We start from the raw sequence: 70,770 nt of genomic DNA on the forward strand, positions 1-70,770 counted from the left end.
ATCTTTTGCACATTTTTAACTTGGGTTGTTATTTTTTGTTGTTGTTGAGATGTATGTGTTCTTTGTATATTATGGATATTAACTTCATATCAGATATATGGTTTGCAACTATCTTCTCCCAATTGGTAGATTATCTTTTCGTTTTGTTGATGGCTTCCTTTGCTGTGCAGAAGCTTTTTAGTTTAATGTAGTCCTGTTTGTTTATTTTTTCTATTGTTTCTCTTGCCTGGTCAGACATGGTACTTGAAAATGTGCTGCTAAGACCAATGTTGAAGAGCATACTGACTATGTTTTCTTCTAAAAGTTTTAGGTTCTCAAGTCTTCAATTCTTTTTTTTTAAACTTATATATATATATATATATATATATATATATATATATATTTGAGGAAGAGGATTGGCCCTGAGCTAACTACTGCCAATCCTCCTCTTTTTGCTGAGGAAGGCTGGCCCTGAGCTAACATCCATGCCCATCTTCCTCTACTTTATACATGGGATGCCTACGACAGCATGACTTGCCAAGTGGTGCCGTGTCCGCACCGGGGATCCGAACCGGCAAATCACAGGCCGCTGAGAAGCAGAACGTGCGAACTTAACCACTGCGCTACCAGGCCGGCCCCTTAATTCTTTAATCCATTTTGAGTTAATTTTTGTGTACAGTGCAAGATAATGATCTACTTTAATTCTTTTGCAAGTGGCTGTCCAGTTTTCCCAACAGCATTTATTGAAGAAGCTTTCCTTTCTCCCTTGTATGTTCTTGGCTCCGTTGTCAAAAATTAGTTCTCCATAGATGTGTGGGTTTATTTCTGGGCTCTTGATTCCGTTCCATTGATCTGTGTGTCTATTTTTGTGCCAGTACCATGCTGTTTTGGTTGCTATGGCTTTGTAGTATATTTTGAAATCAGGGAGTGTTCTAACTCCAGCTTTGTTCTTTTTTCTCAAGATTCCTTTGGCTACTTGGGGTCTATTGTTGTTGCATATAAATTTTAGGATTCTTTGTTCCATATCTGTGAAAAATACTGTTGGAACATTGATAGGGATTGCATTGAATCTGTAGATTGCTTTAGGAAGTATGTTCATTTTAACGTTAATTCTTCCAATCCAAGATCGTGGAATATCTTTCCATTTCTTTGTATCTTCTTCAATTTCTTTCAACAACATTTTATAGTTTTCAGTGTACAGATATTTCACCTCTTTGGTTAAGTTTGTTCTTAGTTATTTCGTTCTTTTTGTTGCAATTGTTAATGGTATTGTATTCTTAATTTCTCTTTCTGATACTTTGTTGTTAGTGGATAGAAACACAACTGACTTTTGTATGTTGATTGTGTATCTTGCAATTTACCATATTCATTTATTGTTTCTAAAAGTTTTTGGTGGGTTATTTAGGGTTATCTATACATTAAATGATGCCATCTGCAAATAGTGGCAGCTTCACTTCTTTCTTTTCAATTTGAATCTCTTTTATTTCTTTTTCTTGCTGGATTGCTCTTGCTAAGACTTCCAATACTATGTTAAATAAGAGTGGTGAAAGTGGGCATCCTTATCTGGTTTCTGTTCATAGAGGGAGAGCTTTCAGTTCTTCGCCATTGGGAATGATATTACCTGTGGGTTTGCCATTTATGGTCTTTATAATGTTGAGGTACTTTCATTCTATACCCATTTTAATCAGAGTTTTTATCATAAAGGGATGCTGTGCCTTGTCAAATACTTTCTCTGCATCAATTGAGATGATCTTGTGATTTTTATTCTTCATTTTGTTAATGTGGTGGATCACATGGATTGATTTAAAAATGTTAAACCGTCCCTGCATCCCCTGAATAAATCCAACTTGATCACAGTGTATGATCTTTTTAACGTATTGTTGTATTCGATTTGCTAGTATTTTGTTGAGCATTTTTGTGTTGATGTTCATCAGTGGTATTGGCTTGTAATTTTCTTTTTTTGTGCTGTTCTTGTCTGGTTTTGGTATCAGGTTAACGTTGGCCTCATAGAATGAGCTAAGAAGGTTCCTATCCCCCTCAATTTTTGGGAAGAGTTTGAGAAGGATATGTATTAAGTCTTCTTTGAATGTTTCACCAGGGAAGGCTTCTGGTCCTGGAATCATTTTTTGGGAGGTTTTTGATTACTGTTTCAATCACCTTACTGATGATTGGTCTATTCAAATTCTGTATTTCTTCTTTATTCAGTTTTGGAAGGTTGTATGATTCTAAGGATTTATCCATTTCTTCTAGATTATCCAATTTTTTGGCAGATAGCTTTTCATACTAATCTCTTATAACCTTTTGTACTTCTAAGGTGTCCTTTGTAATTTCTCCTCTTTCATTTCTGATTTTATTTATTTGAGCCTTCTCTCTTTTTTTCTTGGTGAGTCTAGCTAAAGGTCAGTCAATTGTTTTTATTTTTTCAAAGAAGCAGCTCTTAGTTTCATTGACTTTTTTCTATGCTTTCTTAGTCTCTATTTCATTTATTTCTGCTCTGATTCTTATTATTTCCTCCCTTGCTGATTTTGGGCTTCTTTTTCCAGTACATTTAGATGCACTGTTAGACTCTTCATTTGAGGTTGTTCTTCTTTGTTGAGGTAGGACTGTATTGCTATAAACTTCCCTCTTAGAATTTTGCTTTATCCCCTAAATTTTGGCATATTGTATTTTCATTTTCATTTGTATCCAGGAATTTTTTTGATTTCTCCTTTCATTTCTTCATTGACCCAATTATTGTTCAGTAGCATTTTGTTAAATCCCCACATATTTGTGTTTTCTTCTGATTTTCCTCCTGTAGTTGATTTTAGTTTCATAACTTTGTGGTTGGAAAATATGCTTGGTATTATTTCAGTCTTCTAAATTTATTGAGACTTGTTCTGTGGTCTAATATGTGATCAATCCTGAAGAATGTTTCATGTGAATTTTAAAACAATGTGTATTTTGTGGTTTTTAGATGGAATGTTCTGTGTGCATCTACTAATTTCTTCTGTTCTAATGTGTCATTTAAAGCCAATGTTTCTTTATTTATCTTCTGTTTGGATGATCTATCCATTGGTGTAAGTGGGGTGTTAAAGTTCCCTACTATTATTGGGTCACTGTTTATTTCTCCTTTTATGTCTGTTAATAATTGCTTTATATATTCAGGTGTTCCTATGTTGGGTGAATAGATATTTATAATTGTTATATCCTCTTGTTGGATTGTCCCCTTTTTCATTATGTAGCGCCCTTCCTTGTCTCTTGTTAAAGTTTTTGTTTTAAAGTCTATTTTGTCTGAGATACGTATTGTTACCCCAGCTTTCTTTTCATTGCAATTTGCATGGAGTATCTTTTTCCATATCTTCACTTTCAGTTTGTGAGTGTCTTTAGGTCTGAAGTGTGTCTCTTGTATGCAGCATATATATGGGTCTTTTTTCTCGTTGTTGAGTTTATAATAATTTACATCAATGTGAAATTTCAGTCATACATCATTTCTTGACTGTCACCACATAAGTGCTCCCCTTCACTTCTTGTTCACCTCCCACCCCGTTCTCCTAATAACCACTGAACTGTTTTCTTTGTCCATATGTTTGTTTATATTTCACATATGAGTGAAATCATATGGTGTTTATCTTTCTCAGTCTGTCTTATTTCACTTAGCATATTTCCCTTAGTTGTTGCAAATGGGATGATTTTGTATTTTTTAAGGCTGAGTAGTACTCCATTGTATATATACATAGATGTATATGTATATATACCATGTCTTCTTTATCCAATCAGCTGTCAGTTGGCACTTGGATTGTTTCCATGTCTTGGCTATTGTGAATGGCACGGCAATGAACATAGGGGTACATATGTTACTTTGGATTGTTGATTTCAAGTTTTGGGGTAGATACCCAGTAGTGGGATAGCTGGGTCGTATGGTAATTCTATTGTTAGTTTTTTGAGAAATCTCCGTACTGTTTCCCACAGTGGCTACACCAGTTTTCATTCCCACTGGCAGTGTATGAGGGTTCCCTTTTCTCCACACCCTCTCCAACATTTTTTATTTTTAGTCTTAGTGATTATAGCCATTTTAACAGGCATAAGGTGGTATCTTAATGTAGTTTTGATTTGCATTTCCCTGATGATTAGTGATGTTGAACATCTTTTCGTGTGTTTATTGGCCATCTGTATATCTTCTTTGGAAAAATGTCTGTTCATATCCTCTGCCCATTTTTTGATCAGGCTGTTTTTTTTTTTTTGTTCAGTTTTGTGAGTTCCTTATATATTATGGAGATTAACCCATTGTTAGACATATGATTTACAAATATTTTCTCCCAATTGGTGGGTTGTCTTTTGGTTTTGATCCTAGTTTCTTTTGCCTTGCAGAAGCTCTTTAGTCTGATGAACTCCTACTTGTTTATTTTTTCTCTGGTTTTCCTTTTCTGAGAAGACATGGTATTCGAAAAGATCCTTTTAAGTTCAATGTGAAAGAGTGTACTGCCTATGTTATCTTCCAAGAGTTTTGTGGTTTCAGGACTTATCTTCAAGTCTTCTATCCATTTTGAGTTTATTTTTGTGTATGGTGTGAGATAATGGTCTACTTTCATTCTTTTGCATGTGGCAGTCAAGTTCTCCCAACACCATTTATTGAAGAGATTGTATTTTCTCCATGGTATGTTCTTGGCAACTTTGTTGAAGATTAGCTGTCTGTAAATGTGCAGTTTTATTTCTGGGCTTTCAGTTCTGTTCCATTAATCTGTGTACCTGTTTTTGTACCAGTACCATACTCTTTTGATCACAATGGCTTTCTAGTACATTTTGAAGTCAGGGATTGTGATGCCTCCAGCTTTGTTCTTTTTTCTCAGTATTGCTTTAGTAATTCTGGGTCTTTGGTTGACCCATAGGAATTTTAGCATTCTTTGTTCTATTTCTGTGAAGAATGTAATTGGGATTCTGATTTAGATTGCATTGAATCTGTAGATTGCTTTGGGAAGTATGGACATTTTAGCTATGTTTATTCTTCCAATCCATGTATATGGAATCTCTTTCCCTCTCTCTTTTTTAAAATTTTTATTGTTTATGATAGTTTACAATCTTGTGAAATTTCAGTTGTACATTATTGTTTGTCAGTCATGTTGTAGGTGTACCACTTCACCCTTTGTGCCCACCCCCCACGCCCCTTTCCCCTGGTAACCACTAATCTGTTCTCCTTGTCTACATGTTTAACTTCCACATGTGAGTGGAGTCATACAGAGATTGTCTTTCTCTGTCTGGCTTATTTCACATAAGATAATTCCCTCAAGGTCCATCCATGTTGTTGTGAATGGGATGACTTTTTTTATGGCTGAGCAGTATCCCACTGTATATATATACCATATCTTCTTTATCCAATCATCAGTTGATGGGCACTTAGTTTGTTTCCATGTCTTGGTTATTGTTAATAATGCTGCAATGATCATAGGGGTGCATGGGACTTTTGGAATTGCTGATTTCAAGTTCTTTGCATAGATACCCAGTAGTGGGATGGCTGGGTCTTATGGTATTTCTATTTTTAATTTTTTGAGAAATCTCCATACTGTTTTCCATAGTGGCTGCACCAGTTTGCATTCCTACCAGCAGGGTAAGAAGGTTCCTTTTTCTCCACAACCTCTCCAACCTTTGTTACTTTTTGTTTTGGTTATTTTTGCCATTCTAATGGGTGTAAGCCAATATCTTAGTGTAGTTTTGATTTGCATTTGCCTGATGATCAGTGTTGATGAACATCTTTTCATGTGCCTATTGGCCATCTGTATATCTTCTTTGGAGAAATGTCCACTCAGATGTCCTGCCCATTTTTTCATCAGGATGTTTGATTTTTGTTGTTGAGTTGTGTGAGTTCTTTATATATTATGGAGATTAACCCTTTGTCGGATATATGACTTGCAAATATTTTTCCCCAATTAGTGGGTTGTTTTTTTGTTTCAATCCTGTTCTTCCTTTGCCTTGAAGAAGCTCTTTAGTCTGATGAAGTCCCATTTGTTTATTCTTTCTATTGTTTCCCTTGTCTGAGAAGACATGGTGTCCAAAAAGATCCTTTTAATACTGATGTCAAAGAGTGTACTGCCTATATTTTCTTCCAGAAGCCTTATGGTTTCAGATCTATCTTTAGACCTTTGATCCATTTTGAGTTTATTTTTGTGAGTGGTGGAAAAGAATAGTCAAGTTTCCTTCTTTTACATGTGGCTGTCCAGTTTTCCCAGCACCATTTGTTGAAGAGGCTTTATTTTCTCCATTGTAGGCCCTCAGCTCCTTTGTCAAAGATAAGCTGTCCATAGATGTGTGGTTTTATTTCTGGGCTTTCAATTCTGTTCCATTGATCTGTGCACCTGTTTTTGTATGAGTACCATGCTGTTTTGATTACTGTAGCTTTGTAGTATGCTTTGAAGTCAGGGATTGTGAGGTCTCCAGCTTTGTTCTTTTTTCTCAAGGTTGCTTTAGCAATTCAGGGTCTTTTGTTGCCCCATATGAATTTTAGGATTCTTTGTTCTATTTCTGTGAAGAATGACATTGGGATTCTGATTGGGATTGCATGGAATCTGTACATTGCTTTAGATAGTATGGACATTTTAACTATGTTTATTCTTCCAATCCATGTGCATGGAATGTCTTTCCATCTCTATGTCGTCATCTGTTTCTTTCAGGAAAGCCTTGTAGTTTTTGTTGTATAGATATTTCACTTCATTAGTTAAATTCACCCCAAGTTATTTTTTTCTTTTAGTTGTGATCGTGAATGGTATTGTGTTCTTGAGTTCTTTTTCTGTTAGTTCGTTATTAGAGTATAGAAATGCTACTGATTTATGGAAATTGATTTTATACCCTGCAACTTTGCTGTAGTTGTTGATTATTTCTAAAAGTTTTCCAATGGATTCTTTGGGGTTTTCTATATATAAGATCATGTTGTCTGAAAACAGTGAGAGTTTCACTTCTTCCCTCCCTGTTTGGATTCCTTTTATTCCTTTCTCTTGCCTAATTGCTCTGGCCAAAACTTCCAGTACTATGTTGAATAAGAGGGGTGATAGAGGGCATCCTTCTCTCTTTCCTGTTCTCAGAGGGATGACACTCAGTTTTTGCCCATTGAGTATGATGTTGGGTGTGGGTTTGTCATATATGGCCTTTATTATGTTGAGGTAATTTCCTTCTATCCCCATTTTGTTCTGAGTTTTTATCATAAATGGCTGTTCGATCTTGTTAAATGCTTTCTCTGCATTTATTGAGATGATCATGTAGTTTTTATTCCTCAATTTGTTGATATCATGTATCACCTTGATTGATTTGTGGATGTTGAGCCATCCCCATGTCCCTGGTATGAATCCCACTTGATCATGATGTGTGATCCTTTTGATGTATTACTGAATTCGGGTTGCCAAAATTTTGTTGAGAATTTTTGCATCTATGTTCATCAGCGATATTGGCCTGAAGTTCTCCTTTTTCATGCTGTCCTTTTCAGGCTTTGGTATCAGAATGATGTTGGCCTCGTATAACGTGTTAGGAAGTGTTCCATCCTCCTTAATTTTTTGGAATAGCTTGAAAAGGATAGGTATTAAATCCTTTCTGAAAGTTTGGTAGAATTCCCCAGGAAAGCCATCTGGTCCTGGGGTTTTGTTCTTTGGGATGCTTTTGATTGCTGTTTCAATCTCTTTCCTTGTGATTTGTCTGTTCAGATTGTCTGCTTCTTCTTGACTTACCTTTGGGAGATTGTAAGGGTCTTAAGAATTTATCCATTTCCTCTAGCTTATCCATTTTGTTGGCATATAGTTTTTCATAGTATTCTCTTATAATTTGTTGTATTTCTGTGGAGTCTGTTTTTATTTCTCCTTATTCATTTCTGATTTGGTTTATTTGAGCTTTCTCTCTTTTTTTCTTTGTAAGTCAAGCTTGGGGTTTGTCAATTTTATTTATCTTCTCAAAGAACCAGCTCTTTGTCTCATTGATCCTTTCTAGAGCCTTTTTTGTTTCACTGGCATTTATTTCTGATCTGATTTTTATTATTTCCCTCCTTCTTCTGACTTTGGGCTTTGTTTGTTCTTCTTTTTCTAATTCAGTTAGGTGTAATTTGAGATTGCATATTTGAGATTTTTCCTGTTTGTTAAGGTGTGCCTGTATTGAGATGAATTTCCCTCTTAATACAGCTTTTGCTGTATCCCACATGAGTTGATCAGCTACAAGAACCTATGGATTTTTATGTATATCTTCATTGTGCAAAAATTAAAAATAGAGAAAATTTTAAAAGTAACTATTAAAATCATTTACACTTCCATCACTCTGAGACAATTGCTATGAATAATTCACTGTGAAGTATTCAGTATGAATACTTCAGTGTGAATGACTTAAATAAATATACACTACTATCATCATACAGAATTGAAACAATCTTATAGGAAAGAGCCATCTCCACTTTCTCAGCATCCTATGTAAGGAAATAGAGATCAAACATTGGAGGAGTCTCTTCCTTCCTGGATTTTTATGTACATGGAACATTCTGAAGCCTAGCTCCTTGTCCTTGCTTCCTATGACTATTTTGAAAGACCTCTTCAGGTCAGTTACTGAGAGAGTATCTTCTCAAAGTGCTCAGTGAGGAGGACCTTGTGCTGCTGTGATCATTGCTGCTGGTATTTGGGGAGTGGACAACTTGGAATGAGATATGGGGTAGCAAGAGGATAGAGACCTGAGTATGTAGTGGTCCTCAGCACTTTCTCAGAGTCCACTTATCTGGACAATGCCTAGCAGCAAGGCTGGATCTAGTGAGAGAAAAGGACATTATATAGTCAGACAAATACATATAGAAAGATACAAATTGGTAACTATCATGGGGGAAAGAATGGAATGCTATTTGATTAAAGAAGAAGACCTCTTTACATTATAGCCTCAAGATGACCTCCCTAAAGAAAGGACATTTGATCTGAGATTACCTTCAGTTTCTAATGTAAAGATGTCTTTGAATGGTCATAAATTTCTATCCTGGTATTAGATTGCAGAAAATGGTCTGTCTCTATGTCTAGAGCATGCATTCCCAACGGTGGTGATATTGACACAGGCCCTGATATCAGTTCCCCTACATTAATGTCAGCATATATGGGCTTAAAATCAAAAGCAGTCATCCTCTTTCCCTGATTACTCCTCAGCTTCTTGGAGCCAAAATCCACCATCCACCATGGAGGCAGACAACCAAGGCACCCACCTGTGGATTCCCTTATATTGCCGTATTTCTTCCTGCAAGCAGCCTCATAAGGCCAAATGCATGCTGGTGGAAAGGCACCAACCAGAAAGCCCACAGACTCACCCTCTATACAGGCAGCTTCATTCCTTGCAACCTTTAAAACCCCTTGCCTCCAGTCTTTCAGGGAGATGAGGTGAATTTGAGGGCTGACTCTGGTCTCCCAGCTGATGTCACCTGTAATAAAAACACTTTCCTCATGTTCCAGTTTTTATTTGACCCTCTTGTGTGGTGGGTAAAGAACCTGTGTTTGTGTCTAGTAACAATTTGGTGAGCCAGTCAGGAGGCTCTTGCTCATGGCTCTGTGGGCTTGGGCCAACTGATATTTCCTGTGAAGCAGTCCAGTAGTTGCCTAGGTGATTTGCCCTAAGGACTGTCTCAAATACTTTCCACCTGACCTGGTGCCACTGGACCTAGGTACATTTTCTTGTGGCAAAGAAATAGTTTCTAGATTCATTTGTTTGTTTGTTTATTTTTGCTTCTGGTGAATCTACAGACTCAATTTGGAATAGTGTAAGCCACCTCAGGGATGCCTGTGAACTCCCTTCCCATCCATTGCACTGATGACTGGTTTTTGTATGTCTGGATCTGTGTGTCCATTCATCTCTGTGTATCAGAATGGGGAACATGTTGTCTTTCCCCAAGTGGAGCCCATTGGGGCTGATTCTGTGTAGATGGTCTAATTATAGTTATAAGCCAATGTCTAAAAAGGAAATATTTTCTTTTGCAATGCCACATAGACATAATATTCTTTAGATTCTGGAGAGAAGATGGCCAAGCAATGCATCCTTAAGTTGGAAAAAATTTAGAGAGTTCTCTTGATAAACAGTTGTTTTATTGGTACTTATAAAAAGATGAAATTAAAAGGAAAATACAATGACTAGTTTTATGACCTTAATCAAACTTCGGGTCTCAGCTTCTTATAGATGCTAAGAAAATATAGATGCTATTGAAAATATTACTTTAAAAGAATAAAAGGAAGCTGAGGAAGAATAAATGGACTGTTTACAACAAGATGGAAATTGTTAAAGGAGTTTTTAAAAATAATAATAATAAGAAGAAAGTAATAAGACAAATATTAAAGGTTAAAAAACGAAGAGAAATCAGAAGGGGAAGAGTCACAAGCTTCATCCCAATAGTATGGAAATCTTTAACTAGTTATTAAAAAAAAATGGGATGAATAGAATAGACATGAATAAAATCAAAACAAAGGTTTTACTCTTTTTTTAAAAAGAGATTTTACTTTTCCTTTTTCTCCCAAAGCCCCCTGGTACATGTTTGTGTATTTTTTTTAGTTGTGGGTCCTTCTAGTTGTGGCATGTGGGATGCCACCTCAGCATGGCTTGATGAGCAGTGCTATGTTCGCGCAAGGATTCGAACCGCTGAAACCCTGGCCCCTCAAAGCAGAGCATGTGAACTTAACCAATTGCCCGTGGGGCCAGCCCCAAAATAAAGGTTTTAATAAAACACTGCCTAAGGATACATGGGCTAAAAGGACCCCTTATTGCCCCGCCCAACATTAAAGGAACTCAGACATACCTGTCCTATTCACCACAGTTTAAAATAATTTAAAAAGCCAGAAGGCAGAAATCACAGTGAGAAACATGACCAACAATTGTTTGGGTCAAAAGTTAGGCTGCTAAGGTTGATAAGACTATAAAGATTCAAGTATTTAAGTCAATATTATATGAAGAGGTTATGTCAACTTTGACTGAATGGGTTTTTTTTTTTTTGGAAATTAATATTATGTCTGACTTGGAATGCTTCCTCTACACAGTATTGTAATACCAAAATTTGTTAGTGGAATCCTAGAAAAAGTTATAATTAGAGGTATAAGACCTAATAAAATTAAGTTTTGCAAAAATTGGTACATTTAAATGGGCTTTATATAAAATGATTACATCTCTTCTTGCCTGACTGTATTGTGGCGATAAATCTGCCCTTCAGACAATGTTAATTAAACATACGAAAGGAAACGCAATAAGGTCGCCTGAGCCCATACCAAATGAAATTAAATTAGAAGCTAATTTCAAGTGTCAAAAGGATAATAAAGGCTCCCCTCCAAAGTAAATTTGTCTAAGGTTAAATTGTGTATCCTGAAAGAGGGCCTTTGCTAAATGCTTTGTGCAGACTTTTAAAGCTGTGATACATTGTCTTAAAGTTTCAAAACAAGAACTGTGGTCTCTTTATGTATATGTATATGTATGTGTATATATACATATACACAATATTTTACCTCCAGAAGTATGGCCAAAATTAAGAACTCTATTTAATTGGCTTAAAGTAAGCACTTAAATAAATTATTTCTAAATGTAATAAAAATGAACCCAAATGTTTTTAAGGTTAACATGATATGAAATAATCTTTAATAAATAAAAGCTTATTTAAATTTGTTGGTTTGTTTAAAGTAAGCATGTTTTCAGAGTTATCAGCATTGGATATGTTACAGATGTACAGCCTGGGTTTACTGGTCAAATGAGCTCATGTAGTCTCCATTATAAAATTTTTCAGCAAGAGTAATACCTTAGAATAATAGCTTATTTTGTTTGATGTCTCTTGATGTTTTTATAGACAATCTAAATGTAATTGCTGAGGATAGGTAAACTACACAGATAAGAAAGATAAAGGTTCTTGGAGGAACTTTGTAACAATAATTAAATTTTATAGAATATATGCTTGGAAAATAACTTTCAAGGTCCTTTTGGTAACTTAAAACTTTAGGGTTTTGCTAAATTAAGTAAATGACAAAATTATTGTTGAGTATCTAGGTCATTTCCACATAATATAAAATGTTAAAAATTGATTACTAAGCATAGATTTGCCTGCCTTTGGTTTCTTGCCTCAAAGAAACTGAAAGATGCTTGAGTTTGTTGATAAAAATGTTTTGTGCATGCTGAGGAATTTTCTATGGAAAAGCTTATATTTCTAGAAAGTCTATACACAAGGAAAGTAAAATGTATGTTTTCTGTAAAGGAGGTATAAAAAATAGAGATATTTTTGTTTATTTTTTTAAAGCAAGATAAATTTGTCCTAAAATACTAGGAGGGAAAAAAGAAGACATGGGACAAATTCTAAATGTAAAAATGAAAGTTATAAAAACCTTGTGGAGAAAGACCCAGAGGAAAACAAACCTATATATGGTCAAGTTGACTAAGATTAAAATGGAATTAATTAAGTCATTATGTTTCAAGACCAAAAGTAGTTGATGTAAAAGGAAAATTTGGCTTTCTCTCCCTTAAAAAGATAATTCTCTTGAAATTTTGTCTGCTCTTGATAATGACGTTATAAAAGGGTTTTCTTTATTTTTGAGTAATTCTACCTAAAAGACAGAAGATCAATGCTTTGTTAAAATAATTTCCTATGGTTAAAAACTGATGTCTCTATATTAAAGTTTTTTGACTGTTTTGACTCTCTGTTTGCCTTTGACATCTTCTGTTGTCACCTTGATTGAATGGATACCTAAGGGTTGTTTGCTATTTGACTAAGCATTTTAAAACTTTTTGATATTTTTGGCAAACTTCACCCCAAGTTAAAGTCTTATTTTGACTTATAAAGAAAATTGAGAATTTCCAATCAACTCTGAAACTTTTAAGAAGTTTGTTCTCTCTTTCTATCAAGAGGAAGATATTAAACTAACTAAAATTACTTGGTATGTTAAACTACATGGGCAGCATTATCAACTAAATGATAATAAGTCCTCCTAGGTTATATTATGTGGGTATATGTTATTGATATGTGTTTTAAAAATTACATAATATTTCTAAAATTCTGACCTGTCCTGATAGCCACAATTCTGGTTATTAAGTTAAAGTGTTGTATGTCACAGAAGTGGCCAAGTTTCTTTGTCAATTGCCATTTTTAAGTCTTTTGTCATTTGCAGGCAGCTGTTTTACTCTGTTTTTTTTTTTCACAAATATGTTTCATCTTCAGCGAGATTCACAGAAAGGACTCTGACTCTTGCTGTAGAATACTGGTTTCTGATAAACTTTTAGATTATCAAACTCAGATGGGTAAGAAAATACAGAACTGTAACTGAAAAACTGATGGCCTCATGAAACTGCTAATAGAATATCAAGAGTTGATTACATGAAACTAAATGAAGTAAGAAGGATGATTTCAATTTTTATGACTTTTGATTTGAAATATTGTTGATTTTTAATGTTTTTACAGGCTTAAGGAAACCTTTTGGTCTTAAGGAACTGTCTTTTAGCAATTTGCAAACAAAAATAAAACACCACGTTTTCTTCCTACCTGATCCCACCAGAATTTTGAAATTCTTAGTGAATAAGTATTATTTTCATGGTAATATGGTTGTTTGCATAAGTTCAGTAAGAATATATTCTCCTTATATCAGAATACAATTGGAAACACTAGTTATATTGTCAAAGCATTGACTGGAATGTCAATTTGAGAAAAATATATATAGATTCAGATAGTACCAGACAGCTTTTCTGGAATTATTTCTGTAGTAAAGCTACTATGTAATATTGGCCTAACAGCTTGCCTACAGGGTACCCAGCAACCCTATCAGGTAAGTAAAGAGGGTCACTTTTCTGTCAGGTGCAAGGAACCTCAAAATATTGTGGAGAACCTCAAAAAAGAGAAGAAATCATGCAAATCTATAGGTATTACAGTCAGAATCTGACGACAAGTTCTTGGTCTGGCTTTCCTGCCCTCAAGAGACCTTAAAATTTCAATCAGATATTCCTTATAAAAAGTTCCAGCAAAGCAGATTTAAAAGAGACTATATGATCAGTTACTATTCTTGCTGTTCTTAGGTAAACAATTGGTTCAAGTTTTTAAAAACTAGACCTATTTTGCAACCAGAGAGTCTTAATCTTGCTGTCTTTGCTAAAAATGAGGGCGATTTTAGAGAGAATGATCATATTTCAATAAAAACTCTAATACACATTTGTGGATGTTAGATTTTGGTTCTGTTAATTGTCTTTGAGGTTTCTGTTTTTTATCTGTAACTGGACTGGATCACGAAATCTTCTAGTTTCCTGAAATATCTGGCTACAAATCTCCAAACTAGCACTTTCAATTTTTTCCATCATTTTCATTTGGACTCATTGAGAACTGAAAATACCATTTTCCCCAAAGCTCTGCAAACTGAGGCTAAATATCTTGATATCAACTTGGAAAAGTTTCATGCCTGTTGTTATTTAAGGCACTCAGAAATATACCTGACTGCCTGATGACACCATCAGAGACATTTCAAACTGAAAAAATGCTTTGACCCTGACTTCTAGAAATCTTCTTGATTGGCTGCCCCCTGGGATCAGGAACTGGTTTATAATTTGCTCAATCACTAACCTTGTTATTCCTGTTTGTTTATCTATAAATACTTCTTATTAAATACCTGGTTACTTACTTACACAATATAGGCCTAACTTTGGGAGCCCACCAACATCACCACCTTACTAAGATACTGGTTCAATGATATTGATCAACCTATGCCCTTTATCAGCAGTTTTATTACAGGGAAACTGATATACAGAGCAAATCAAGAAGCTGAAGCTTCCCAGACCAAAACTCCTCAGCTTCCTGGTGCCAGAATCTACCATGCACCAGGGAGGCAGATGACGAAAGACTCCCACTTGCAGATTCCCTTATATCGCCATTCTGTTCCCTGCAGGCAGCCTCACAAGGCCAAATGCAGGCTGGTAGGAAAGTGCCAACCAGCAAGGCCATAGGCTCCCCCTCCCTACAAGCAACTTCATTCCTTGCAACCTTTAAAATCCCTTGCCTCCCATCCTTCAAAGAGAGGAGATGAATTTGAGGGCTGACTCTTACCTCCCAGCTGACATCATCTGAAATAAAAACCCCTTCTTTGCCATAAGCCTAGCAGTCCAGTTTTCATTTGGCCCCTCTTGTGTGGTGGGTAAAGAACCTGTGTTTGTGTCCAGTAACAATATCATCCTCAGCAACAAAAATTGATTCTTGGGAGGCAAAAAGAGTCTTACTATTTTTACGTATAAAACATAAGTATACATACAGTATGTAAGCAGATATACAGTATATCTGTGGCCTTACTGTTGCATGGATGAGGGTGGTGGCTAGAAAAGAAAGTCAAAAAAGTTCCCTTCATGGAGTGATAATCAAAAAAATGTTGAGACATCACTGACATCTTAATGACATCATCTCTCTCAGGACTACAATTCATTCATTGCCTTATTGCTCATTTCTCCACTCACACACTCATTCAGGAAATGTTGAGAAACAGTGGCCCAGACTTTCGCACAGTCCCTCAAAAATATTTGTTAAATGCCTACTTCCAAGAAAGAATTGTTAGAGGCAAGGGGCATATAATGGTGGATAAGACAAATATGGGCCATTAGTATAAGTTAAGGAGAAGACACAAAAACAGCAAGAAAATAGGGGAACTAATTACAGATTATGCTAAACACTGTGAGAAAAGCACCAGGAGGCCTGAAACAGAAAATAAACAGACGGGATCTCTTTGATTGCAAGGCCATGGAAGGTCTTGCTGAGAAGGACCCTGGCTTTGAAAACAGAGGTCCTGTAGTGTAAGCCCTGACAGTTGGCTTTTGCTTTTTGTAAAGCAAGTGCCTCCCTTAAGCTTTGATTGCTAAGGCCTTCACCTCAAAGATGGCTGTCTTGAATAAAGATATTGCCAGCCACTGGACAAAGAGCCAGGCCACCTCCCCTGCCACATCCCCCAGATTCCTTTGTTTTAGAGATTTTGGTTGATTTTTGATAACTGACCATTTGGAGGACTTATTTTTTCTCTTCCTATGCTTTAAATTCTCACTCTTATGTTTTAAATTCACCAAAGAAGAGTGAGCGCAGGCCATCCTTGGCCCCATCCTCAACCTCAATAAAAGCAGAACGCCAGGTCTGCAACCTCACTCTGTGGCCCACACGTACTGTGTGCTTTCCAGGACCTATAACTGAAAAATATGGTTTTTTTAAAAAAAGTTTCCTTATGGTGTATGTGAAGGGCATCTCACAATCAAGGTAAGAACCACGAGGGCTGGTCTAACCAAAACACTGGTAATTCATAGGCTGAGACAAGCACAAGACATGTTCCTATTTGTATGTCTATTCATTTCCTAATTGCACAGATCTGAGTGACACTTAGGGGCAGCTCCTTTTGTTAATTTGCAATTTTCTATTACTTTCGTCTTTAGCAGCTTCATGCCAGCTTATGCAAATGTCAAATAGGCTGTTGCATCTGCTTTGACAGTTTGATTTTGTATGATTCACATCATAAAATACACACACACACCAGATGTGTCTATATTAGGAACCTCATGGGGAACCGAACGCTATGTGAATTCATGGTAATAAAGGGGCTTTCCATTTGAAAAATGAAGAAAAATGTTATTTGAATATTAGCAAATCCTCAACTCAGCATTTTCAGACAACCCAGGCACAGCTTTGACATTTCTCCTAAGAGCCTTGAAATATTGGAAGATGAACACCAATATCTAAAAATACACAGCTGCCAGGGTTGAAATACAAACAGAATTTAGGAAATAGCCATGTTAATATTTTTAGAACCCATGGCAAGACATGATTCTTCACTTCCCCTTTTATAATTATTGCAGAACTCATCTGAGTGCCACCCTCCTGTCCTCCTGCGTGGATGGAAGATACGCTGGATTTTCATGAGACAGACTTTCCCTGCCCTCAGCAAGGGCCAGGTCCCCATGCTTCTGTGGCTGCTGCTGCTCATCCTGGGTGAGTAGATGATTGGACTGGGACAGGGGCCTCAGTTTCTAATGTCAGCCAGGGGAAAAACCAAGGATCTTCTGTCTCCACTTCCACTTAGAGTTCAGAGACAGACAGCAGAAGAATGAAAATGAGCAGAGCTGGGTTCCCAGTGTCGACTAAAATAATCCATAACCAGTCTATAAATCAAAATTGGGCTGAGTTTATTATGAGCCAGACCAGAGGCTGATATATCCCGGGAGAGTCTTTTTATGAAGGAGTGGAGCACTCCAAAGAAGTGGGAGTTGACAGAGTGGTTATATACCATCAAAGGGCATGTATCACATATGATTGGAATATTCCTTTACAATAATTATGCTATCGCTTTGCTGGCACAGCAATTCACACAGCAATTGATGAACACAGTAGGTAGCAGGTCTGTGGTCTTGAGCTGGGTGGTCATAAGATGAACGCAGCAGGCCAACAATCAATTCCTATTATTGGAAGAGATGCTTATCCTTTAGGCAATGTCAATGTGGGGGAAGTTACATCTCTATCTTAAAGGGCATTGTTCTTATCTTTGGACATAGTAAATACTTAAAATAGATATACAATGCACGTTCTCTTCCTATGCTTTAAATTCTCACTCTTATGTTTTAAATTCGCCAAAGAAGAGTGAGCGCAGGCCATCCTTGGTCCCATCCTCAACCTCAATAAAAGCAGAACGCCAGGCCTGCAACCTCACTCTGTGGCCCCACACGTACTGTGTGCTTTCCAGGACACATCAGCCCTTTTTGGAAAAACAAGATCAGAACGAATTAGTTTTACACCAAATGGCTTCCTCATATACTCCAATGTATCTTATTGCTTGCTATGTATTTATCACCAGGAAAAACAAAGGCTCTGAATACAAGTAGCAGAGCAAGTCAGGAATGTCACCCTGGGTTTTTCACCCATTTCTTCTTCATCTCATAGGAAACTTGGATTTTTCTTTCTGCCAAACCACAGCTCTAAGTCCCTCAGATAAAAATTTCTTCCAAACTCAGGCACGTAAGGGAAGACCTGTTGAGAAACCTGAACCCTCCCTGAGATTTTAAGCCAATATTTCACCAGAGATTGAAAAATGAGGAAAAACATCCAAAGAATGAGGGGGAGGATAAACCAGTCTTGAAGCCCTTTTCTGCCTCTGCACTGCTAGTTCAGGCTAGAAAAGAGAGGGAGAGAATGAAGTATGCAACAGCAAAGAGATGAGCCATGGTTGTGGATACAGTCATTCATGTTTATAACATAAATTATGATATTTTTGTTTGTCTGTTTGTAGGCTATGGGTGGTATAGAATTGGGGGAGAAAACTGGAAGGAAAAACTGAAGTGATTGTGGCTGGGTTGTTGGAAAATTTCTCAGAGAGCATGTAACTGAAATTGTTTGAAAAACATTGCTCTGTGCTAATCTTTAAACCTTGGCACCCTCACAGCTCCTGGAAGAGAACAATCAGGTCAGTTTTCCCTTCTCTTTATTCCTCCTGGTCTCTGGGCATTGGTCCTCTTTGCCAGCATAGCCTGTCCCCACAAATGAGAGCTGCAGGGATGGGCTAACATCAGTGGTGTTTCTACTAGGTGAGTAAGCAGACTCTCCTTTGATTTCCCAATCTTCAGTTCTTTCCCCTTTATCAGGACACCTCAGTGTAGAGAGGAAGGAAGCTTCCATAGAGGTAAGGGCAGAGGCAGGAGGCTGATGTTGAGAGAACCTCAGATCTGAGCTCCGCTATGCCCTCAGCCCCCTTCCTCTGTATGGCCAAGCTGGGACCACTGTCAAAGGACCTAGAAGTAGCTCCCAACCACAGAGAAAATACTACAGCCAAATCTGTATACATCTCCAAAAGGAGCACATGTCACTCTCTTGCTTCCACTTCTGGTCACATTGGTGAGTTGCAATTCAATACAGAAATATGATTTGCATGTATGGTTTCTCAAGCATCCTACTGCCCTTCATTCAAATTCGTTGTATTCTTCAGTTATTGATTGTGTCCAACTTAGATGGAAAGTAGAAAAAAGTTGCCTTCCCTATAGATCTCACTATAAATTTAGCAAGGTTTGAAAGTAATGAAAATAATTTTTTTAAAAATCCAGCTTGTTCATTAAACATTAGCAACCAAGAAGGAAGTGGTTTTTCAAACTCTGGAAGCTGCCTCTGAGGTATACGTATGCCAGGCTCACCTTTACCTTGACAAGAATATACAAGTCAATCTCATTTCAGAATCAGCCCACCTTTGGAGGCCCTCACAGTGTTTGCCCAACTATAAGTCACACCTCCTGAGCTTTTCTGAGCCCATACCAGGGACCTGAGAGCTATCCCCTATGACACCCACCTGCCCACATTCAGGCCAGGAAAAGAAAGACGGAGAACAGATTCTGTCCTAGGCATTTCCCCAGATTGTTTCTGTTCCATTTCTAACCCAGGTCCTAATAGGAATTAGCCCAAGAAAACTCCCAGCTGCAGGTCAGGCCCTCCCCTGTGCACTACCTACCTCTCAATCACCTTCACGTGCCTTCATCTTTCTATTTCCTGTTCAGAATTAGCTCCAAAAGCTTTTATTCGCCTCACTCCTCCCTGGTCCACAAACTTCAAAGGAAAGACAGTAACTCTCACATGCGAGGATTCCCATTCTCCAGCCCAGGGAGGCATATCTTGGTATTATGATGACATTTTGTTGAAAAAAAAATCGGGAAAGCTCCAAATAAGAAATTCTGGATATTACAAATGCAAGACCCGAGGATCTTCCCTCAGTGACCCTGTGCATGTGGAATTTTTATCTGGTAAGAAAAGAAAGGAAGAGTTTCTGAAAGCCACTGGGCAGTATGTCGGAGGGCTGGGTTAACATAGAGAGCCCATAAGGCATGAGAACACTGGAAGTACTGACCCCAGAAAATAATTAGATAGGCCAGCAGCAGGATGCTGCCTTTCCATCTTCTCCATCCAGAGAAGTGTCAGTAGGCCAGAAGTTGCCAGGGAAAAAGGGACCCAGGTCTGAAGAAAGGTACAGAATAAAACTCCTATTTTAACAATATGTATGAGAACTTCTTGACGTATCCTGGGATTAGTTCACTAATCTAGGACAAGGGAGACTTGGGCATTGGGACCACATGGAAATATTGATGGAGGACATTTGCAAGTGTGCACAGAAGTGTAGCTCTTTCCTCATGGGCAGTAATGAGAGCTCAAAGAAAGAAGCAGCAAGGATAAATTGATTGTGTTCCTCCATTCTTTGCAGATTGGCTGATCCTCCAGGCTTCTCTCCCTGTTTTTGAAGGAGATGATGTATATCTGAGATGCCAGGGGTGGAAAGAAGAGGATATTACTGAAAAAATTTATTACAAAGATGGAGAAAAATTTGCTGTTACTTATGACTCAGGCTTCATCAGACTAAATTCAGCCTCTACCAACAATAGCAAATATCATTGTACTACTTATGTGGAAGGACTTTTTGGAATGTGGAAAGAAAGTTCAAAAGCTCTAAGGATCCAAGTTCAAGGTAATGGCTGCACTCCTGTGGGTAACAGGGCTTGGCAAGGAAAAAGTGCATGGGGATGGAGGGAGGGTGCTCATCAGTGGGGATTTCATGAAAAACCTCTCTTGGCCCAGCCATGGGAGGATGATGAGAAGTGGTTCCATCTGCATGGGTTCCTATCTCCTGACAGCTGGTGCTGACAACACAAGTGCATTGCCATAGGCACTGTGAGCCTCACTGCTCTGGAAATTGTATTTGTTCTTCTCTCTAGAGTTGTTTCCACCTCCTGTGCTGACAGCCAGCCCCTCCCAGCCCATAGAGGGGAGCCCAGTGACCCTGAAATGTGAGACCTGGCTTCCTCCACAGAAGTCAGACACTCAGCTTCAATTCTGTTTCTTCAGAGGAGACCAGGCCCTGGGATCAGACTGGAGAAGCTCCCCAGAACTCCAGATCCCTGCCATATGGAGTGAGGACTCAAGGTCTTACTGGTGCCAGGCAAAGACAGTGACTCACAGTGTCATGAAAAGAAGCTTGAAATCCCAGATACATGTAGACAGTGAGTGTCTGTGGCTCTTTCAGAGTCAGAGATGGGGGAGAGGAGAACAGAACAATGCTATGTTCTGCTCCCTGGGATGGTGAACATAATAGAGAGGTGCTTCCAGCTATCTTGGTATCCTTCTCTCTTTAGGTCCAACATTAGACTAATCTCCCTAGAATAGTCTCTTCTATCTAAGTCAGGTAATAGTAATTATTGATCACTTACCGGGTACCTAACGCCCTGGGGGCTATAAAGACACACAAGATCTGTTCTCTCATGAGTCAACAGATAACTAGAAGCACAGAACACCACATGCTGTCTTTAGAGGTCCCTAAGGTGCTTCCATGTGCTGACCTAGACTGGCTCCAAAATAATCAGAAAACTGGAAGATAAACACAAACTGGAATAGTCAGAAAAGAATGTGAGAAGATAGAGGTGATACTGGAGAAGAGTCTTAAAGAGTCTCCTAAAGATAGGAGAGGGGTTTGGATTGTGAGTAAAGTCACTTCAGGAGAGAAGCAATTCTTGGTGTTCTCTCTTATTTTGTGATCCATTAGTGTATTTAATTCCTCAGAGATAAACATCAATAAAATGTGACTGCAGTCAACATTAGGTTCAAGATTAAGGGCTTGGTACCCACATTACTTAAGAATGGGAATTGTTGAGTGGGAGAGGAAGGGTGTTGCTCCCTTTATAATAATATATACACTTCTTCCTATTTCCTATTTTGGATCCCTGTCTATTGCACCTGCTGCTATTGGCTTAATCACGGCAGCAGCAACCTTCTCCTTGATCTTGAAGTCCCTGCCATCAAGACCCTCCTGTGTCATCTTTTGTCCTCCCAGGAGTCCCTGTATCTGATGTGAATCTAGGAATCCAGCCCCCTGGAGGGAAGCTGATTGAAGGAGACAATCTGGTCCTTACCTGCTCAGTAGCCAGGGGGACAGGGACTATCACGTTCTCCTGGCACAGAGAAGGCACAATAAGAATTTTGGGAAGAAAGACCCAGCGTTCCCTGTCAGCAGAGTTCCAGATACCCACTGTGAAGGAGAGTGATGCTGGGAGATACTACTGTGCAGCTGACAACATTCATGGCCCCATCCTCAGTACACTGATTACCGTCACAGTGAGAAGTAAGTTCCCTATTCCTTTTACTCAGCCTTGGTTTGCAAGCCAGGGTTTAGGTTCTGTCAGCAGTAAGGATCTTCTAAAGATAGCAAAGGTATAGAGGTGTGATGATTTAAAAGCTAACCAAGGAATGGCAAAGAGGGCAAAATAAGTTGAAGACACCTTACTTTCTGTGGAGAGGACTTAGTAGTGATGAAGACAAAATTTTCCAGGATTGCTCCTCATGACGCAAGGGATATATCTATTTTTAGCCTCCTCGAGTGGAGTTCTGAACCTGTCACAGCTTCAGAGTCCTTCTCTGACAGCTCTTTTTTCTTTCTCAGTTCCAGTGTCTCGCCCTGTCCTCACCATCAGGGCTCCCAGGGCCCAGGCTGTGGTAGGGGATGTGGTGGAGCTTCGTTGTGAGGCCTGGAGAGGCTCTCCTCCAATCTTGTACCAGTTTTATCATGAAGATGCCACCCTGGGAAGCAGCTCAGCCCCCTCTGGAAGAGCAGCATCCTTCAACCTCTCTCTGACTGCAGACCATTCTGGAAACTACTCCTGTGAGGCTGACAATGGCCTGGGAGCCCAGCATAGTGACAGAGTGACACTCAACGTCACAGGTAAGTAGGATATGTCCATAGCAGTTGCAGGCAAGAACACACAATGTCTTCTCACAAACAGAGACCCTTTGGGCTATTTACTGGTGTGATGTCCCAGAAGACTCCCCACATTTTCTGCCTCCACCTGAAGGTTCTGGGATTCTTCCCTCTGGCTATACATTCAGTAACTTAGGCAATTCCTTTATTTCCTCTGTCATGAAAGCCATATATTCCACATAGTCTTCTAGTAGAGGCAAAAAGACTTTCCAAAATACCAGATATATGACGGTTTAGCAATTTCTGATGAAGGAACGTCATATAGAAAGCTTTATATCTAAATTCCTTTGTCCACGAACAAATGACCCAACTGACCCTTGCCAAGGTTTTCTTCCTCTGCTCCCCTCCAATCTAAATTCCTACTTGGCTCTCTGGATTACTAGACAAAGTGTCTCTCCTTGTGGACACCCACAGCTATCAGAGCAGCAGAGCTTTCTCTTGGCCTTCACACTGATGACCTGTCTGGCCTTCTCACTTTCGCCACATGCCTTCTGACTCTTCAAATGTTAGGATATCATTGAATATGATGTTCTCGGTATCTCCAAACAAAATTTTTCTTCACCAGAGCTATCAAGGCATCTTTATTTCCCACTTCCAGCATATGTTGGCAATTAGCGATGTGCCCACCTATTTAGGAGAGACCCCTAGTCCATGCCATGATCATTCCAAAGTACCCAGCATTTGGAAGGTGAGGAGAAGCACTGAGACTTAGGAGGAGGTGGCAGGATTAAGAGATGTGGTGGTGACTCCCAGTGCGTCAAACCCTTACATTCTCTGGATTTTGCCATGGCTTCTTGTTCTCCAACTATTCCAAACTATTGGAATACTTATGGTATCTAGGTTAATAATGACTCTTCCTATGGTCCAAGCTTGGGTTACAATTTGAGGAGCCTGGGAGAGCCAGATAGTGTGCTGACACTGGGATTCCAGTCTTGAACAAGAAAGTATCTATTTATGTGACCGTGAACAAGTCTCCTTACTAGTCTGTCCTCAGTTTCCTCACTTATAAAGTAATTGATTCAAGTAAATCACGGAGGAACAAACATTCCTGTTCCCACACCACTTTCAGTCAAACATGTTGAACATGTTTCCTAAATACTTTTTATTAGTCACATCCATGTTCTACTGTACTAACTTAATATACACACTATTAAACACAGAAATATAAATTAAATAAGGATGAAATAAACAATATTTTAAAATATTCTTAGAATCTTTGATTAAAATGGTAATTGAATAAGAATTTTTCATTTTCAACGTCTTGGTTTACTCTTTGTGGTACAGTTATTTGATGCCTGGCTATGAGTTTGAGTTATTCCAATTGGTTTCAGTGGCTACTATCACGTAAAAGATGTCTTACCAATGTATCCAGATCCAAGTGGAAACAAAGCATCTATGATACCCATTTTTCAATCCAATACACTAATTATGCAAAGATTTTCCTTGAAATTTAGCTAGTACATTTCCATTTTTATTGATGTCATTGTTATTCTTGCAAAATACATGAGAAATGTTGCATATTTAAATTTATTACAGATGAGTTCAAGCTTTGAAAGACATATAAACTGGTTAGTACATGCTATTTAAATACAATTTTAAATGTGTAGATATAAATATTTGAAGTTGACATATTGACATATTCTGATAATAAAACCACATAGAAGTGTAATTATTTTTAAACAACCATTTTACAAAAGATTATCTCTATTGCATGAGTTTACTTAGAAAGTATTAATAATGAGTTCTGTTAAAAGTCTTTTTTTTTAATGTCGAACTAAATATTATACTATTGAGTCACTGATCATCAGAAAAAGAAAGAAAGAAAGAAAAACACCAAAAGTAAAATAATAATCTTTCTTCATAGAAAAATGCATGCGTAATTTTTATATTTACCTCCTCTTTTTAGAACTTGACCACCAAATAATTGAAAAACTTTTATGTGGTTCAAAAAGATGTTGTTGTTATTAGTCAATTTCATTGAAAAGTATTTTAAAGTCTTTAATTATTTAAGTTGCATTAATATGTAAAAATACTGAAATAGACGACTTGGAGGGCAACATGTTCACATATGCTGAAAATGAACAAACAATTGAAGGTCCTGCTGTCAACTCCTCCATGCGGTTGGTACCCCACTGCCTTCACAAGAACTCCCTTACAGATCTCAGCACAGGCTATGACACATGGCCTGAGTAAGAGTGCCAATGTGACTATTGGCAAAGCTGAATTTCTTGCTTACTGTCAAGTTAAAATACTCAAACATTCTCATATTTTCTTCTCATACCCCATTCGGTTGGTTTGCATCCCATCGTGGAGACCACTGAACTTGGTGATAACCATGGTCTCTTTCAGCACTAAAATTCTCTGACTTTATTGGGATGTGCATGTAGAACCAGAAGTTTGGTGAACCCTGGAGGGAGAAATGTAATGGAAGAAGCTGAGAATCACTACTCCGAGCTTACAGAAGCCTAGAGAAAGAGGAGGTAGGGAGGATTCTGGGAAGATGGCAGAGTAGGAGGCACCAGGAATCTGTCTTCTTACTTAGAATTGCACTGGAAAATCTGTCTGAGGCAATTATTTTGGGATTCTTGGGTTTACTGGAAGCTTGCAACTCCCACAGGAAGGCTTGGTCGGTAAATTGCAGTTAATTTCCATCAATTTCAGCTCTTAGCACAGTAGCAGCTACCCAACTCCCATCCTCAGCCCTGTGGCAGGCTGCTGTGTATGTGTTTCTGGAGCAGCTTGCACACAGCTTGTGGGGAGCTGAGGTGGGCAAAAAGGACCCTGTCCTCCAAATATTGGGGAATCTGTGCTCTGAGCCCAATTGCTGCTTCTGATCACAGAGGTGTGCAGACAGACGCAGGCAGCTACAGACGGTTGTTGTACCTCCTTCCTCTGTTGCAAGCCCCTCACTCTCCAGCTGAAGGGACTTCCAGAGGGTTTAAAGGGCTGCCACCCTTTTTTTCCCTTCTTAACTTTTTTTTTTCCTTCCTTTTGGAACTGGACATTAAGGACTAGGACATTCAAAAACAACTGCATATACAGGGATATTTTGAAAGTGAGTGTGCATGCCCAAGGAAAGTCTCAGAAAAAACCTTAGAAGACCTTAAGTCTACACCTCAGGGTGATCTTTGGCACAGAGATAGCCTACAACAATCAAAAAGCAAAAGAATAGGGGCTGGCCCTGTGGCTGAGTGGTTAAGTTCGCGCACTCTGTTACAGGTGGCCCAGGGTTTCTTTGGTTCGAGTCCTGGGCGCGGACATGGCACTGCTCATCAAGCTATGCTGAGGCAGCGTCCCACATGCCACAACTAGAGGGACCCACAACGAAGAATATACAACTATGTACTGGGGAGCTTTGGGGAGAAAAAGGAGAAAAAATAAAATCTTTAAAAAAAAAGCAAAATAATAAACAAAAACAATAACAAAAACAGCAAAACCTGGGGAAGGAGGAGAATCTGACTTTCAGAGCTACCAGATTATTAAATTCAAATGTCCAATTTTCAAAGAAAAAATCACAGACATACAAAGAAATAGGAAAGTATTGTCCATTCAAAGGAAAAAAGGTAAACCAACAGAAACAGTCTCTGAAAAACACCTGATGGCAGATACGCTAGACAAAGAATTTAAAAGAACTAAACGTCCCTCCTTATTTGTTGGGGATATGTTCCAAGACATCCAGTGGTTACCAAAAACCAAGGATAGTACCGAACTCTATCTTAACTAAGCACTTATCATGCACTGTCGTCATAACTTTTGCCGTTTGAGTTACGACAGCAAAACTAGCATGAATTTCTTATTCCTTCACAATTTCACAGATAGAAAATTCATTCTTACCTTAGATCAGGACAATTTCACTATACAATTTTCTTTTTCATTATTAAGTTGAGAACTTTAATCTTTTCACTTAAAGGAATCACTTTGTGGCCTCTTTTTGGCATATCCAAATTACCAGCATCACTACTCTTGTACTTTGAGGCCATTATTAAGCAAAATAAGGATTACTTCAACACAAGCACTGCAATACTATGACAGTAGATCTGATAACCAAGATCGCTACTGAGTGACAAATGGGCAGGTAGTGTATACAACGTGGATATGCTAGACAAAGGGATTATTCATGTCCCAGGCAGGGTGGAGCAGGATGGTGTTCCTCTAAGAACAGGAACAAGGCAAGGAAGCTCGCTCTTCCCACTTCTATTCGGGATAGTATCAGAATTTCTAGCCAGAGCATTTAGACAAGTAAAGGAAATAAGAGTCATCCAAGTTGGGAAGGAAGAATTTAAAATTATCTCTGTTCACCAATGACATGATTTTATATGTAGTAACCCTTAAGGATTATACACACCCCCCAAAATACCTGTTAGAGCTAATAAATAAATTAATCAAAGTAGCAGGATACAAACTCAACACGTAAATATCAGCTGCATTTCTGGACACTAACAACGAATAATCTGAAAAGGAAATTATGAAAACAATTCCATTTAAAATGTCTCAAAAAGAATGAAATACTTAGGAATTAACTAAGGAGAGGAAAGACTAGGACAATAAAAACTAGAAAACATTGCTGAAAGCAATTGTAGAAGACAAAATAATGTAAACACATCCCACGTTCAGGGATTAGAAGACTTAACATTGTTAAGATGTCAATCCCACCCAAAGCAACCTACAGATTCAATGCAATATCTATAAAAATTCCAATGTTGTTTTTTGCAGAGGTAGAAAAATGCATTCTAAAGTTCATATGGAATCTCAAGGGACCCCAAATAGCCAAAACAATCTTGAAGAAGAATGGAACTGGAAGCATCATACTTCTCGTTCTCAGAATTTAACTATAAATCTATGGTAATCAAAACAGAATGGTACTGGCGTAAAGACAGACATATAGACCAATGGAATAGAATAGCAAGCCCAGAAATAAACCATCACATATATGGTCACTTGATTTTTGACAAGGGTGTCAACACCATTCAATGGGGAAAAGACAGTCTTTTCAATAAATGTTGCTAGGAAAACTGAATATCCACATGCAAAAGAATGAAGTTGGCCCTTACCTAACACCACACACAAACTTAACTTAACATGGACAACAGACTTAAATTTAAGGCCTAAAACCATAAAACTCTTAGAATAAAATTTAGGGAAATTTCATAACATTGAATTTAGCCATATTATTTTTGATAGACACCAAAGATACAGGCAAAAATGAAAAATAACCAACAAATTGGACTTCATGAAAATTTTTAAAAATTTTGTACATCAAAATGCAATATCAACAGATTGATAAAGCAACCCACAGAATGGGGGAACATATTTACAAATCATATATATAATAAGGGATTGGTATCTAGAATTAGAGAACTCCTGAAACTTAACAACAAGAAAAAAAAAAAACCCAGTTAAAAAATAGGTAAAGGACTTGAATAAGCATTTCTCAAAAGAAGGTAAATAAATGGCCAATAAACACATGAAAAGATGCTCAACATCACATGATTATTAGGGAAATGCAAATCAAAACTACAATGAACTAGGGGCCGGCCCAGTGGCTGAGTTGTTAAGTTTGCGCGCTCAGCTGCAGGCGGCCCAGGGTTTCGTCAGTTCGAACCTGGGCGCGGACATGGCACCGCTCATCGAGCCATGCTGAGGCGGCATCCCACATACCACAACTAGAAGGACCCACAACTCAGAATATACAACTATGTACCTGGGGGCTTTGGGGAGAAAAATGAAAAAAATAAAATCTTAAAAACAAAAACAAAAACAAAAAAACTACAATGAAATACCACCTCACACCCATTAAGATAGCTATCATAAAAAATAATAGAAAAGAACAAGTGTTGACAAGGATGTGGAGAAATTGAAACCCTTATGTTCTGTTGGTGGGCATGTAAAATAGAGCAACCATTATGGAGAACAGTATGGAGGTTCCTCAAAATTTGAAGATAGAACTACCATATGATCCAGAAATTCCACTCTAAGGTATGCATCCTCAAAAATTGAAAGTGAGTTCTCAAAGAGATATTTGTCCACCAATGTACATAGCAGCATTATTCATAATAGCTAAAACATAGAAGCAACTCAAGTATCCATCAATAGGTAAATGGATAAGCAAAATGTGGTATGTACATACAATGGGATATTATTCAGACTTAAAGAAAATTCTAATGTATGCTACATCATTTATGAATCTTGAGGCCATCATGCTAAGTGAAAGAAGTCAGTCACAAAAAGACAAATACTATACAATTCCACTTACATAAGATACTTAGGGAGGTCAAAATAATAGATATGGAAAGTAGAATGGTGGTTCCACGGGCTGGGGAGTGGGGAAATGGGGAGCTATTTTTTTTTGTTTTTTTGAGGAAGATCAGCCCTGAGCTAACATCTGCTGCCAATCCTCCTCTTTTTGCTGAGGAAGACTGGCCCTGTGCTAACATCCATGCCCATCTTCCTCTACTTTATATGTGGGATGCCTGCCACAGCATGGCTTGCCAAGCGGTGCCATGTCTGCACCCGGGATCCAAACCGGCGAACCCCTGGCCGCCGAAGCGGAACGTGCACACTTAACCACTGTGCCACCGGGCTGGCCCGGGGAGCTATTTTTTAATGGGTATAGAGTTTCAGTCTTACGAAATGAAAAGTTATGGATGGTTGTTATGGTTGCACAACATTACGAATATATTTAATACCACTAAATTGAGCACTTAAAAATGATTATGATGGTAAATCTTATGGTGTGTGTATTTTACTGCAATAAAAAGAAATTGGAGAGCCAGCCCCGTAGCCGAGTGGTTAAGTTTGCAGAACCTCTTTGGCAGCCCAGGGCTTTGACGTTTTGGATCCTGGATGTGGACACGGCACTGCTCATCAACCCATGCTGAGGCAGCGTCCCACATAGAACAATCAAAGGCACTCAAAACTATAATATACAACTATATACTAGGGGGCTTTGGAGAGAAGAAGAAGAAGAAAAAAAAAGAAAAGAAGATTGGCAACAGATATTAGCTCAGGTGCCAATCTTAAAAAAAAAAAAGGAGATAAAAAGAAATATGAGGCCATAATGTGGGTGGAAAGGCACACTGAGATGCACAAAGTACATATAAAGACTTACCCCTGAGGCCATTAGCATTGGCCCAGGTCACTTTATATGTCAAAGGATGTACAGAAGGGCCAAACTCAAGCCATCTGTTTAGATTTAGCAGGAAACCTACACTTCCAAAAGCCAGTGTTGGTATTTCCACCCTGAGGCAGTTGGTGCCATCTGTTTTGCAGCCAGCAGATGGCGCATTTTCAAGAGAAATCATTTCCGTTCAAGAATTGATTCCCGTGCTTCCCTTTGAGTCAATCTCTGATGCAGAGCAGAGTTTAAGATCCTTAGCAACCTTCTCTTGCCAATGACACACACAGCTTATATCTAAAGCACTGCACACAAATTCGCTCATCCAGGTTCCCTCACGACTTAGCAGAACAAGCAATCACAGTTCACATTCCACATTATTTATTAATAATTCCATATATTAGTAAAAATGATTTTTCTGTTCTTCCTGGCTGACCTAGTTCTATAATCATCAATTAAAAAGGAAATCATTGTTGCTATTGCTGTATCTGGACATTTTTATGCCAATCTGATCAGTTTGGTCACCCATGCAATCACCAGTTATTGAGGAACTATTGCATGCCAGGTTAAGTTCCAGCAGCTGGAAATATAATGAACAAACAGACAAGTCCTCATTCTTTTGAAACTCACATTCTATTGGGGGAATCAGATATACAACAATGATAGATAGATGAAAGAGAGAGAGACATAGATAAATAGATACACAGATAGATGTTAGTGCTAAATGCTGCATAGAAAAATAAAGGAAGGTAATTGGCTAGAGTAATGAGGTCCTACTTTCGATAGATGTGGAAGTATAGGTTTAAAGCTAGTACTCAGGAGTCAGTGATGCTGAGAAGCGAACCTTGCTTTTAATTATTATTTCTATCAATAGTAGTAGCTAACATTTACTGAGCACTTTACATTCATGATTTTTATTACTTATAGCTTGAGATATAATCATTATTAATTACATCTTACAAAGGAATAAACTGAGACTCAGAGACATTAAAAAGTTTTAAAACATCAAGATTACAGAGCTGAAAAAGGGCAGAGACAGGATTCAAACTCAGGTTTTCCTGAATCCTGGGTCCATGTTCCTACTAATAAATATGCTGGATATTTCCTTTATTAAGTTATCCTGTATACATACTGAACTAAAACTTCCGGTGAACTATGTTTCCTCCCTCAGTTCCAGTGTCTCGTCCTGTCCTCACTCTCAACCCTGCTGGCACCCAGCCTGTGGTGGGAGATGTGTTGGAGCTTCGCTGTGAGGCCCAAAGAGGCTCTCCCCCGATCCTGTACTGGTTTTATCATGACAATGTCACTCTGGGGAAAAGCTTGGCCCCCTTTGGAGGAGGAGCATCCTTCAACCTCTCTCTGATGGCACAGCCTTCTGGGAACTACTCCTGTGGGGCTGACAATGGCCTGGGGATCCAATGCAGTGAGGTGGTGATGCTCAATTTCACAGGTGGGTTGGTGGTACCTGGGCTATAGGTTATAATTATGTTGATAAAATATTTCTCCAACAGATTGTACAAATTCTACCAATGTCAAAGAGTTCTTGAAAATGACACCAAGGCTTGGGGCTTCTGGAGATCGGTACTGATTTCATGGAGGAGAAGAAAAGGAAATAAATTTTAATCTTAGATGCTGCCAATCACCCTCCATGTGCCATTATTTTGAAATTTACAAATTATACCAGAGATAATTCAAATGGAGAAATCAGAACCAGGCAGAAATCTGTCCTGATAGATATCTAACCCTCACCCACATGGTCTTTGCCTAGATCAGAAATATTTGCTACTGGAACTCAAGTATGGGTCTCTCCACTTAGTGCCTTCCAGGAGCAAAATAACCCCTGTCACTGTGGGAGTCATCTTGGGGCTGCTAAGTATCCTTGGCCTTGCTGCTACTGCTGCTCTGTTGTGCAAGTTCAGGACCCAGAAGAAATCAGGTGGGTAGATACCCTTGGATGTTGTGACTTATGCCCTTGCCATAATACTTTGGACTTGTGTGGTGCATCTGATAAAGGTCAATTTTTCCCTCCAAGTAATAGACTCTCAGTTCTACTTACTGCCATTCTGTAGGCAACTGTGACAAAAAGGTAGAATATATTTCTTAATGAAGTTGTTACTTCACATGTTTGAGATTCGAATCAGGTGTCAGAGTTTTGCTTCAAATTAAAATTAGAAAGTTAAATATTTATTGTTGCACCTCCAGTCCAAAGCTTGCTAAAATCAAAAAGAATGAAAAATAAAGTCCTCTGTTTGTAACAACAGCAAAAAGACAATAGCCATAGGTGTAAACCATAAATTATGAGATGTATTAGAATACCTGTCAAATGCAGTGAAATTTGGATAAAATTAACAAAGAATGCTTAGAATTAAAATTTTAATTTCTGATTGTTTGTTTCTAGTATACAGAAATAAAATTGATTATTGCATATTGGTCTTCTATCCTGCAACCTTGCTAAACACACTTGTTAGTTCTAGTATCTGTTTTGTAGATTTTGTCAGATTTTCTCTATAGGTGCTCATGCCATCTGTGAATAAAGAGTTTTACTCCTTCTTTTCCAAACTGGATTCTTTTTATTTCTTTTTCTTGCCTGAATGCACTGGCTAGAACCTCCTATACAATGTTGAATAGAAGTTGTAAGAGCACACATCTTTGTCTTGTTCCTGATCTAAGGGGGAAAGTATTTTCTCTCTCCTAATTAAGTATGATATTAGCTCTGGATTTTCTTGTAGATGCTCCTTATTAGGCTCAAGAAGTCCCCACTATTTGTTATTTGCTGAGAGTTTTTATAGGAAAAAATACTTGTCAAATCTTTTTTCTACATAATTGAGATTATGTGAAAACAATTGAGATGATCATATGATTTTCTTTTCTAGTCTGTTGCTATGGACTTTTAGTTTTGAATGTTGAACCCACCTTGCATTTCTGGGGCCAACTTCCCTTGGTCATGATTGTTGGCTTTGATTTGCTAAAATTTTGTTAAGAATGTTTGCATCTATGTTCATCTGTCTATATCTGTTGGTAGCTTCTTTTTCTTGACATGCCTTTCTCTGAATTGATGTCAAGGCAACACCCACTTAGTTACTGCTTCTTGCATTCTTCATTTCTTTGTATATGTTTGTATTTCCACCTGCTATCATTTTCTTTCTTCCTGAAGGCCTTCTTTTACCATTTCTTATAGTAGGGGGTCTGTTGGTGAACTGGGTTGATAGTGTTGTTGAAGTCTTGTGTGTCCTAACTGATTTTCTGTCTACTTGATCTATCAATTCTTGAGAGAGTAGTATTGAAATCTTCAAGTATAATTGTACATTTGTTCATTTCTTCTTGCAATTATATCAGGTTTTGCTTCATATAATTTGAAGCTCTATTATTACATGAGTAAATGTTTATAATTGTTATGTGTTTTTGATGAAATTGTCACTTTATCCTTATGTAAGAACATTTTTATCTCTGGTAGTATCATTTATTCTGAAATATTCTTTGACATTACTGTATTAATGTAATTAGTGTTATCATCATATTTCTTTATTCATCTTTTTACTTTAACCTATTTGAGCCCCTATATTTAGTGCCTCTTTTTATGGAGAGCATATAGTTAATTCTTGATTTTTTATCCAAGATGACAGTCTCTACCTTTTAACTAAGGCATTTAGACCATTTACTAACGTGATTTTTGACAGGCTTAGATTTAAGCCTATTATTTTGCTATTTGTTTTTTATTTGTCCCAGCTGTTCTTTGTTTTCCTATTTTTCCTACCCTTTTTGGATCAACTGAATATTTTTTATGATTCCATTTTATTTAGTTTCTTGGCTTTTTAGCCATATAACTCTTCGTTTGGTTGTTTTAGTGATTGTTTTAGGGTTTATAGTATACATACCTAACATCACAGTCTATTTTCAAGTGATATGATATCACTTCTCATATAGCATAGGAATATTACTATAGTGGCCTCTACTTCTCCTCTCCAAGCTACATAGTTATTATTTTTCCAAACAGTTATCTTTTAAAGAGATTTAAACATAATTTAAAAATCTTTTATATTTACTCAAATGGTTATCACTTCCAATGTCCTTCACTCCTTTTTGTATATCCACACTTTCATTAGGTATGATTTCCTTTCCGCCCAAAAGATTTCTTTTAACATTTCTTGTAGTATGGGTCTGCAGTTGATGAATTATTTCAGCTTTTATAAGCCTGTAAAAGTCTTTATTTTGCATTCATTTGTGAAAGATATTTTTACTGACATAGAATTCTAGGTTGAAAATATTTTTTCTTTCAGTGTTTTAAAGATGTTGCTTTATTGTCTTCTTGTGTGCATTACTTCTGACGAGCAATCTACTATCATTCTTGTCTTTGTCCTTCTGTGACTTCTTCTTTTTCTCTCTGAATGTTTTTTCATGCATCAGGAATCTTTGAATGTGTAGACTGTTTTACTCAGTGCTTTGGGTGCTTGTATGGGTTCAAGACTTTATATTTTGGAATTACTAATCCTTTACTTTCTGTCTTTCTCTCTGTGTGATGTAACATGGCATCTCCTTTTCCGTCAGGCTAAATGCTTCTTTCTGTTCTCCCATTCCCAGGGCTCATACTGAAAATTAAGAAAATAAACAAACAAATAAATAATACATCTGGATCTCAGTTTAATGAAAAAGCTTACATATTTTTCTTAATGATGCTCTTCAAGCATTGTCTTCTTACCCCTCTTTTCATGTCAATCAATGAGCTTCCCTCCTTCTGTTTCTTTTTATGAAAACTGGCACTGACATTTTGTGATTGATATTTTAAAGCTTCTTAGTATTTTCTTAAATAACATTACATATTAAATTATGTGTGTATATGATTTTTAAAAAAATATGTGAAGAGAATAAAAGCACAAACCCCAATAGTACTCATCATAAAATCTATCATTTATTTAGAGTCTATTACATGCAACTTTATGATTTGTCTAATTCTCCCAATGGTTCAATAAGTACATTTCAGTGCAGTTCAACCATTATTATTATCACCATATTATAGATGAAAAAATGGAGGTTTGTGGAAGTTAAATAACTTTTCCAAATTCACATATCTAATAAGAATCAGAGTTAGGGCTTACCTTGAGTCTCCCTAACCCCTGACTCCATATTCTCTTCATTACATCTTGATGACTTGCAGAAGGCTGTTCTTACCTCCTACTTTCAAAATTACTTTTACATCTCTTTGCTTATCTGGAATGTCATTTATTAATCAGCAACATATTAGCAGTGCAGACATTAGAACATCAATGTTAAAGTTGATAATGTTCAAAAAACATATTGCTCAGGCAACACAACACCAGGGAAGGAAAGATTGCTAACCATCATTTTATGTGATCCATGAGGGCAGGAGCCCATGAAGTTCTATCCTCAGATCTAAGAGACGTGTCGTTTTAAATAGCAAACTCAGCTAAGTAATTCTGACAGTCCACCAATCAGATCCTCTCTGCCTTTCTCATCTCAAAATCTTGCCTACTGTACTTCCCTTATAGCAAAGTCTTTGTTCTCATTATTGCCCAGACTTTTCAGGGAGGAGCTCGGCTCTTCCAAATTTTCCTAAAAGTGAAGAGTTTTGTTATTTAAGCCTGAGTGTATCATACAAGTTACCAAAGGGAGTGATAAATTTATTGACTCTATAATTAACTGCATGGATTAAAATTCCAGTAATGTAACTTGCCAAATACTTGATATTTGACAAGTAAATTAAATTCTTCGGACCCCAGCTTCCTCAGCTATATAATGGTCATAATAATAGTATCTACCTTCTAGGTGCTATGAGCCAGTCTATGTAAACTGCTTAGCCCAGTGCCTGGATCATATATCTTCAGTGAATATTAGCTTGTATTATAAATAGCCACTTTCTGGGTCTGTTTTTTTCTTTTACAATTGAAGATATAGACTAAGTCTCAGATGCATCCTGGGACTTAGCTAACCTGCCCACAAAGGAGGTTGTTGAATTATGTAGATTGCAGTTGCTCTGGGGAGAGAGATACAGGCCAGGATCACGCTCACATACATCTAGTTTAACTCAGGACACCTGGTTCCTGAAGACAGGATTTGCAGGCATCAATCAGTCAGTTTTCATGGGAGGTGAGGATGAGTATGTTTACTTTGGGCAATAATTTGTGTTCTCTAAGCCCGGTGAAAGAGATGTGGAGTCACAGATAAATAGGAGAATGACAGGGATGGGAAACTGGGAGGAGGTTTGTATTGAAGCAGGATAGAAAGATTTCAATATTTTAGTAATGATGGAAAACCTTCATATTTTCAAAGCTGATGGAGTAGTCTTCCTCTTTAGATTTACACGTAATCACCTTTTGTGAAATTGTCAATTTGTCATTCTTTTAGTCCTCAAAATACATACTTTAATTTGCTCAGTTATTTAACAAATATATATTGAATATTTTCAACATTTTACGCACTGGGAATACAAAATAACTAAGGCAAAGTTTGAAGCCTCAAGTTATACACCATTTCGTGAAGGAGAGAGTTAGACAAAACATAGAAATAGATAATTATAATGCAATAGTAGTTTTAATATTGCAGGGTTCTATCTGCATGGAGATAGGACACTTAATCCAGCCTGTTGGTATCAGGGAAAGCTCTTGAGGAGGAAAGGCAAGCTGGAATTAGCCAGGTGAAAGAGAAGGAAAGAAGAGGTATGGACAAAACAATATGCACCCAATGTTGGAATGGATTTGTAAGGGTCACAGATAAAGAGAGGTGCAAGCTTATTATGGTGGTCCTACTGATTCATGCTTGTTTAAGAATTCTGTGTCAATTTTATCCCCTCTTGAAGCCTCAGTCTCCTTGTCTCTCCTCATAGGGCTGCAGTCAGGATAGAGAAGTGGGAGTAAGGGAAGCATTCGACCCAGAAGGAAACATTTAGTTGCCTCTCTTCTGCTACTTGGTCAGAGCTATTTAGAGTTCATGCTGCTATTATTGATTGAATAGCGATTCAGAATAAGTGTGATTCTGTGCAGATGTTTTTCAAGACTCCACCTTCCTTATCTATAAACTGAAACAGGGGGATGCTGGTGGGTGGAGCTGGATGTTCTCTAAGATTCTCCATGACTGAGATCTAGAATGAATCTGATTTCTAGGAAGGGACATTCTAACACAGAGTTCATTATTCACACAGCTCACTTACCATCAATGTTCTTTTGTTTGTTTTTCAGGAGGAATTTCTGCCACTGGGACAGCTAGGTGAGGTCTCTGCTTCTTGTGCTGCCAACTTTTTCATGATTTGTTTATACCTACAAGATAGGAACATGGAATATGTACATTAAAATTTTTTTGACTGGATTTCCTATTAACATTTTCAAATTCTTATCAAATCTCAAAATGTGATTAAGAAGGCACCTTTTGATCACATTTGTGAATAATACTCACTTATATCTACTTATACACAGAATTCATGTTATTTGCTATCTATGTTAATTTATCTACCTCCTTAGATGTACTGCAGTAGAGACGTCACTGACATCTTAATGACATCAATTCATTCATTGCCTTATTGCTCATTTCTCCACTCACACACTCATTCAGGAAATGATTATTGAATGCTGGCAATGTTTAATTCACAAAATTATTGGCAGAAGGAAATGAAATTGAGGGAAAAAATCACAACGCTTTTCATGAAGCACCTTCATGGTATCTTACAGGAGAGGTAGGTTATTGTAATATGAGATAGAAAATTGAAAGGGACCTTTTACAAAAGACAAAAGTCAAATTCTGTGAGAATGCAGAAGTCTTTGTGTAACAGTGTTGAAGCATTTAGATTTTTAATAATAATATAAAATTCAACAGATACAAGTGTTTGCTCTATCAAAGCGATCTTGGGACTGTGTAGTTTTTGCTCTCTGACCTTGCTTTAGCCAGCCTTCTCTTTAATGCTGCCTTGAGCTTCATATTGTGTCACACCCCTTTTGACATTTTCTCAAAAGAGCCATACAGACTTAGAGTAAGCAACTGTGATATTTTTACGTGAACTATTCTGGGCTCTTCAACAGTATTACTTTCCCTGAGACTCTGTAAAATCTACAAATACTTATCTCCCTTGTCTCTCTCCCCATCTGCCACAATTACAGTCCCAATGATTGTCAGGAACCTTTCTTGTCCAGGTCTTTTGGCACAGAGACCCAAGAGTCCACTCACTTTGAGCCACCAGCCCTAATGGAGCTGCAGCCAGTGTACAGCAATGGTGAGGACTTCCTAAGGCTCAGAGGGCGCCAGGGATGAGCCAGGGAGGGAGGAGAGATTGAGCAACAGTCTATATCCTAGTCACAGTAAATTTAAAAATGGCATTCCTGTCACTATGTTGGGGATAGAACTTGGTGGCTGGGAAGAAGGGTCTAGACTGTGGGCTCTTGACTACAGCAGGCTATGATCAATTCTCCCACAGTGAATCCTGGAGATAGAGACTTGGTTTATACCCTGGTCGGGAGCATCCAGCCTACAAAAGAACATTTAGGTAAGACATCTTCCAGACAAGTAGAGGTGAGGTGACAGTGTGTTATCAGATCAACAAGGAATCTTTGATCAAAGAGTCATCTCCAACATGAGTCCAAAATGAAAGAAATTTCCTGCTTCTCTTGTCTTGCCAATCATATAATCATATCCATTCCCTCTTACCTGTCTACACTGCCACCGCACAAACTCTTTGAAGACAAGTATAATTGTTTCACTAATGTATCAATAGCATCTAGTGCAATGCTTGAAAAACTATAGGGCCCCTGAAATATTTTTTGAATGAATGAACATGACTGCTGAATTAAACTTCACATAATCTAATGTGCAATCATAATTCTCTTAACTAGTCTCTTTTTAAAATCTTGTTCTCCTCCAACCTCCCAACAATCTGTTTCCAGCATGATCTCTGTGGGATATACAACTGATCCCATCATTTCATAGATTAACTGCCCACAATGACTCTCTACTCTAAAGCATGACCCTTTCCTCCCTCTGAACTCTGGCCTTGCTCTAAGATCTGCCTTATATCCTTACTCTAGGATATTTCTCATTTGGATATTTCTCATTTGTTCATTTGGATATTTCTCATTTCTCATTTGTTCAGTATGGCTCAGAGGGCTCCAGGGAGCCCTCTGAGCCTTAGGAAGTATCAATTCTCTCACAGTGAATCCTGGAGATAGAGACTTGGTTTATACCCTGGTCGGGAGCGTCCAGCATACAAAAGAACATTTAGGTAAGACATCTTCCAGACAAGTAGAGGTGAGGTGACAGTGTGTTATCAGATCAACAAGGAATCTTTGATCAAAGAGTCATCTGAACTCGTGGCATTTCTCCTGATCATACTGGGCTCTTTCATGCTTTGGTGTTCATGCTTCTTATTTGTCCAGTAATGTCCTTGCCTTTAGTTTACTTGCTGACCCTTGCTCACATTTCAAGACACAGTTCAGGCACCACTGTGAGACTTGGAGTGACTCCTACCAGCCCTCTTTATGTCCCAACCTGGGAGGAACTGATTGCCCTTTCATAGTTACACAGCATAGTTCAATGTTTGTCTATTTTGGTGCCCATAGTAATTTTTGTCTTTTTGTTTCCATGTCCATTCCTCCCCTTAAAAACTATAAGTTTCTTGATCATATGGACTGAATTTGTGTCATTTCTGTCTCTTTAAGACTTACCAATGCTTAATAGAAAGCCCTTGTTCCATGAATGCATATTGACCGAATAAACAAATGAGAAATATCCAAAGAACCCCTTGGAAAGATGGAACAGACACATATATTGAATTTTCTTTATGCTCTACTGCAATTGGCTTCCTTGGAAATTGTTCTGTGGCCTTAGAATCCCAACCCCATCTCTGGCCACCCCCAATTTCCCTATGCAAAATGAAGTGAATCATATTTGCCACCTTCTTCCAGATGATCAGTATAGTCAGGGACACCCCGGACTAGGGGGTGGGGAGATTGCTGGAGTTGTGATGGCAGTGGAGAAATAAGGAAATCATCAGGAAAGTCATTCTGGGCATTTGGTGAGCAAGGGAAAGGCTTGTGAGTGTATGTATGCAGAGGAGGTAACTCTTTGTCTGTGAGGGCTTGGAAGAATTCAGCAGAGGAGACAGTCAAGAGATGAGTCAACAGAGGAAAGATTGGCTTGAAACACATTGTGGGTAGGTTGTAAGTTGGAATATATCACCACAGTTTAAGACTCTTTTTTTTTCACCACCCATCCAACAGCAAATTCACCAAGGTTGCATTGGAAGCATAAGGTGGGTCATATTTTCTGGCTTTCTTTCCCTTCTGCTCTTTCTTACCTATAGTTAGACATTTACTGTTTGTATCTTTTCTCGCCAGGGACCCACAGTCATCTATTCAGAGGTAAAGAAGACACATCCAGATGACTCTGCAGGTCAGGCCAGCTGTAGAGGCTGGGCCCATGAAGATGCTACAGAAAGCTATGAGAATGTCCCGTCTACATCACTGGCCTTGTACCACTAGCCCTTTAGCCTGGGTGACCTCCAGAGACCCTGAAAAGCAGCCTATCCCATTCTCCCTGTTTTCTCCAACCATACACCCTCTGCCTCCAGGACTCAGCCTCCCAGGAGGCTGGGCTGTAGGGAACATGAGGCTGTGTGAAATATCTGCCAGCCTCCTCTGTCCCTGAGTTTATTCATCTCTAGGAATAGAGTGGGCATTTATTTGAGTAAATGTTGCATTCTTTTCTCAGTAGAGACACATGTGAAGGCAGGGCAGGTGGGCCTTCAGCTCCTGGGTCTGTGGAACAGAGGAGGGAGAAATGACCTAGCCCGGATCATAAGGGTGCAACATAGCCATTTAATTGAAGTGCAATCAAAAGCTTTTAATATACTATCTCTGCATAAACAGTTTACTCTAAACATTTTGTTTCCTTTTGTGTGTGTTTTTGGTAGTGGCATTGCTGATGTTATGGGGTGTATGCTATGTTCCAGCCACCAAATTGGAAATGATCAAAAGGATTCATTCTATCTACATATATACTATTTCTTGAAATATGTATCAGTACTAAGAAATTTGAAAAAAATGACCAAGTCTATTTAAAGAGAGAGTGCTTCTAAATTACCTGATTAAATAGTGTTATGGACTGAATTGTGTTCCATCAAAATTCATATGTTGGAGCCCTAACCCCCAATATTACGATACTAGGAGATAGGGCTGTTAAGGAGGTAATTAAGATTAAATGAAGTCACGAGGGCAGATTGTAATCCAGTTTGACTGTTGTCCTTATAAGAACAAGAAGAGACACTGGAGACCTCTCCATCTCTCCTTGTGCACACAGAGGAAAAGCTATATGAGTACACAGCAAGAAAGCAGCTATCTGCACAGCCATAAAGTGGCCAGGAAGAGAAGTCTCACTAGAAACCAATCCTTGATCTTCGATTCCAGCCTCTAAAACTGTGAGAAAATAAGTGTCTGATATTTAAGTCACCTAATCTGTGGCATTTTGTTATGACATCCAGAGCAGATTAATACAGATTTATACATAGATATATAGATGATAAATGATTGGTGATGATGATAATGATGAGGAGGAGGAGGTTGATGGTAGATAAATAAATAAATAAACTAGATGCGGATATATGACACATCTCCCAACCCACGCAGAATTTTTGGTCTTCAAGATATTTTTGCTCTCACAGGATCAAACAGTCCTCCTACATGGAACAGCTCCATTTTGCTATTTAATTATTCAACATCCATTATTTGAATGCCACAGAAGCAACACCACCAACCTTGGAAGACCAGTAGAGCCAAGGATTCACATGACTCAGATGGCAAAGCTTAGTGTCACTCGGGAGCCCTCATGACCTGAGCTGACAGTAGATGTAGAGATAGATGCAAGGCAATCAGTAGGCTCAAAGGAGGACACCCTCTTCCTTTGCTCAAAGACTCCTAATCCATTCCTCAACTGACTGACAAACGTTGAGTGTCTACCACTGAAGAAAAAAACTTTAAAAGCATGCCTTTGTGCTTAATTTTCAGGAAACATAGCAGAATAATTTTTATTCATAAGATCTGCTGAGGCAGGAAATGAAAAACTGAAATTGTTAGCCTCTGTCCTCCAGTGTTTCACTCGAATCTTATTAGCTCTGAAAATAATAGACCTTAAGAGAAGAAGCTAGTAAGTTCACTGATGACTGATGTATATCAACTGATACAATTTATGGACAACATGGATTTTACACTAGCCATTATTCATAACTTTAAGTAAATAACACAATGATGCTTTACAAACCTGGAAAATAACTTAAGATGAAATTATTAAGTGCATTTCTAATGTTTTGTTTCTCTCCTTGGGGATCAGAAGCTTAGACAACAGAAAGTACAACATGTACTTTAGAAAAATGCAATCTGATTTGAAGTTTTTAACTGTAAGCTTATGAATTCAACTAGTAAGCTAATTTGCTGAGGAAAAAAATTATTTCCTTCTTAAAGAGGAAATACATATTTTTATTAGTAAACAGGATTTATACGTCTTGTCTCCATGTTAGTAAGTAAAAAATGCAATGTGGAACGTATGCCTGGCTTTTCAAGGGTGCAAGGGATCCAAGTGTAATCTATGTCTGTGCCTAAAGTTTGCTCCAAATGCTTCCCCATTTTGAGATCCAGGAAGAATAAAGCTGTATTTGGGGGAGGGGCCCATGTCACTAAATGCCAGCTGTGGGAAATCCATCTGAAAGAGTGGTGAAAAGGGGCAAACGTTTCTTTATTGACTTAAGAGAGAGGAAATTCCCAAGGGAAAATTACAAGATCTAGGCAGCATCCTGTGAACAGTGAGTGTCACTCTCCAGGAGTGTGCAACACTGGTGCAAGCAGCACCAAGGACAGTAGCCTCTAAGAAGGAGAAAATCAGCAAATAGCAGCAAGAGATGAGGCCCAGAGGAACTGTACAGAACACAGGATAGTTCCAAGTGTTTGGGGATCTCCCTCCCAGAACTCCTTGTCCAGGTCCAAACTGAGGGCAAATAGCAAGTAGTATCTGTAAGCAGTCAGGAAGAGTCTAAGAAATATTTGGGAGAAGATCCAAGAGGAAATTATGTTCCCAACTAGTCAAGAAAGTAAATTTGAGCCATTAAGATTTGAGACATTACTACAATTTTTTACACTATGGTTATTTGTTTACAAATTTATTGAATAATAATTTATGCTCAATAAATTGCACATATTTAAAGTGTACAATTCATTGAGTTTTGACAGATGTATACATCCATGAAACCACCACCACCACAATCAAGATTCCCCAAATCTCCATCACCCCACAGACTTTCCTCATCCTTTAAGCAATACTGCTTTCCCTCCACCTCTATCTTATGCAATCACTGATATGCTTTCTGTCACTATAGATTAGAGTCTATTTTCTAAAATTTTATGTAAATAGAATCCTACAGTATATACTCTTTTGTGTCCGAATTCTTTCACTAAGCAAAAAGATTTTGAGATTCATTCACCCTGTTTCATGTATGGACAGTATATTCCTTTTAATTGCTTAGTAATATGCCATTGCACAGATATACCACCTTTTGATTATCCACTTACCTGTTAATGCACATTTGGTTTGTTTCATCTTTATTAAAAACAAAGATACTATAAAAATTCATGCACAAGTATTTGTGTGAACATATGTTTATTGTTCCTTTGTAATACCTACAAGGGTAATTGCAGCGTCAAATAGTAGATTTATGTTCAATACTGTAATAGGCTGCAATACTCTTTTCCAAAACAGCTGTACCATGTTATATTTCCATGAGCAGTGTATGATAGTTACAGTTGCTCCACATCCTTGTCAACACTTGGCATTTTCAGTCTTCAATTTTAGTCATTCTAAGGAGTGTGTAGTGTAGCACAGTGTTATCTCATTGTGACTTAATTTCCCTGATGATCAATGATGTTGTTTATCTTCTCAAGTCCTTGGCTCTCTATAGATCTTATTTCATGAAATGTCTATTTGCACCTCTCACCTCTTCTTTATTGGGTTGTTTGCCTTTTTATTATTGAGTTGCAAGACTTTTTGAATATATTCTGGTCTGATTTATATGTTGAAAATATTTTCTCCCTGTCCATAGCTTGCCCTTTATTTTCTCAGTGGTGTCTTTTTAGAGCAAAAGTTTTTAGTCTTCATCAAGTCCAATTTGTCAACTTTTTCATCTTATGAGTATGCTTTGCATTTCCTACATAAGAAAGTATACCACAAGGTCAAAATATTCTAATTTTTTTCCTATTTTTTTATAGTTTTCATTTTTACACATAGGTCCATGTACCATTTAAAGTGAATTTGTGTATGTGTGCGTGTATAGTGTGAGAAAAAAAATGTTCCTTTTTTCTTGTGAATATCGAGTTGTTACAGCATTATTTGCTGAATAAACTTTCTTTTGAGTTATTTGTCTTATTATCGAGTTCCTGGAGTTCTTCATATATTTGGGATATATATCCACTTGTCAGATATGTACGCAGCCAATTCTTCCTTCTGGTTTGTGACTTGCCTTTACATTTTCTTTAATGTGTCTTTCAAAAAGCAAACATTTTTAATTTAATGGAAATTATTTACCACTTTTTCTTTTATAGTTCATGTTTTGAGTATCCTGTTTAAAAACAATTTACCTAACTGAATGGCATAAAGATTTTTGTCAACATTTTCTTTTAGAAATTTATTGGTTTTAGCTCTTTTATTTGTATATGCAATGCATTTCATGTGTCTTTTTGTACATGGCATGAGGTAAGAATTGATGTTAATATTTTCTCATACAGATATCTGTTTGACCACGATTTCTTTAAAAAACTACTTCTTTCTCATTGAATTACCTTTTCACCTTTGCTAATAATCAATTGACCATATAAATGTAAGTAAACTTCCGGACTATTCTGTTCCATTGATCTTATACATCTACTGTTATGCCCCAAACCACACTTTCTTCAATACCATTGCTTTCTATTAAGTCTTGAGATCACTTGGCAGAAGCTCATCAACTTTGTTATTTTTTGCCAAAATTGTTCCAATTAATATAGGTACTTTGTCTTTCCATATAAGTGTTTACATTGGCTTTTTAATTTATTTGAAAAAGCCTGTTAGAATTTTGATTAGGATTGCATTGAATCTATAGATCAATTTGAAGAGAATGGCCATCTTAACAAAATTGTCTTCCAATCAATGAAATTTATATAACTTTTCATTTCTTTAGGTCTTTAATTTCCTTTCTGCACCTCTTTTATTAAATTAATTGCTAATGACTTTATATTGTATGCTGATATAAGTGGAATTTTTATTTCATTTTCTAATTTCTAGTATTATTTGGCAATATTCCTCAATTTTATGAAAGAGTTTGTGTAGGATCGATAATTTATTTTCCTTAGATATTTAATAGAATGCACCAGTGAAGCTGTTTGGACCTGGATTTTTTTTGTGGGAAACTTTTTGGACAAGTAATTTAAGCTCTTAATTGATAAAGGACTGTTCACACACTGTTATCTTTTTGTGTCAAGCTGTATTTTCCAAGGAATATGTCCATTTCATCTAATTGTAAAATTTGTTAGTATAAAATTTTGTATAATATTTTCTTATTATCTTTTTAATGTCTGAAGCATTTGTAGCTAACATCTCTTTTATTCCTAACACTGTTGATGTATTTGTTCTCTTTTTCTTTTTGATCTGTTTAGCTAAGAGTTTCTCAGTTTTATCAAAGAATCAGCTTTGTCTTTGTCAGTGGACTCTTTGTTTTCTATATTGTTGATTTCTGCTTTTATCTTTATTACTTTATTACATCTACTTATTTTGTGTGTGGTAGGCAGAATTCTTTGACGGCTCCCAAGATTCCTGCTCCCAGTGACCCTCATCTTGTATCATCCTTTCTTCTGGAGTGTGATCAGTACTTATAAATATGATGGGATACCACTCAACGATTAGATTACTAGTCATTTATCTTTGAGTAATCAGAAGGGAGATTTTCCTAAGCTAAATAATCAAGTAAGTCTCAAAAGAAGTGAAGCAGCAGAGAGGTTTTTCTACAGGCCTCAAAGAAGAAACAAACTGTCATGTTGTGAAATGCCTGTGAAAAGAGAGAGGCAGCTTCTAGGAGGTGAGGGTGGTCCCCAGCCAACAGCTGGTGAGGAAGAGGACCTCAGTCATACAATTGAAAGGAAACGAAGGGAACTTGTAAGTGGGTCTCTTCAGAGTTAAGCCTCCTTATGAGGATCCCATCAGCTGACACCTTGATTTCAGGTTGCAAAAGACCCAGCTAAAACGTGCCAGGTTCCTGATCCATGGAAACTGAGATTGTAAATGTTTGTGGTTTTAAACTGCTAAACTTGTGGTAATTTGTTACACAACAATAGAAAGTGAATACATTGTCTGCTTTGTTCCTCTTTTTCTTGCTTCTTAAAGTGGTACCTTGGATTACTCAATTTAGGCCTTTCTTCCTCTCTACTATAAGCATTAAAAGCTATAAGGTTTTGATACTAAAACTGGTTTAGCTGCATGCCACACATTTTATTACTATTGATGTGGTTAGATTTAGGCCTACCATTTCATTATTTGGGGTTTTTTTCCTGATTTTTATTTTTCTGTTTGCCCTTCCTGCCTTCTACTAGACTATTTGTATATTTTTTAGTACTTTATTCCGTTCTAAATAGTTTCTAATAGCCATTATGATTTTTTTCTTTAACTCGTTATTTAAAAATATGTTCTTAATTTCCAAGTATTTGGGATTTTCCCGTATATCTCATTGGTATGGATCTTCCTCAACTTATAACAGAGTTTCATTCTGATAAACCCATTGTAAATTGAAAATATTGTAAATCAAAAATGCATTTTATACACATAACCTACTGAACATCATAGCTGAGCCTAGCCTACCCTAAATGTGCTCAGAACACTTGTCTTAGCCCACAATTGGGCAAAATCATCTAACTCAAAGCCTATTTTATAATGAAGTGTTGAGTATTTCATGTAATTTATTGAACACTGTACTGAAAGTGAAAAACAGAATGGTTGTATGGGTGCAGAATGGTTGTATCAGTTGTTTACCCTTCTGATCCTAGGGGCTGACTGGAAGTTGCAGCTCACTGCTGCTGAGCAGCATGATGAGAGAGTATTGTACTGCATATTATTAGCCCAGGAGAAGATCAAAATTCAAATTTGAAGTACAATTTCTATTGAATAGGTATCACCATCATGAAGCTGAAAAATTAAGTCGAACCATTGTAAGGTGGGGACTGTCTGTATTGATTCCTAATTTAATCACATTGCGATTGGAGAACGCTATATCATTTCAGTCCTTTCAGGTTTATTGGGACTTGTTTTATGACCCAGTATAGGCTCTATCTTGGTGAATATACCATGTGCACTGGAAAATAACGTCTGTTCTGCAATTTTAGAAAGCAGTGTTCTACAAATATCAATTAAGTCAAGGAGATTGAGAGTGTTCAAATTTTCTGTGTCTTTCTTGAGTTTTTGTCTAGTGTCCTATGAATGGCTGAAACAGGAATGTTAAAATTTCCTACTATGATTGTGGAATTATCTGTTTCTCACTTTATACTATCAATTTTTACTTTATGTATGAGGCTCTGGTGCTAGGTGCATACATATCAATAGTTATGTATTCCTGAAATTGTCCCTTTTATCATTATGAATTATCCCTCTTTATCTACAAAAATGCTCTTTGTCTTGAAGTCTATTTTATCCAGCATTAATGTAACCACCCGAACTCTCTTATGCTTACTGTTTGAATAATACATCTTTTTCCATTTATTTACTTTCAACCTATTTGTGTCTTTATTTTTCAAGTGTTTTTCTTGTAAGCAACAAGTAGTTGGGTCTCACTTTTTTATCCACTCTGATAATCTCTTGCTTTTCATTAGTATTTAGACCATCACATTTGAGGTGATTATTGATATGGTTGGAGTTATTTATTGTATTTTTTTGCTTTTTATTTATCTCCACTGTGTTTTGTTCCTTTGTTCTCCTTTTCCTTCTTTTAGATAGTTTGAATTTTTTTTAGTATTCTGTTCTAATATATTTATCTTTTTAGCTATACATCTTTGTATTATTTTTAGAGGCTAATCTAGAAATTAGAATATGCATTCTTAAACTTTCCTGATCTACTTGAAATTAATATTCTACTTATCCAAAAAAATGTTGAAATTTTGAAACCATATAGATATTTTTATATCCCTGCCCCTTTAATCCTTTATGGTATAGTTGTAATAGGTACTATACTACATACATTAAAAAAATCACATAAGCAATTATGACAATTTGTGTTTTAAGTAGTCATACATATTTTAAATAATTTAAGTAGAAAAACATAATCTTTCATTTTCCCCTAGATATTTACCATTTCAATGTTAATTTTTCCTGAAGATCAAAGTTTCCTTCTGATATCATTTCCTTTCATCCTGAAGAGCTTCCTTTAAAATTTCTCGTAGCACACGTCTTCTGTAAAATGAGTCTCTAGGTTTTCCTTACCTAAGAAATTTTTTTCTTTAATTTGGGTTCATTTTTGAAGGATATTTTTGCTGGATATAGAAAACTAGTTAAAGTTATTTTTTTCAATATTTTGAAGATGTTGTTCCACTGTCTTATTGTTCTGTGGTTTCTGAGAGAAGTTTGTAATTCATTCAAGTAATTGTTTTTCTGCAAATAATGTGACTTTTTCTCTGGGTACTTTCAAGATTTTCTCTTTATCTGTGATTTTCAGCAGTCTGGTTATGATCTTCTTAGTTATGGTTGTCTTTGAATTTATCCTTTTTGGAGTTCACTGAATTTCTTAAGTCTATAAAGTTATGTTTTTCACCAAATTTTGGAATATTGAAGCTATAATTTCTTCAAATATCTTTTTGTTTGTTCAATTGTTTCTTTCCTCTCCTGCTGGGATTCCAAGTACATGTATGTTATACTTTTGTTATTTTCCCACATGTCCCTAAGGTTCTGTTCATTTTTTTCTAATTTTTTCTATTTTTCAAACTGAATAATTTCTATTAATATATTGTCAATTTCACTGACTCTCCCCTCTGTCTTACCTAGTCTGCTGTAAGGTCCATTCAGTAAATTTTTCAAATATTATAAATTTTATTTCCAAAATTTTTATTTGTTTTTTGAATATTTATATGTCTTTGCTGAGATTTTTTCTGCATTTTCATTCATTTTGTGTATATTTTCCTTTACCTCATTGAAAATAATTATAGTGACTGCGTTAAAATCCTTGTCTAATAATTCCAACATTAGAGGCACTTGAAGTTGGCATCTATTAATTGTCTTTTTCTTAAAAAATGGGTCTCATTTTCCTGGTCTCCCGTATATTGAGTAATTTTGAATTATGTCTTAGACATTAGAAATGCTATGGCATGTAAATTCTGTGTTCTATTACATGCATCTGAAGAATGTTGATGTTTTGTTTTAGCAGGTATATAACCCAGCTAGACCCAACGTGTAAGTGTTGTGTTTCTTTTTATAAGTGGTAGCTCAAATCTTAATTTAATTCTTTATTTTTCTGTTGCATTGCTTTAAGACTGTCTTCTCTGTGCATGATTCAGGTGTAGGTGCAAGACTTGTGCGTTATTCATATAGAAAATTAAGGGACCTCCTTCTTTGGCTCCCTTCTCTCTAGAATTCTCCCCTCACTTTCTAGTAGCTGCCATTAACCAGGCTCCATTCCTTATTTTATCTGGCTAGAAAGACTGAAAGCTTTCTATCAAAGTTTTAGCCACTTACAAAGTACCTCTTCACCCTATAAACTGTCCTCAGGCAAAATCCACAAAAAAGTGGAAAACTCACCCCAGTGCCAGTCACATCTCCAAATTTCAACTCTCCTCTACAGGCTACCTGCTCTTTTACTCTGCAGAATCCTCAGGTAGTTGTTTTCTGTATTTTATCCTGCATATGTAATTGTTATCAGCTGGAATGCTTGACTGTATGGAGTTTACATCAGACCTGAAGTGGGATTCCAGCTTTACTATAAATTGACACATTTGTGCTCACTAGTTGGTGAAGTCTGGGTAGTTCAGAATATGTGCACATATGCGTGCATATGCATTTTACATACTTGGGCTCTAACAGGTATTAAATACTTGTTCGCTTGATATATTTGGACATTTTTAATGCTTTTCAATATTCTTCTACAATGTGAATTTAATAGCTTTATAATATTGTATCATATAGGTGTACTGTAATGTAAATTAGAGATGAAGCTTTCATCTATATTTCTTATTATTTCCTCACAATAAATTCTTATTGGGAAAAAGAGTGTAAAGAACTTGATGGCTCTTGTTACAGGAAAGCTTTATACTTTATAATATCCAGAAACATTGTACGTGATCTCCAACAGTGTAAATTTTTTACTTTTACAAAAATGATAGAAATTATATTTTATTGTTTAAATTTTGATATATTTGGTTATTAGTGAAGTTGAATATAATTTTATGTGTTTGGGGTAGTGTTCTTTTCTAAATTAATAGTTTTGGATAAGAATTAACACTTTTTCTAGAAATTGGAATGCTCTTTTCCTGATGAATTATATGAGTTCTTCATGAACTAAGGCTACTAATCCTTTATCCATTTTGTGTAGTGTAGATATTCATGGTGTGCCATTTGCTTTATACTTTTGTTTATGGTATTTTAATATGCCAAAGCTATCTAATAGATTATGAAGATATATTCATTTCCTAAGATATTCTCTTTGAGCCATGGCTTGAGGGACATAAGGATATCTTGCTGAGCCTTCTCTAAATTTCTCTAAACATGAAACCAAAACTTGATTTTAAGAGAGGAAATATCCATGTGTAATGCAGAAGACAAGCTACTTCTCCAAAGCAGAATGCCTTGATAGTCAAGACCTCTGAAAATTAGATGTCAGAGACAAAGAATTAAAGATAAGAATCCTTAACAGCAAATGATCTAGCAGCAAAAGATCATTCCAGAGTCATGGACTAAGGGTCACTGTTTAAGAGAACCATAGATAGAGTCACTCTATCTAGAGAACAATTTTATTTTTCTAAAAATGAGTATGGTAGAGTATAGATTCAAGAGTCCATTTTGTCTGTGCTTCACACTTATAGGGGAAATACTCTTAATACGCAAGCCAAAAGTGGTGCCTTGTTGATGAATAAAGAAACATTTATATCAAGAATTATAATTGACAATGCAGTAGCCTCTCACAAGTCCCTTTGATGTCTCAGTTTCCTCCCAGTACTATCCTTTTCATAGATTAAATCATATTCACAAACTGTTCTCTTCTCACAATTGTAAATTCTCTCTCTCTTGCTTGGGTTGAAGAAAGCTGAATGGACTTTTCTACACAAGCCACTCAAAATCAATCTCTCCCCTCTTCCCTATCAATGGGTAATCAATGTGATTCTGCTTCAACAAATGTTATTTCTTCAGCTTTTCAACTAGGACAGGGATCCTTTACATATGGTGCAAGAGGTAAAAAAGGAACAGAGGAAAGTAGACACAAAATAAAGAAGTAGTGGTTAGTGGGTTGCTGAGAAAGTTCTCAGAAAGTTGCAAATTGAAAAGACTGGAAAATGACAAACTCTGTGCAAGTCTCTGGTTTCTTCTTCTTCTAGCAGACACAAAACCCCTGCAACTTCTGTTCCTTCTTCGCAATCTCTGGGCAAGTTTGACTCCCTGGTCAGTGCTCAGGAGACTCATAAATATCTATCTAAGCTCCTATCTCTAACAAGTTACAAGAGTGTGGTCCCCTGTCACCTGAGGCCAAGGGAGCTCTGTGGTAACATCCATTTGCACTCTAGTTACCCACCTGCCCTTCTGTGTGAGCAGAGACGACCCTTAAAGGTAACCATATCTACCAAACAACTCTGAAGGAGGGATAAGAGATCTTCAAAGAGAAGGACAAGTTTTACAGTTGACTATTGATGGAACCATGTCTGTGTTATAAATCTCCTTGGGGTTCAGCTGTTGACAGACTCTAGTGAGATGGATCCTGAAAACAAATATGCACTAAAGGAGTTTTACAGATAAATCTATGTTTCACGTCCAGAATAAAGTAGTATCATTGTGATCATCATGTTTTCAATATCTAACCCTGACTTTTAGCTTCAGCTTCAGATTAACCAGGTGCCTCAAATATTTATTCACACAGACTCCTTTTGTCCCTCAGTATCTGTTGGAAAGAAAAGCCCCCTACTCTAATATGGAAAAAGGAAGAGCCTTGCTCTCCACAGGGGTTTAAACCCACTGAAAGTGGGAATTGTTCTTTTATTCAAAAATATTGACAGAACTCTTTTTGTATCAAGGAACATGGACCAAATTATGTGACCTTAAATAGAAATGAGAATTTATTATATTAAAGAAGGATGGTTTTTAGAATACTGATAAGGAAGGTCAGAAGCAAAATGGAAACAGAAAGTGGGACGCTATGGGAATCTTGGCACTAACCTTCCCCTCAACCAGACAGAGGCCTCCACCTGCCAACTGTGTTCTTGAACAAGCTACTCAACCTCCCTATGCCTCAGTCTCCTCGTCTTAAAATAAGAATAATAATATCTACCTCATATGATTTTGTGAGGGTTAAATGAGTTAACACATGTGAAGGGCTTAGAACTGTGTCTGGAATGTACTGATCACTCAAATATTAGCTATTGTTGTTTTATTCCAGCTGCCCACGTATCTCAATTTCTATTTTATTTCTTTCTTAGAACTTCTCACCATCTGAAATTATCTTGTTTACTTAATTGTTTATTTGTATAATATCTGTCTTCTCCACTAGCATCCGTCTTCTCCGCAGCCTCAGGAAAGGGAGGATGGTGGGTTTTCCGCTGTGTGTACTGTTTTCCGGTCCTAAGAATTCTTAGCCATTTCTCATCCAGCTCCCTGAAGACTTCTACTTTGAAAATTGTAATGTCTCCCATCTCCAGGGCTGTTTCTATTTCTCTAGCTAAAAGCTGGATTCCGATGCTCATGGAGGGGAACTTAGTGAACAACTGTAAGGTTGGATTAATCAGAATTCATTTGGTTTCAAGTCAAGCCGGCTAAGAAGGTGATCACATGGAAAAGCTTGAAGTTCTGCCCCTTAGAAGGATTTCCTTCATCACTTTCCTTCAGGAAAATCCTAGTTGGGGTTGTAATGTTACAGCAGTCCACTTCCAATTAATTCTAGCATACTATACAAAATCATTTGTGAAACAAGCCCTGATTTTTCTTCATTAGTTAATTAGTCATAATGAGTTATACATGAGGCCATAGCTGTCAACTGAGGGAGCAGAGGGAATTCAGCAAAAACTGGTGCCTTAGCAGTCTGAGCTACCTGCTCATACAATTTACTTATGTCCACTTGAGCCCAGTCCTTTTTTAAATATCTTATTTCCCCTGGAGGATCAATTGCTGCTGTGAATGCACAACCTTATGGTTAGATAAGACCTAACTCATGATGAGTAGTTCAGATTGCATGGTTGCTTGAGATCCCATGGTTAAATATTAAATTTCTAGTAAGACCCAGTAGCAAACTAGATGCTGTTTCTCAAAAGAAGAACACCTATCTCCAGAAGAGAATATAGGTTTACTTTAAAATCCTGGGAATCTATGTTCTAATTCTCTTCTCCTGCCTAATCAGAAGCTCCATACCATATGTGCATTTGCTCCAGTCACTTCAGGCAACAACAGATCTGCTGTGTTATACATCTCAAGTGTTTGAGCCGCTTCCACAGGAAGTTGGACTTACAAAGCCTTATCTTGCCCTGGGCTTCACTCAAAACTGGCAGCCTTGTGGGCTACTCAGTAATCAGGTAAGAGCAGTACACTTCAATGAGGAATATATTGCTCCCCAAATCCAAAGAAATCCACCAAGTATCGTGCCTCTTCATAGTGACAAAGGGGTGCATCAATTTGCTTTAACTTTGAAGAGGTCCTGAAATAGAGATAACTTAATAGGGATTCTGTGAGGAGAAAATGAGATACTTGGCTCAACACATGGCATTTAGTAAGTGCTTAATAAGTATTAGCTATGATGATGATGATAATGATTAGGTTTGCTATTGTTATTATAGCTGAAATTTAAGCAAGACTGCATAAAGAAGGTCTTATGACTTCTAAAAGCCTCCTTTCTACCATCTCTGATACTGCACAGCACAGTCAGCAGAGTCAGAAAGGAAAAGAGATAACATCTGAGGTAGAGATAACTGTATCCATATATCTTCATAAAAACAGCTATCAAATCCAAGAAGCCAGCTTACATCTGTGCAAACAGCTGTTATGTATCTGAATCATTTCATATACAGCAATACATTCCAGTGGAGTCTAAGACTGTTTCATGGTTTTTAGCAATATGGCCGGAAGTTCCCTCAGTCCATACTTGCTGTATATGTTTGCATGAATGTGCATGTATGGTAGGGGTGTGGGGAAGGATAGGGAGAACAGTGACCTCCATCCCCCAGAGGATAGACAGGCCTTTGGGTTCCTAAGTACTGAACCCTCCCTAATCCCAGAAAGAATAGACAAGCCTTTATGGGTTTCTATGGGCTAAGGCTTTCCTAATAGACAATTAATCTCTACTTTGAAGAAGGGAATGGATGCTTTGAGTTCAGAAGGCAAAGACAGTAGTAGATGGACCTGCAATGAGAATAAGGGGAAGGAAAAGACAGAGAGGCTTTGGATCAAGGAGAGTAGTCATCTGCTCTTGAACAGAAGGCGCTCCTGAATGTTTCCCTGTCCCAGTTTCAAGGACCTGTCTGTGTCCCAGGAAGTCCCAGAGCCAATCAGCCATAGACTCTACTACTGCGAGGGTCATTTTGGTAGTGTGCAGCAGTGGTGGCTGAAACAGAGGACCCTCCTCAGAGGTACTCTCTCCAAAAAAACCTCCCTACCACATGAGTGATATCATTGTCATCCACGGGCTTCAGAGCACTGACCACCATTTAGCTGTGTAACTGCCAGAGGACACATCCTGGGACCTATGCAATCATTAGGACCCACTGGGTGGAGAAGGAGCTGGAGTGCATGTACTCTGGAAGTAGACTGGAACAATTTGGTTCACACCGAGTTTGGGACAGACAGACATCCCCTTTTCATGTATTTATTTCTCATATGTGCCAGATGCTATTTTAAGTGCTTTCACATATTAACTCATTTAATAATGATGAAGTTGAGATTTCTACTCAAGGTGAGATCCAATAGCCCCTAGAGCAAATGAGTGTGTTTGCGAGTGTAAGAAGAGTAGAAACCATGAGGAACCACGTGGAGTATAGATAAGTGATAAATAAGAAACACTTTGTTGAAAGACATCAAGTAAGTCTTTGGATCCTAACAGGATGGACTATAAAGGGTATGTTATTCTCTATAAAGTTTTTCTCCCATCATTAGACTAGAAATTACATGAGGGCAAGAATCACGTCAGCTTTGTTCAACGCTATACAGCCAGTGAGATATAGCTCAGCTGTATGACTCAGCACATGAGACACAGTAAACAAAAAACAGAGAGTTGTTAAATGTATGAGTGAGTGAAGTCCCCCAGACACAGACACTAGGGAGACTTGAACTGTTGTAATAATATATCAAATCGTACAGTCCTTGGATGGCTCCTTGTCTAGTTTAGCCACAATGTTGACCTGTATTTAAGCAGATCTATAAACAAGAGAATAATTTTATTTCCATAAGACTCACAGCAGAGGAAATGACAATTGGCAAATAGTAGTGTCCTTGGCTTCCCCTTTTCAAAATCTTCTAGGCCATGCTTATTGGTGCCACTGTGGACAGCTTTTGTCTTCAGATCTGAGTTGTACTGTCAGTTTCCAAGAGAAACTTCCTCTGGGTCTCCTCGAACAGGACTCCATGCTGCTGTGGCCTTTGCTGCTGGTTCTAGGTTGAGTGGACACCTTGGAGCAGAACCTAAGTGGAATGGAGGCTTCAGCCTTCCCCACAGCAGTAGTCTCAGATGCCCATAAAAGTTTCCCCTCCAGTCCACCCTCAGGGCATTCTCTAGGCTTAGAAGGAATTGGACAAGCTTTCCTTGGAATATAGGTCCCTTGGTTCTTTAGCAGTATATCAAAATAAAAATGCATTGAGCAGAATATCAAAATAAAAATGATGATAATAGAAATGCTAATATTTATTGAGTGCTCACTAGTAATTTACATGTGTTAAGTATTTTCATCTTTACACTAAGTATCACCAAGTAGGATTTGTGTCAGAATTGAAGAATATATGCAAATCCACTGTTATTATATAATAAACCACATCAAAATGCTAATAAGAGAAATCATGTGGTGACAACAGGTGCCAAAGGTATTAGAAGAGGTATTAAAAATCAATATCTATTCCTAAAATAAGTATCATTTAGATCAGAACAGAAGAATACTTACTTAACATGACAAAGAATATTTGTTCTAGATTGACAGACAATACTATACATAGCAGAACGGCACTAAAATTGCCGTTCAAATTGGACCTGGAATCAAGATGCTTGCTGTCATTATCATTTGGAATAGTTTTTAAATTCTGCCAATACGCTAACATTAGTAGCAAAAGTAAAATGCATACATATTGAAAGGCAAGATTACAAACTCATTACTCATTCTTTATTCATTCCCACTTATTTGGCACTTGCTTGTTTGCTATTGCTGTGATGAACCATACAGCCTCTGCTCTTGATTATATCATCTATGTGGTATGGTTAGAAATGCATGAACATGGCTTAATTAGGAAGACTCAAGATAAATATCTAAAACAGTGAAATCCTTGAATATTATCAGTTACCAGTTTGAGATTATAGTGAAGAAATTTCACTCAAAATACCAATTAAAGTAAAAAAAAAAGTCATAATAAAGAGATCTTTTTAACCTATAAAAGGAAATCTACAAAATAGTACAAAGAAAACCTCAATGAATGAAGATATGCCATTAGAGTGGTTAGGAGCACTAGAGTAGAAATGTTTTAAAGATGTCAGTTCTCCCCAAGTTGATTTATAAATTCCGTATAATTTCAATCAAATTACCTGCAGAATTTTCCTTGGAACTCAGTAAACTATTCAAAAACATATTTGGAAAAATACATTGGAGGGAGTATCAAACAACAGATTTCTTTTTAAGAGTAATGTTAGAAATCTAATTCATATATTTTTAAAATATATTCCTGAGCAATATAAAAAAGATAGTGTTATGGGTTTAAGGCACAAATATAGAAATAAGGAAAATAATATAAATCTGTAAATGTATTTAATTACATATTGAGTTAATGTATGATATATAGACATCAAACAATAGATTTCTACAGATTCCATTATAAATTTTAAAATAAACTTCAGATAAGTAAGAAATTTTTTTAATTCTCAAAAACATGATGGAAAATGAAATTAAGTCTACATTGGATTTTTATGTAGACTGTGTCTTCCTAAACATTAAAGTAGTAGAAAACTCAGAGAAGATTTTATAAAATAAAAATTTGAAAGTCCTATATTATAATAATACTACAACTATAATAAATAAATTTTGCGTTGGAAAAATATTTGCAACAAATAAGACAAAGAGTTGAGATTTGGTATAAAGAATTCATATAAATTGACAAGAAAACTTGAAAATGTTTTTGGGTAAATGGATAAAGATCATGTTTATGTAATACAAAAACACTTCTTCCAGAAGCTGCTTATTTGACCACAAGCTTTACAAAAAAATCATTTTTTATCCCCAAAACCCAGCAGAGAGCCGGGCACATAGCTGGCACTCAATAAATATTTCTTATATATAAATGAGTAAATCCATTCAAAAAGCGCAGATTAAACATGGAGGTGCAGTTTACAGTCATTAAATTTGCAGCAAAAACAACAACCCAAAAAAGGCTAAATGCTAACTACCCAGTGTGGGAAGACTGAGGTACACTCATAAATTGCTACTGACAACGGGAATGACAAAGCATACTTGGAAAGCCAGTTAACAAAAAAAGGTCATACATTTGACTCAATAATTCCGCTTCTGAGAATCTGAAATAAAGAGATAAGCGTGGAGAAAATAAGATACATGATCATGTTCATTCTATTTATTATGATACAATAATTTTGAAGAAACGAAAGCAGAATTCTAAACTGTATCTCAACACTCGCTAAAATTAGGTTAAGATCATACACATACAAAAACATGTCTGAAAGGAAATAGCGAAACCCCATGAGCTATGGAATTGAGAGTGCACATGGACTGTTATGCTTTTAGAAACGCAGCTCATATTTAAAATATTTGAAAAATGATAAAAGAAAAAAAGAATTTCAAACTTTAATTATGATAATAGTCTTAACATTTTGCCTCTGACTTAGCCCTGTTATATGACAAGCTACATAAATGATCTTTTCTTATTCAGTAAAAGGGAGACGTTTGATCCAACTTCTGTGCTCTTATAATCCTCTCTCTTCCCACGATTGTAGCCCTACCACATTGTGTTTTAATTGCTTATTAATTCAGTGTCCCCTCCATTAGCCTGTAAGTTTCTTGAGGGTAGGGACAGTGTTTTATTCTTGGTAACTCCAACATTTAGACCCACTCCTGGCACAGTAAGTATGCACCAAATGCTTGTTGAATGAATGAATGAATGAACAGAGAAGTTGCCTCCGCTGAGTGCCCTTGCCAGTGAATAGTCCCCCAAATTAGAATTTGGTGAGATCAGACTTCTGCTAAACTCTCCACTGCACACCAAAGTCAACCAGAGAGCAGGAGAGGAGACCAGCACTGAGAAAAAGAAAGGACTAGACTTCCTGCTCCACCATCTTTCCTGCCCCTGTGCTATTCCACATCAGTGTCTGAGACCAAGAAAGAGAAATGCTGGGTAGCCAATAGGTCCTGATGATGAACTAGAGAAGTGTCCACCAGCTGTTTGGGGACTGGCAGGGCAACATAGAGAAGGCACAGAAAGGAGGAGAAAATGTGAGTGTGCCTCTGAGGAAGGGATCCTGTGCTGTGCTAATTTCTCATGCCTCTCTCTCTTGCAGTTCCCGGCAGAGGGAGTCCTGTAAGTTCCTGTTTCTCCTTCATGGCCTTGGAGTTATAGTACCCAGCACAGGATCCTGGGGGAGCCTGTAATAATCCTTCTCTCAGCAGCTGCAGGTAAGTGTACTCCTTTCTACTAGGCCCAGTCACTCTAGTCCTATCTACTTCTCTGTTCCTGACACCTTCTTGCTCTGCTCTGCTCAAGAGTTTGATTTCTGATCCTTTCTGGAAAAGGAGGAGGGCACACCTGACCAAGGAAGGGCACACATGGAGACAGTCTCTTCACCCGGTCACAGGTGCATTAAGGTTCCTGGGAGCTCCCCAGTTGGAAGTCCATATTAGGAACAGAGAGGCAGCTCAGAAAAAAAGATACTTGCAAAAACCGTCTCAAACCCAAATCTTTGATCCAAGCTCAGAACAAACTCTAGTCATTTCCATGCTTTTTACATAAAAACTCAGTATTTGATATTGACCCTGTTTCAACTTTGTAGCCCCTAGTCTGAACAAGAGTCAGAGCTGTTTTTGGTGTGGAAGGATGAACATTCTGTCCTCATATACTTACTCATTTGTTCTGATTCACTTCAGGCCCTGACGCCCATAAGGAATCATACAAGAAAATTCCATAACTACCCCAGAGCAATGTGAGCTACCCAGTCCCTTGGCAACCACCAAGCAAGGGATGAAGGTTTTGGCAGCCTGTTCAACCTTAGGGTCACTTTCTCTTTCTTACCCAAGCAGAGAGCATGGTTTGGTAGAAAGAGTATGGTCCTAAAATTCAGTTACAATGAGTTTTAAATCCAATCTTTGCTATATTCTAGCTCTGTGACCATGGGCAAAATGGCCTGAGTCTCTGCTGACTCTTCAAAAATTAGGCATGATGATAATGACCCTCTGGGTATTTGTAAAGATTCAATGACCTCATGTAAAGAGTATAACTAGGTGCCTGGTACCCAGTGGAAGCTTGAGTCATGTCAGTTTCCTTCCATCAGCTGCCCAACCAAAAGCTGTACTGTTCTTCCATCCTCCATGGACCACCATGTTCCAAGATGAAGCAGTTAACAATGACGTGCAAAGGATCTCTCTACTCTAGAATAGAGAGAGCATGGTGGGCCTGTGAAGGAAGACAGACTAAAAATCTCCTTTCAAACACTATTCAAGAGACACATGTGAAAAGAACCAATGGTATATCCTGAACTCAAGTCCCAGTGACCCTGTACACCTGTTGGTCTCCTCAGGTGAGGGAGAGGAGGGCCAAGCTTCAGAAATCACCTGCTCCTGGGTGAAAAGTAAAATCAGGGAGGAGAAAGAATAATTGTCACTGGGGAAGCTATGAGTGAGAAGGTTTTATGGGAAAAGTGGGTGCAAGATACCAACAGGCCTGTGGAGGATGGAAAATCAAGGAGTCAATTGGGTGTCCCCTGTCTGTTGCAGACTGGCTGATTTCTCCAGGTCCCAAACTCTATCTTGGAAGGAGATAAAGTGATTCTGAAATGCCAAGAAAGGGAGGAAAAGGAGTTGAATGAAATGATTTACTACAAGGATGGGAGAAAACTTGCTACTTTTACAGGGACCTCAAATGTCATCATACCAAAAGCAGTCTCCAACAACAATGGCTTGTATAACTGCACTGCTTCTGGGGAAGGGTATGTGCTCCTAAGGAAGAGAATTCCAAACATTGTAAGAATCAAAATTCAGGGTAATGGCTACACTCCAGATGTAATAGAGTGGATGCAAATAAGGCCTGTCGAGGTGTGGGGAGACGGAGAATGCGCTTATCAAGTTTCTACCCTTACAAGCCATGGCTAGAAACTCTGATAATTCAGTCCTGTCAGGGAGATGGGTGGCAATTCTGTTGACTTGGTTCTGTAAGACCTGTTTGTTGGTGCTGAGAACACAGATGAGTCTTTCCAGGGGCTCTGGTCATCATTGCCCTGGGATTATGTTTGTTCTTCTCTCTACAGCTATTTCCACCTCCTGTGGTGAAAGCCAGCACCCTATGGCCACCGAGAGGAGTCCAGTGGCCCCAACCTGTGAGACCCAGCTCTCTCAACAGAGGTCAGATACCCAACTCCAATTCCTCTTCTTCAGAGATGTCTGGGTCCTGGTGTTAGGCTAGGGAAGCTCCCTGGAATTCCAGGTCATCACCATGTGGAGAGAAGACTCAAGGTCTTACTGGTGTAAGACAAAGACAGTGACCCCCTGTGTGTGGAAACAAGCCCAGAGAGCCCAAATTCATGTGTGGAGTGAGTTTGTGTGAAAAGAGACAGTGGGGCTAGAGCAAGAGCATTATTTGGACCTTTGTTCCTTTCTTTCCCATAAGGTGGGAACAGAGGTCTATTCCAGAGAGATCCTGATGCTATCTTGAGCTCCTCTCATTTCTACTAATGCGTTAGGACTGGAATGGTTATAAAGAGACTTCAAGAATCACAGAACTTTAGAATGTCTACCACAGTCCTCTTAACTTTCCCATTCCTATTGTAAAATAATCAGATATATACTGCGTGCACATAATTATGCTCTAGAAGCTTTGGAGGATACAAATGGCATGTGAGGCATAATAGCTAAGGGCAGGGAGCTGACAGTCAGCTAGAGAATAGTACCCAATCTAACACAATGGAGATTAAGAGAACAGAGAGACCCATGGGCATTGGAGTAATTAGAGAAGATAGTATGGAAGCAGGGGGACTTGAGCTAGGTCTGAAAAGATGGGAGAGAAGGCAATTTATCATCTTGTATGACATCACTTCAAAGGAGGGCTAATATTTCCCATTATCCATCCTAGCTCTCAAGACAAGACTTCTATCCATTGAGTCACCAAGCACACGGCCAAATATTTTTCCCTGGAGTCACCAACCTTAGATCCCAGGGGAATCAATCTCCCGAAGTGAGCACATGACTAGATGAGGAAGTTCATGCACTGAAGGCTGGGAGGTAGGGATCTTTGTCCCTATAGAAATATATTCACAATTGACATCCACTACCCTCACTTCTCACTTGCAAAGATTTCTGTTTCCTGGTGTTGCTCTAAATTTTCCAACTCCATCCAACTGCTTCAGCTCTGATGTTTCCCAGAGTCATGTCTCACCTGCTCTCCTGTTCATGCAAGGATCCTTGTGTCTCAAGACTCCATGGAAACTCTGCCCTCAGGGGACAGGCAATTGGAGGAGAGATGCTGGTCCTTGTCTTCTGTTTAGCTGAAGGCACAGGCGACACCATACTCTTCTCTCACAGAGAGGACATGAAGGAGAGTCTTGGGAAGAAGACTTGGCGTTCTCAGAGAGCAGAGCTAGAAATCCTTGTTATCAGGAGGAGCCATGCTGGGGGATACTACTGCACAGCTGACAATGACTATGGCCTCATCCAGAGCTCACAGTGAACATCCATAGTTCAGCCAAAGTTTCTCAGACTGGGCTCGAGGATTGTATAGGATCGTAAGAATGTTTTAAGATGATCATAGGGACCAGAGCTTTGAAGAGTTAATTCTTTTCCGACAAAGCAGAGCTTCCAAAATAAATAGTTGCTTTGGAGGAGCTATATATCCAGTTATGGTAGAGAAAATAAGAAAGTAGTAAGATGAAATAGGTGAAAAAACACTGTTTCAGTCAGCAAGCCAGAGAATGGCTACCTAGAATTCATCCTCACGGCTCTGAGGTATATGCCTCCACAGCCATGCTGTCCAACACAGAGGCCACTGGTCACATTTGGCTATTTATTTTTAATTAATTAAAATTTAAAATTCCTTCCTTCATTCACACTAGCCACATTTCAAGCGCACAACAACCACATGTGGATAGTGGCTACCATATTGGACAGCACAGATGTAGAACACTTCCATTATCAAAGAAAGTCCTATTAGACAGCTCTGCTCCAAGAATTAAATCTGGAATGTGGGGACAATGAGATTTGAGAGTATTCAGGGATGTGTTATGCTCAGTGGATTCAGGGGGAAGTCATGAACTATCAAGCAGAAGAGACCCTCTCTGACAGCCCACTGTATCCCTCAGGTTCAGTGTTTCACCCATTCCTCACTCTCACAGCTCCCGGGGCCCAGGCTGTGGTGAGGGACATGGTGGAGCTTCACTGTGAGGTTTAGAGAGGCTCTCCCCCCGATCCTGTACCGATATTATCATGAGGATATCACCCTGGGGAACAGCGTGGCCTTTCTGGAGGAGGAGATTCCTTCAACCTCTCCCTGACCACAGAGCATTTTGGAAACTACTCCTGTGAAGCCAACAACAGCTTGGAGGTCCAGCACAGTGAGGAGGTGCTACTCAATGTCATGGGTGGGCTGCTTGAACCTGGGCTATGGGTCCTTCCTCCAGAGGACAGACTTCAAGGGTGCCAGTCTATAAGAAAGAGCATTTGGTTGTGGTTGGCTTAAGATTGGGATTTTCCCAATGACTTGTACTGGAAATGGAGACTGGAGATTATGAAAGTTAGCAAGTGGCTATCTTTCTCCTCCTTACATTAACCCAAAAGGAGTGGACTACACTCCAAGTCACTGGACAGATAACCGAACATCCACTTAACCACCTCAAACCCCCTACACCCCACCTGCACCTCACATGCGCCCCCTGCAGTGTCTGCAGGATGCTAGCCTGAGTCCCTGCCCTCTGAGCCTCACACACAAGCCTCTCTCCTCAGAGCCCACAGAGGACAAGAGCCACCTTCTGCCTGTAGTGATAGGGGCACTGCTTGGTTTCCTGGTGACTACTACTCTCCTTTTCCATCTACATTTCCAGAGGAAATCAGATTTGTAAGTTTTGTGTTTATCCTTTGTTACTCTGTCATTGGTGATCAGCAAAAATGCTGAATCTGTGCAACAAATAGCATACACATGGTCTGGAAGCTGTCATCCAGTGGGTGGGGCTGTCAGTTAAAGTAATTCAAACCTCCAAGAAAGTGCTTTACGTATGTGGGATCAAGTGAAAATGAAAGCATTTAATCTACAGTACTACATTAAATTTTCTTCAATAGAACTCTTTAACAAAATAGCTATCAGTTAGAAGCAATCTCCATGAAAGATGCATAAGCAAAAACATACAACAGGGAGATAGATTTTAAAAGAAATAGTCTGAGTATTTTAAGTATTATATAATACAATATAATGTATATATTAAGCATAATATAATAGGTATATTAATTATAATATAATGCAATACATATAATTTACTATATTATGCCCAATTATATATAATAATATATAATATAATAGAAAGAGCTTTGGACTGGAAGTAAAGAGATGAGTTTTAGCCACAGTTCTGCTACTTGCTGGGTAGGAGATATTAAAAATCTGCCAATACAATGATTTAATCTCTCTGAGCTGTGGTTTCTTTCTCCAAAAATGGGGGTATTAATGCATGTTTTTCTTGTCCTCATAGAAGCATCGTAAGGATAACATGAGATACAGAGTCATTTTATATAAAATGTGCTACTTAATTTGCTTGTTTACTTATACCCCCAACTCATTCCATGAAGTACTTGAGAAAGCTTGTGACAAAAATATAATTAGGGAAGAATGACAGGCAAATAGAGAATTAGGTCCATGGAAAACATATCTAGGTGGAAGTCTGCCACAGTTTGCTTGCTTTGGCTTGCACTCATACACAGACAGGTCCCAGATGTCCCTCTTGGTAGCAGAATGGTGCTGGCTCCCCAAGCCTGCCTCTTTCTTGATGCTCAGGATCCAGAGATATCCTAAAGAAGTCTCAAGGAGGACTTTGGCTGAGCCAGCTTGAGGCATGAATGACACATGTCCCACCTTTGGCAGGGGTGTGAAAGGAGGAGTCAACTCCACTCAAACCTCATGAACTAAGCACGGTCATCATCTAATAGGTGAGGAGGCCTTCCCTGAAGAAACACTTTACTGGGCACACAAAGCCAGCTAGCAGCTTGTCAACAGGCAATCAGACATCACAACCTCGACTCCAAGAAGTCACTTGTCCCCAAATTTATACAGGCTAGGTCTTTTACTCACAATAAAATAATCACAATTCCTCTTCCAATTCAGCCCCCTCCCATCACCTTTTTCAATCCTTAGGCCATGAGAAAAGCTGCTAATCTTAAGAGGGGCTTTGACGTTTCTCTTTAAGAGGGGAAGTCTGTACAGTTACCTTCTTTTAGAAGGCTCTTGTAGCATTATGACATACTGCACTTGCTATAGATGGATTAGGGAGCCGCAGTATATTGGTGCCACGGACAGCACTTCTATCCTTAGGAGTCCTCCCAATATCCACCAAGCTTACATAAAGAGAAGTGCCAAAATTAGGTTAATCCTACATAATACACAAGGGAAAGGAAAAGGACCCCAGCCCTCTCTAAGTATCCCCTCATCACAAAAGGAGCCTGTTAAAATGCCCTGTGCCAAAAAAGACTGCAGGAGGGCTCCAGAGCGAAATGTTGTCCACCATGAAGAACTAACCAGAGGGAAGAAGGGAGCCTGGCTCACGTCAAACAAGTGAGGCAGGTGCCAGATCTCCACGGCCCTGAAGGGCTCTCAGACAGTTTTAGGTGCCTTACCTGGAGGACAGAGGAAGGAAGAATGTAGGCTCCAGCAGGGTGAAGGCTGCCTTCCCTGCTGAGTTCATACTTATTGCATTTGAATATTCACCTTTGAAACCTTCCAGGTGGGACTATACATTACCTGTGCAAAGCAAATAAGCGATGGCCAAATAATTAAAATCCTCAAGAATTCAAAATTGTACCTCCCTTAATTTCAAAACAGCAAGTATGTCCTGAATTTATACTGTGAGATTGCACTGAACTGTGCCTGTTTGGGATATAGGACAGGATCACAGACTCATAGAACTGGAAGAAACCAGGTCAGAATCACCACATTGTACAACTCCAGCAGATGCCATTCACATCGTGGTTTATATAAACACCACTCCATAGAGCTGAGCGACATGGCCCTGGGTTCAATAAATCCGACTACTCAACAGAACCATCTGTAGGTTAAAAAAAATTCCCATCCCACCCAAGACTTACTGAATCTGAATTTCAGGAAATGAGGCCCAAAAAAATGTATTTAAGTCCTCTCAGTAACTCAAATGCACAACTAGGTTTGGACTAATTATTAACACTCACAGGGGCCGGCCCGGTGGCATAGTGGTTAAGTTCACACGCTCTGCTTCAGTAGCCTGGGCCTTGCCGGTTCGGATCATGGACGCAGACCTAGTACTGCTTGTCAAGACACGCTCAGGTGGCATCCCACATAGAAGAACCAGAGGGACCTACAACTAGGATATACAACCATGTACTGGGGCTTTGGGGAGAAAAAGAAAAAAACAAAAAAGAGGAAGGTTGGCAACAGATGTTAGCTCAGGGCCAATCTTCCTCAAAAAAAAAATGCAGTTTAAAACTAACAATAATAATAATAAAGTAATAATAGCAAATATTGAGTGCTTACTGTGTACCAAATACTGTTGCTATTACTTAGCAATTTAATCTTTGTTTGAAAGGTGTTATTATTATCACTATTTCCCCCATTTCACAGACACAGAAACAGAAGCTCAGGAAGGTTCAGTAGCTTACCTAAAGTGACCCAGCTAGTAGCTGGCTGAGGAAGCGTGGCCCCAGAGCTCCTGCTCCAATGTGCCACACTCTAGTCATAAAGAATACACCAAGGTCTACAGAAGCTATGTGACTTGCTTAGGTTACACAGCCAACAGCCAAATTACTTAAATTTTCCAAGTGTAAAGCACTTGCTGTCTGCCCTTCGGAAGACAGGCATTTCACGTTTTTAACTCATTCCACTAATATACATTAAGCACTAGCTCTACACCAGGCACTCTGCCAGGAGGGAGAGACATGGTGGGACAGACTCATGAGCTTACTGTCAAGGAGTGCACACGCAGGCGGCCACGTGAACTGTGGGATGCTTATCCTGACTGTAAACTTCTCAGCAAGCGTCCTTCCAGACCGTCATCTACTGATACCCCAAATGAGTGGAGTCCTTTCATGCCAAATCCATTCTAGACAGAGTTTCCCCTTGGCCAACACTAATTCTCCTCTGCTTTGTGGAAATGGGTGCTGGTGACAACCCCCGCTGGTGAGGCCTCTGTGTCTAGCCCACGTTTATGTGTTGGTTCATTTAGTCAACATTTGTTGTGCATGTACCATGTGCTGAGGATGCTGCAATTCTCCTTCTGATTTATTTAACACTCAAAATAGAGTGCTCTGGAAATGGCTCAAAAATAGAAATTCAAATGTCATGTTCTGCATCCCTTTCCTTTTCTGGGACTAAGCGCATTTCCTCCTGAAACATCCCATTCTGCCATCCCCACCCTCCAGCCCTGTCTACCTCCTATTTCTTCAAATTGAAGTTCAAACATCACTGTCTCTCGGAAGTCTTACGGACTGTCCTCCTAATTCCTCTTTCAGAAATAATAATGAAATACCATAATCCCTAATGGCAATAATAGCTAATCCTTAACATAGCATTTACTGTGTGCCAGGCACTGTTCTGAGTGCTTGCTCTATGTTAATCTGTTGGATAGAATATTGTTTACATATGAGGGAATTAGGCACAGAGAGAGTAAGTAAGTTTGTCAAGGTCACACAGCTAGGAAGTGATAAAGCCTAGTTCTGAACCCAGAAGTCTAGTGCCACAATCTATGCTAGGATACCATAGATTTAAGACAATATTTTATGACATATTTTGGGATACAAAAAAGTAACTTAATTAAATGCATGCTAAAACCTCACATTGAGGATACTTGGTATGCATTTACATAATTGCATCCCATTTTCTCCCTAGATATTACATTCAAATTTTGTGTCTCAGACTCTCTCTCACTCAAGAATTTGAATCTTCTTCTGAACCACTTTGGCCAACAGCACAGGCATCTTTATAATTGACAATATAATTTCGAGACATATCAGAGAGTTACAAAGCTTTGTTTAAAGACAAAGTTTCATTTTTTTTTCTTGATTAAGCCATGTTTTACTGAAAGTTAAGTGTCTTTCTGGGACATTAGCCCAATATGATAGAAAGAAACTTATACAATCTCTATCTTTGAAGGAAATGATAATGAGTAATGCTGTTGATAAAAATTTCCAACCAGGTGATGCTTTTTGTCTGAATTTGACTCAGACAGCCCAAGCTTAGATTTGTTTTGGTCATACCAGGCCTCAGGGGTTGCCCCCGCTAGGCCTCACCCACACTGTCTGTGCACAGGTGCGTAAAGCAGCAGGCTACCAACCTTGAAAGACCCTGTGCCTTCCGGGTACTGGATCCCCTGAAACTCTGTCCACCCTTCAGCCCTCTTGCCTGCCTTTCTCCCCCTCGTTCTGATTCACTGTCTCGGGGATTGATATGTATTTCTGGGCTTCCAGGAACCTTCCCAGCCCAGATCTCCAGGAACACATTTTACTCCAACTCACTTGCCCCAGCCTGGGACCGGGAGCCCATGTACAGCAATGGTGAGAACTGCTGTTAGGTAGGGGAGCCAGGAGAAGAAAAATGTATAGAAAAGGCCAAAGAGGTGAGGCTTGTAGGGATGTCCTTGACACCTCAGGTCCAGCTGAGACTCATTTGGGAGTGTCAAGGGAAGTAAGAAGCAAATGGTTGGAAAAAGAACCTGTGAGAGCCCTTGGCCACAACCTCCTATCTAATCTTGTACCTTCTTTCAGTGAATCCTGTGTCTCGACATGGTTTATTCCCAAGTCTGGAGCATCCATCAGGGACAAGAGGGTGCACGTGACCCTTGGGGCAGTGCTTCTGTCTTTGCTACAGCTGAGAGAGGACGTAGGCTGCTGGGCACAGCAGAGCACTTCAGAGCAGTGGCCGCTGCTCCCTTGGCACTGACAGCGATCATTGCTCTGCACAGGGGAAGAGAATGTGGGTTTCCGCAGATGGTTTTCTCTTTTCAGAGCCTGCGGCTATTGTGTCTCTTTCTTTCGTGGTAGAGAGGCTGAAGGCCTGAGGGATGAAGTTTAAGAACTGGCCTCTAAGAGGCTCGTTGTTTTTCACTGCTCATGATTTTCCAATTTCCTTCCCAGCAGAGTACCTTGGAACATCTCTGGAGGGCAAGGTGGGTCTAAGTTCCTAACTTTTCACTTCCAGGGACTTACTCTCTCTAATTGAAGTATGTTGTCAATGTATTAGACACAGTGGGCCCTCAACAAAACATTAGCTTCCTTTTTCTTCAGGAGCTTTCTTCTCCTCGGGATTTCCCCATTGTCTATTCTGAGGTGAAGAAAGGGCACCCCCAGCAGCCTCAGCAGAGCCGGCCATAGCATGAAAGGAGCCAAGTGGGAGCTACAATCAGTATGAAAACGTCCCACAGGCATGTCTTGACATTGACGCAGATGGTCAGGGTCTTCAGGTGCCAACCAGGACACCCCTGGGCTTCTCTCCCAGGAGTCCTCAGCCTTTGTTTCCAGGAAAAAGACAATTATTTGCCGGGGACTCGATGCGGAAGGCTAGTGGCTAAGAAGAGCCCCATGAGTACGCTAGAGAAGGTTATGAAAATATGCCATTCCCATGACCCGTTTCCCATGACCTGCTCATGACCTAGAATTTGCATTTCCTTCAGGGACCAGGGGCTACCTGTTGGAACGATCTTCTCAGTTCTCTTCATCCTCTCACTCCAGGTATATCCCTATTCCACCCTGAGATGAAGCCAGTACAGCCCCAGAGGTCCTTGGCGTGGAGAGCCAGGCCACAGAGAGGACACAACGGCAGGGGACTCATGTGACTGAGAGCTGCCCACAAGTCCCCTGAGGGCCAGCTGTGCAGTCAGCACCTGTGCACAGCGAACAAGAGCCTTGTGCCTCCCTGGGGGAGACTCTGCCACCATCCTCGGGTTTAACTGTGACAGATGGCTCTCAATTTGGTTAGCAGGGTGAAGAGATGTAGACTCAGCTACTCACACTGTCAGAAATTATGAATCTGCTGCCCAGTGAATCTTTATGCCAGGAGAAGATTTGATTTCCCTCAACAACATCGTTGAATAATGTCAACTGATTATCTCACCCTCTTTACTTTGGTCACAAGGAGACCGAAACCTGAGCTTTCAACCACTTTAACAATGGGCAGAGCCTTCTGGAATGCATGTCATGTTCTCATGCCACTCCTGGTTTTGTTTTTCTAATGCACCCCATTTCTTCACATTTAATCATTCCACCTACATTTAAATCTTGATTGTCATATATGTTGTTATCATCCACCTCATGAGGCCAATGTAAATCAACAAATTAAACATAATAATGTGGTGGAAGTAGTTCTAATTGGAATACAAAAACTTGCTGTGGAAAATAAATTCTCCAGATCATGCCCTGTATTGATGCCATACTTCTGTATCACCTGCTGCTACTGTAGTAACGTAGTCAGACTACTTTATCTTATATTAACGCAGTCTAATTGTATGAAAAACTAACTCAGAGCTGGTAAGTTCCTAGCTAAAGGGTTTCCTTCCTCACTCTGCACCCTCTACTTCCCATTCTTAAAAAAAAAAAATTAATTCTTAACAAGGTTTCTAATTAACTTTCAATTTGACATCAATTTAAAAGAAAAAAAAAACCACTTGATTTTCCTAGGTAACTTCAGCATGAATATTCTTTCTAGAATGTTTTTAATATACTCTCAGCCTTAATCTTACATCCATTTGATTCCTAGTCCTAGAGATTTCAAATAGTTATGAAACAAGGTTTTCATACCAAGAAAGATGAAATAATTGAGACAAATATGAATCTGCCTTTACAGGACAGTTTACTGCTACTGTCCCTGAAAGCAGAGACCTGCCTTTTTTCCTACTTTTATGCCAAGTTTTTCAGAGTCTCTGGTGCCCAAAGACTTCAGACTGTCTCTCCATCCTCCTAATCCCCACCCCCACCTCCCACCATAGACCATCATCAGCCTCTTTGCTCTGAATTGCAGGAAAAATTTAAATCTTTGAAACGTTTCCAGAAACTCATTTAGGAAAAGTAGACAAGACATACATTTTTTAAATAAAAAGGGAAAAATAAATCCTAAAAAAGAAGAATGATGGGTCAAAACCACCCCTGGTTACTGCGGAAATAGTAAAAATGTCATAGACAAAAGTAA

The 70,770-nt window shown here is 38.4% G+C and overlaps 1 protein-coding gene across 1 annotated transcript; it reads left to right on the forward strand.

Moving 5' to 3' along the window:
- The first annotated feature begins 16,869 nt into the window (after positions 1-16,869).
- On the forward strand, positions 16,870-40,614 carry LOC124251027 (Fc receptor-like protein 3). Its single transcript, XM_046683431.1, has 14 exons — positions 16,870-16,900; positions 18,345-18,365; positions 19,444-19,686; positions 20,142-20,402; positions 20,650-20,934; positions 21,762-22,049; positions 22,368-22,646; positions 30,968-31,246; positions 31,613-31,732; positions 36,987-37,014; positions 37,899-38,011; positions 38,945-39,013; positions 40,011-40,042; positions 40,128-40,614. The coding sequence occupies exons 1-14, from the start codon at positions 16,870-16,872 to the stop codon at positions 40,269-40,271; spliced, it is 2,193 nt and encodes a 730-aa protein (XP_046539387.1). The 3' UTR covers positions 40,272-40,614.
- Positions 40,615-70,770: the final 30,156 nt, after the last annotated feature.

This window comes from Equus quagga, chromosome 13, assembly GCF_021613505.1.
Source record: "Equus quagga isolate Etosha38 chromosome 13, UCLA_HA_Equagga_1.0, whole genome shotgun sequence".
Classification (NCBI taxonomy): domain Eukaryota; kingdom Metazoa; phylum Chordata; class Mammalia; order Perissodactyla; family Equidae; genus Equus; species Equus quagga.

Coding starts and splice junctions, on each gene's coding strand:
- LOC124251027 (XM_046683431.1), top strand. CDS start 16,870: ATGCTTCTGTGGCTGCTGCTGCTCATCCTGG. Junction 20,935..21,761: donor ATCCCAGATACATGTAGACA/GTGAGTGTCTGT, acceptor TTGTCCTCCCAG/GAGTCCCTGTATCTGATGTG. Junction 38,012..38,944: donor GCAGCCAGTGTACAGCAATG/GTGAGGACTTCC, acceptor ATTCTCTCACAG/TGAATCCTGGAGATAGAGAC.